The sequence below is a fragment of the Sarcophilus harrisii genome, chromosome 5, assembly GCF_902635505.1.
Source record: "Sarcophilus harrisii chromosome 5, mSarHar1.11, whole genome shotgun sequence".
NCBI lineage: Eukaryota > Metazoa > Chordata > Mammalia > Dasyuromorphia > Dasyuridae > Sarcophilus > Sarcophilus harrisii.
Genome location: NC_045430.1, coordinates 89,459,631 through 89,531,719, shown reverse-complemented (window position 1 = coordinate 89,531,719; position 72,089 = coordinate 89,459,631). Strand labels below are relative to the sequence as shown.

The window sequence follows — 72,089 nt, the reverse complement described above, 5'->3', positions numbered from 1 at the left end:
TGACCCAATGACAATAGAATTCTTGATATTCCTTAACTATTTTGCTGGCTTTCTTCCATGCCTTGAATTTCTACTTTCTCATCTTTACTTCCTGGAGTCCTTTGCTTCCTTCAAGATTGTTCAAATCCCCAAGTATCACTTAGCATAATGCTTAGTACTGACTAATTTTGTATAGCCCCCTATCTAGAGGCATATTTCCCACCCAATCAAAAAAAAAAAAAAGATATTTCTCATCCTAAAAATTTCCCCAGAGACACTAATGCATTCTTGATGGAGTTGTGAAATGATCCAACTATTCTAGAGAGCAATTTGGAACTATGCCCAAAGGGATATTAAACTGTGCATATCCTTTGAAATCCATCAGTACCACTACTGGATCTGTATCCCAAAGACATCAAAAAAAAATGTGCAAAAATGTTTATAGTAGCCCTTTTTGTAGTGGCAAGGAAATGGAAACTGAGTAGATGTCCATCAAATGGAAAGTGACTGAATAAGTTACAGTATATAAATGTAATCAAGTAGCATAGTTCTATAAGAAATAATAAACAGGTTGATTTCAGAAAAGCTGGGAAAGACTTACATGAACTGATTCCTAGTGAAGTGAGTAGAACTAAGAGAACACTGTACACAATGACAACAAAATTATGTGATAATCAACTGTGATAGACTTTGCTCTTCTCAATAACAAGACAATTCCAATAGATTTGGAATGGAAAAAAAAATCCAGAGAGAGAACTATGGAGTCTGAATGTAGATCAAAGCATAGTATTTTCACCTTTTTTTTCTTTATTATTTTTTCCCTTTTGGTCTGATTTTTCTTGTACAATGTGACAAATATGAAAATATGTTTAAAAGGATTACACATGTTTAATCTATATCAGATTACTTGCTATCTTGGGGAGGGAAGAGGAAAGGAAGGGAGAAAATTTTGGAATGCAAAGTCTTAAAAAAATGTTGAATTAAAAAATGAATGATGGAAATTATTTTACATATATTTGGAAAAATAAAACACTATTGAAAAAAAATCTCCCCAAAAAGATGATGCTATGACCTTCCTACATACTTTTTCTCAGCTAGTAATTGCTTTCTAAATCAAATCAATAAATAGTTAATAGCCTACTTTGTACCAGAAATTGTATGCTAGCTAGGGGATGAGGATATAAAATTTAAAAACTAAATAGGCCCTGCCCTCAATGAACTTATATTCTATCATGGCAGAACTACATAGAAAATAAAATTTAAAAACATATACCAAATCATATCTCAGAAGAAGTCATATGTCTTATTGAATGGGCATTGGATTGATAATAAAAATTGGGATTCCCAAGAATCCAGTGGTCCTACTGAAGTCTCTTTCTTTTCCATCAAAGCTAATTTAACATGGGCCAGTCCAAGGAACTTCATTCTGCTTCCTTGGGGATGTGTGTTCATGATCTAGCCTCTTGCTAAGAGACATAGGCAACCACAAACTCCTAATCTTCATGAAGGTGGGGAGAAGAAACCAAAGACTGTGTGTTACCAGAAGTGGCCTGAGTGCATGCTCACCCTAACTACCCTGTTATTCTGGATTAATAGAAAGCTTTTCCCAAAACCACTGAAGGTAGGGAGGGGCTACATTCTTCCATGTGGCTATTTCCTGATTCCTATCTCATCTTATAGTTAAAACTAACCCAACAATCAGGAAAGAAGTGAATTTGGCTACTTCTCCTTCCTCCATCTGTTCTAAGCCTAGGCTCAGACTTAGGTCTTAGCAATTGTGCCCACTTCCAGAAGAATAGGCCACTGTATAGCCCCCTTCCTGGGTACCAGTCACATCTTCCTATCCTTATGGGAAAAACTAAGGGAAAGAAGGCTTATTCCACCCAAATCTCTATCCAGAGCAAGGCCCAAAAGAGATTCAGAAGAGAAAAGAGAGGCAGTTTTGGATTTCTCAGGGAGCTTCCAATTCCATTTCCAAGATAGGAGAAGTAGTATGCTCATACCCAACGCATAGATCCAGAGAAGAAAGACCCAGAAAGAGTTTCATTAATACTCTTGGGAAAGATCGGAGACAGTATTTTATGGGGAGAAAAGTTTCCTGAAGGAGCAAAAGTTGGAAAGAGGGAAAGACCAGGCCTGGGGATAACAAGTGAGATGGTCAAAAGCTGTCTTTTGAGCATCAACAGAGAAAAAGAGAAATGGATGGACATTAAGACTTCAATCCAAAGGGAAAGATAAACGTGCTGGGGATAGAAGGAGAGCTATCATAGAGCAAAAAAATGAGAATAGGACCTTGGAAATGAGGAACCAAGTCCAGAAAGACTCTGAGACACTAAGAATGTTATCTGACCCAACACAGGGAGACAGAGACAACCTCCAATTCCACTTCCACTCTAAGTCAGTTCAAGTAGAGCCAGTCAAACAATGGCCTGGGCCAGATTCTGCCACTAGCAATTTCTCCCAACTCTGTAAATATTTATGAAGCCTGTTACTAAGGACAAACTCCCCAGCACTACAGTGGGTGCTCAAATGATGGGGCAATTTCTAGGGGAAAGTTCTAGGGAGTCATTGTTCCCACGTTCCCAGAGAGAGACAATTCTGAGCCCAGGAAAGAATAAAATCAAGTCTTATTCATGTGAAGAATGTTTTAAGTCACTTAGTAAGCATCTGACTCAAATAGCCTAGGAAGAGCACAAATATTTTTTGTTATTACTATTTTACCACTGCTCAACACTACCTTTACAAATTGTAAAAAGCACCTGGAGGATTAGATCAATTTCCTCATACCTGCTTCTCTGTCCTACTTGATCAGTCTCTCAACCCCCCTTTCCTCCTGTCCTAACCAACCCTTGCTTCTCTTCTTTAATGGAATGTGGAAGTCATCTCTTTCCTCATTCAGCTACCAATCTGATGGGAGAAAATGGATCATAGACCACCAAGATCCAGTCAGACCCCAAGACTAGGGTTAACTGACAGGGGATAGGAGGGGAAAAACTCTAGACATCAATCTGATCCAACAAGTATTTATTAAGTGCTTATCCTATACAAGGTCTAATACTAGGGGCTGGTATGGAAAGTTCTTTGTGTACTTTAACTCATTTAAAGAGCAAAAGAAGCCTTAGAAATAGGTACTCCAAGACATCATAATTCCCATTTTACAGATGAAGAAACTGAAATTGAGAGAGGTTGCTTAGGAGGTTGAATTTGAACCCGGGAAGATTTGGAAGATACTGTGACTTAGTGGAGAAAGAACAAACCCAGAAGGCAGGAAGGACCAAGCCTTTAAGGCCCCTTCTTACCTATATATAGTGTCTATGTTCTTGAGTGTTCTTGACAGCTCTATAAATTGCAAAGTAGGACCAAGGATCTTCACTGATAGATGGAGTTTTCTCACAGTTTTCTATATCAATGAAATCTTTAATCCAGTCCCTATCTCCTTTCCTTTCCTATGAACAGCCCTCACTCTACTCCATGATTGAACATGGAGCATAGCAAAGTGCAAAGCTTCTCAAACTGTGGGTAGTGACTTCATATGGAGTCTAAACATGGAGGTCATGAAAAATTTGGCAACAGTAAAAGATATCAAATATTCTGCTAAAGGCTGATTTCAGAAAAGCTTATAATGATTTACATGAACTGACCCTAAAGAAGTGTGCAGAACCAAGATAACATTGTACACAGTATCAACAATATTATGTGATGATCAACTGTGATAGACTTGATTTTTTTCAACAATGAGGTGATTCAAGACAATTCTAAGAGATTTGTGAAGGAAAGTGCCATCTTCATCCAGAGAGAAAATGATGGCGACTAAATGTGGATTAAAGCATAGTATTTTCAATATTTCATTGTTGTTGATTTGCTTATTTGTTTTTTTCTGTCTGCTATTTTTTCCCTTATGATCTGATTTTTCTTGTGCAAAAATATGGAATATTTTAGAAAAATATGGAAGTATATTGAGAAGATTTTCACATGTTTAACTTACATAGGATTGCTTGCTCTCTTGGAGAAGGGGAGGAAAAAAATTTGGAACACAAGGTTTTGCAAAGGTGAATGTTGAAAACTATCTTTGCATGTATTTGGAAAAATACAATTCTATTAAAAATATTCTATTAAGATTTAATTCTTCATGTAAAAATAAGCACATTCATCTTATTAGTATGTAAGCTTACTTCTGTCTTTATTAAGTGGAAAAATTATATGCATACCAAGAATTGTTTTAAAATACATTTCTTTATGATTTGTTATCAGTAAATGTTTGATTTGTCTCCCTATTATAAAATATCTATATACCCAGATAGTATAAAAATTCATGAGTGGAAAAAAGTTTAAGTAGCCCTGATACACTGGATAATATCATGAGAGAGGAGGTGATGGAATCATAAGGAGAAAAAGAGATCATCTGATACCTCAATTCACCCAAAAAGCTGTGAAGTTCTTCCTGATGTCTAAACTCATCACTTACTCTTGTGTCTTATCTTACTGCTAAGAGTTTATTGAATTGAATAAATTAGATTCCTAGGAGCAGTTGCACTGGAATCAAGAGGACCTGAGTTCACATCCATCCTCAGACATTTGATACTTACTAGCTATGTGAAAGTCACTTAACTACAATTGTCTCGCCAAAAAAATTTTGAATTCCTGTGAGGATTCCATTACTTAATACTCCAGGTTAGCAATTGGAGTAAGTTAATAGAGTGATCAGAGAAAACTATCATATTCACTAGGGTGGGAGTAGTGTTTGGCTTTTGAAGTCCTTCATAACTTGGCCCCTTCTTACCTTTCCAGCCTTCTTATAACTCATCCTGCTCCCCTACCACCATATAGTCTGCCATCCAGTGATTGTGACCTCCCTACTGGTCCTCCTATTGGACAAAACTCTCCATCTCATTATTCTGAGCATTTTCTTTTTTTATGTTTTAAACTTTTCTTCCAACCATCATAATAACTCAAATTACTTAAACAGAGCTTTATGGTATCATAAAGATCATTCCCCCTCCCAATGTTGCCATTAAAAAAATTAGGTCAGAGAGGAAATATGATTTTCCCCAGATTTCTTAAAAAGGTAGAATAAGAGCTAAGATTGAACCCCACATGATGCATCACTCACACAATTTCAGAAGAGGAAGAAAAGCAATTCACTAGTCTTTAGAGAACAAAAATGGAGCTAAGGACATGAAATGGCAGTGAAATGAAATGTGGTACTATATTTAGTATTAAAAATTAACCCAACCCAAAAAGAGAGCACCAAAATGCTCGCTGGACTATGAATGTAGTTTTGAGATGTGAAGGCACACATCAGTGTTTTCAGAAATCTGAAACTTCCTTCCCTTAAGAATGGGTAGATGTGAGAGATTCCAGAGATTCCAACTCTCCCCAATTATCTATTATAGGTATGTCATAGGTATTTACCATCCTAGAAAAAATTCCCAATCTTGGAGTAATGATGGCCATTTCCAAATTCTAATGTTTATATACTGATCACTGTATTCCTTCCCTTTCTATCTAAATTCTGGCTCTGTCCCTAAACCCTAATAGGTGAACTTTCACCTTGTTATGCCTTTGTTTTGTTAATTTATTTATTTTAATATCCATTGCTTTATAAATCATGTTGGGAGAGAAAAATCAGAGCAAAAGGGAAAAACCATGGGAGAGAAAAAAAACTGAAAAAAGAAGTGAACATAACGTGTTGATTTACATTCCATCTCCATAGTTCTTTCTCTGGATACAGATGGCATTTTCTGTCCAAATTCTATTGGGATTGCCTTGGAACTCTGGGCATTTTCATTGGGCATCTTCCATTCCTGGAGCATCCCTTCTTCATCTCTGTCTCCTGGCCTCCCCAGTTTCTCTCATGTTTCAGCTAAAATCCCACCTTCTCCAGGAAAACTCTCCTCATTTCCCCTTAATACTGTTTCTCTCTTCTCTTGTTTATCTCCAACTTGTCCTGTGTGTATCTTCTTTGCATATAGTTGTTTGCATGTTAAGTTGTAATTTAATTGTAACTGTTAAATTATAAGCTCCTTGAGAATAGAGAGAATGAGTTTCTTTCACATTTCTTTGCACAGTGTCTGACCCTTAGTAGACACTTAATAAATATTTGTTGACTAGAATGGACTAGACTTCTATGGCAGTTTACTTCCTCTCAGTCCCAAGGGTTATTTTGACTTCTGTCCTTCAAGATGAGGGTGGTGCTCATGCTGCCTCATCCCTCTCCCTTCTTTCTGAGTCAGCCTGGCCCTTTGTTCAAGTAACTTGGCCTGTCAAGCAGCGTGAAAGTCAGGTTGACCTGGGCCAATCAGGAAGCTTGAGGATATGGGGCATGTGCCAAGAGATTAGGACTTCAGCTGAGAAGGGAAACTCATGTGGACAGGAGAGCAAACAGATCCCCAGAATCAGGCTAATTTTTTTTTTCTGTTGGCACTCTGGGGTGGGTCCTGAACACCCAGCCCCCTCCCATCTTTCCAGTCTTCCTATACCATATTCCCCATCATATTCTCTTCCACACAGTGATACTGGCCTCTTTGTGGTTCCTAGAACAAAACACTTCTCTCAAGTACCAGCATTTTCTTCACTTTTCCCCTATACCTGGAATGCTTTCCTTCCAACTGACTTACCTGGCTTCCTTTAAGTCCCAACAAAAATTCCATCTTCTACAAGAAACTTTTCCTAACCCTTTTAATTCTAATGTTATTTTTTTTTTCAACAATGAGGTAATTCAAGCCAATTCCAATAGACTGGAAAGTACCATCCGAATCCAGACAAAGAGCTGTGGAGACTAAATGTGGATCAAAGCATAGTCTTTTCACCTTTTTTGTTATTGTTTGTTTGCTTGTTTATTTTTCTTTCTCACATTTTTTCCCTTTTAATCTAATTTTTCTTGAGATTTTTCTTGGAAATAGGTTTAGAAGAATTGAAAAAAAACCAAATCTAATGCCTTCCTTCTGCCATTTATTTCCAATTTATCTTGTACAGAGCTTATTTGTACACACAGTATTTGTTTGCTTATTGTCTCAATTATTAGGTTGTAAATTTCTTGAGGTCAGGATCTGACTTTTGTTTTGGCTTTTTTTTAATTCTCCAGAAAGATGCTAGGGATATACAAACAAAAAAAGAAACACCAATTACCTATGCTTAGAAAACACCTCTCAAAAATCTCTGGTCCCACTTCACAGCTCAATTTCCTGTGAGGATGATCACCTGTCCTCAACCAGTCTGTCTCAAAAATCTTTATTTGGGCCTTTCTGCCTCCTCCCAATCTCTTCAATCTACCCTCATGCATCCTTTATACAACAGATAAAATAATTATCCATAAGTAACTGTTTTCATATAGGTTTTCCCCCTAGGAGCCCACTGTACTTCTAGTTACTTTGATTCAGCCCAACTTCAGGGTCCTTGCCTATAGCTCACCTTTACCTCATTACCAAGACAGGTAGGTGATACAGTGAATACAAAACTGAGCCTGTATTCAAGAAGACCTGAGTTACTTACTAGCTGTGTGATGCTGATAAGTGATTTAATCCTGTTCCCCTCAGTTTCCTTGTCTGTAAAAGGAGCTGGAGAAGGAAATGGCAAACCACTCTCATATTTTTATCAAGAAAACCACAAATAGGTTAGTGGCCCCCATTCCTTTGTGAGTTTGACACCTCTGATCTCCTCCAACCTTTTCATTTGACAGATGAGATAGCTCTGAATTCTTGAAATCTGTTTCAATAGATCATAAGGTATGGAACATCACAGGAATATAGAATTCTACCAAGGGAAAAAGGCTTTAAACAAGGGCCTACTGATAATCACTGCAATAGGAGTAATGAAGGGGGTTCATCTGATTTGCTGGACCAAAGTACTTCCCACAGAGACCAGCAGGTGCTATGGGTCCCTTTTGTGAGATATATGGTTTTGCCTCTTGGTCAAAGACATTCATGACACACTGACTCCTAGTTGGTTCTTGATCCTACTGATTAAAGAGTTATAGCAAAAGTGATTGGTGGTCGACTGCCCCTTCAGTAGACTATAAGAGCTATAAAAAGTGAGTCCCTCCTCTTTTAAATGTGTCACTTTTGGGCTCCAATAGATACCTCTTCCAGTGAGAGAAGAAAAGAGATGTGTCTCCCTTCTCCTACAGTGACCTAACATAGTATCAATACATGGCAACAGTAACATCAGCATTTTAATTTCTAAAAAGTATAGAAAATTGAATTAAATTTATAAGAATACAAGACATTCCTCAATTAATAAATGGTCAAAGGATATGAATAGGCAGCTTTCAGATGAAAAAAATTAAAACTATATATGGCCATGTGAAAAAAAATGTTCTAAATCATTAAAAAGGGGAAAGGACCCACTCATATGTACAAAAGTATATGTAGCAGCTCTTTTGGTAGTGGCAAGAAACTGCACATTGAATGGTTGCCCATCAGTTGGGGAATAGCTGAATAAATGATAGTACACAAATGTAATGGGATATTAGCATTCCATAAGAAATTATGAGCAGAGTGATTTCAGAAAAGCCTGGGAAGAGTTGTATGAACTGATATTGAGTGAATTTAGCAGAATTTTGTGCATTGCAACAACAAAATTATGTGCTGATCAACTGTGATGGACCTAGCTCTTTTCAAGAATGATGTAATTCAAAACAATTCCAAAAGACTTGGGATGGAAAATGCCATCCACATTCAGAGAAATAACTGTAGAGACTGAATATGGATCAAAGCATAGTATTTTCATTTTTTGTTGTTGTTGCTTATTGCTTGCTTGCTTTTTTTTAATTTCTCGTGTTTTTTTTTCTTTTTTCTTTTTTAATCTGATTTTTCTAGCATAGTATGATGAATATGAAGATATGTTAAGAAAAAATGCACATATCTAACATATTGGATTATTTGCTGTCTTGGAGAGGAGATTAAGGGAAAGTGAAAAAGAAAAAATTTTAATGGGTTTTCACAAAGGTGAATATTGAAAACTATCTTTGCATGTATTTGGGAAAATAAAAAGCTATTTTTAAAATCCACTAAATCACTATTGATCAGAGAAATGCAAATTAAAACAACTCTGAATTCCAACAATACCAAGATGACTCCTATGACAGAAAAGGAAAATGATCAATGTTGGAGAAGATGCAGGAAAAATGAAATACTAATGCATTGTTGGTGGAGTTGTAAACAATGCAAACCTTCTGAAGAGGAATTTGGGACTGTACCCTAGAGCTATAAAACTGCATACCCTTTGATCCAGCAATATCACTACTAGGTCTGAATCCCAAAGAGATCATAAAAAGGGGGAAAGGGTCCACAGGTCAAAAAATATTTATAGAAGCTCTTTATGGTAGCAAAAAATTAGAAATTAAGGGTTTGCTCATCAATTGGGGAATAGCTGACCAAGTTACAGTATATGAATATAATGGAATACCATTGTGCTGTAAAGAAATGATGAGCAGGCAGATTCAGAAAAACCTGGAAAGACTTACATGCTGAATGAAGTGAGAATCAGAACACATTATACACAGTAAAGTAACATTGTGTGATGATCAACTATGATAGACTTCACTCTTCTCAGCATTTCAATGATCGAAGACAGTTCCAAGGGATTCATGATAGAAAACATGAATACATCCAGAGAAAGACTATGGAGTCTGACAGCAAATCAAAACATCTTATTTTTCACTTTTTTGGGTTTTTTTCTTTCTTATGGTTTTTCCCTTTTGTCCTGATTCTCCTTTCACATGACTAATGTGGAAAGATGTTTAAAATTACTATATATGCATAATCTATATCGATTGTTTGCTGTATTTGGGGGAATGAGCTCAAAATCTTACAAAGATAAAATGTTGAAAATTGTCTTTACAAGTAATTGCTGAAAAAACTATTAATTGAAAAAAATTAACGAAAAAATAAACAAAGTTTATGTATACCAAAAAGAAAGAAAGAGAACATGGACACATTTATAAGTAAGCCTAAAATAAAACCTCAGTGGACTGGCTGGGTTTTTTTGTTTTGTGATTTTGAGTTTTTATGGAACTTCCAACTACCTCCTGCAACAGCTTTTCTACACAATAATAACAAAATTTAAGACTCAATAATAAAAATTCAATTGCAAAATTTTCCTTAAGAAACTAACAAAAATTAATTAGCTGGGAGAAAAAAATCAATGCTCATGATTCAGCTGTGGCAATTTAATAAATTATATTACTACCGAGATTAATTTATATTTTTAATGGTATGCCAATCAAATTACCAAGTGAATACTTTATATAGCATGATAAAATAAGAAAAAATTCATTTGGAAAAAATAAAATAAATAATGAAAAGAAGTATAGACTTCCAAATCTTAAACTATATTATAAAGACGTGAGCTATTGGTTAAAATACAAAGAGGTAGGTCAATGAAACACACTAGACAAAGGAGAAATGATGGAACTAATCATTCAGTGTTTAATAAACTAGAAAAATTATTTAGGAAAAAATGTTCTAATAAAAATTTCTGGGAGGTCTGGCAGAAAATTAAGGTCAACAGCTTAATTGACCTTAATTTTTTTTAATTCTCCAGAAAGATGCTAGGGATATACAAACAAAAAAAGAAACACCAATTACCTATGCTTAGAAAACATCTCTCAAAAATCTCTGGTCCCATGTCACAGCTCAATTTCCTGTGAGGATGATCACCTGTCCTCAATCAGCCTGTCTCAAAAATCTTTATTTGGGCCTTAGCCCAAATGGTCTTAGCATTCAAAATCATACTATTAAAAAATTAAAAGAAAAGCAAAATTCCTTATTTCTTTTGAGCAGGGGTCCTCAAACTTTTCAAATAGGGGGCCAGTTCACTGTCCCTCAGACTGTTGGAGGGCCGGACTATAGTAAAAACAAAAACTCTGTTTTGTGGGCCTTTAAATAAAGAAACTTCACAACCCTGGGTAAGGGGGATAAATGTCCTCAGCTGCTGCATCTGGCCCGTGGCCGTAGTTTGAGGACCCCTGCTTTTGAGGATATCACCATTCTTTCCATCACCCAGGTTCATAACACTAGAGTTATTTTCAATTCTTCACTCTTCCTCACCTAAACTTCCTAATCAGTTGCCAAGTTTATGCCCTTAACTCTTTCCTTTCCCCGTATAACTTCCTATGAGTCCTAAAAAGACTGAATAACTTGTCTAACACCATGAATATAACAAATGCCAGAACAGAAAAAAAAAAAAAAAAACCCACAGGTCCAGCAGACTCTGCACTGTTCCACAAGGATATGGTTAAAGACAGCCTGATGCAGAGTGGGTAGTGTGCTGGTCTTGAAATCAGAATGCACCCAGATAAATCCTAGTTCTTCTACTTATGAGCTATTTGGTCCAGCTACCTAACTATTGTGAACCTCAGGTAACTCCCTAGAACTTATCTATAAGACCTTACTTAGACAGATTGAAGCATTTACATTAGTGGGGGAAGTTCCCCAAGACAGTGAAATCATAAATTCTTTAAGCTAGCAATAATAAATATCAGCTGTGATTATCTGATCTTTCTCAAGCAATAAATCCACCTCTTCATTCACTGTATTGTCCTGAGTATTGGAGTGTGGGGGTGTATCCAGGTGGAGAGTCAAACCTTCCAGAGCTCTCAGTCTGTTGGGGGAATGAACAACTGGCCAAGGAAGGATCAGGAAGGGCAATTCTAAGATCCCCCTCCACAGATTTTTCCCAGGATTAGCCAGCACCCACAGGAGTTCTCCCAACATTCATTCCCCAGATTGGGAATATTCCCAAGAAGCCAGCTGAGCTTTTTCCACTCTTGACTCCCTCTGCAGGCAGCTGGCCATTCCAACAGCTGAGGAAGGAATTGGCTTGTTCTAAGAAGTCCATTGGTCTCACTCTCCCAGGGTACCATTCAGGAATGAAATATCTTTGTCTCAGTTGCTACCTAGCCTTAGTCACTGGATGGATGCAGCCTCAGTCAAACTGAGACCTGTTAAAGAGCTTAGTTTAAAAAGACCAAGGTCTCCCATTGCATCCAGAACCATCTCCAGTCATCCTGATCTATATCTGGCCCCTGGATGCAGATGTCTCTGGAGGGGAAAGTGAGGCAGATGACCTTGCATAGACCTCCCTCACTTAAATCCAGTTCGTTTGCATATCGTTGCATCATCTCCCTAATGTCATGGTCCCCTTTGAGATCGAAGGGCAAACAAAATAATCATTGTAGTTCAATCATTTCAGGTATGCCCCACTTTTTGTGATTCCCATTTGGGACTTTCTTGGCAAAGAAATCAGAGTGATTTGCCAGTTCCTTCTCTGGGTTATTTTACAGATGAAACAAAATTGGAGCAAACAGGGTCACATGAATAGTAAGTATCTTAGGCCAGATTTGAATTCAGAAAGATGAATATTCCTGACTTCAGGCCCAGCATTTGCTCCACCATTCTATCCAGCTGCCAAGTATTATTGAGGAAATGATATGCATTTACAGATACATAAATAGATTGGAGTGAAAGCTTTCTTACTGAAATAATGCTTCCAAATGCTCTAATGCACTTTTATTCAGGCCTCCAATCTCTAACCTTGAAGTTCCCCAATTTCCTCATTTCCCTCATTTTTATCTTCCTATTCAGAGGCAAGGGAATGATGTGGCTGACCATGGACTAAATATGGAGAGGATAGGGGAGGGAGAACACTTTCTGCTGCTGGATTTTTTTTTATTTATTGCTATTCTGAAATTAGCAAATACCTAATAAAATGGGTGTTTCCTATGCCTAATAAAATAGAATACACATGCTAGAAAATAAAGATTTCTGTAGCAAACCATCTTTTCCCCAGCATTTCCTAACTCTAAGGAAGTTTCAAATTTGACCTGAATCAGGAAGACTGTCCAAACTGACACTGACCTTGACCTTGGGGAAAGAGATTACTGGGTAGAGAAATACAGAAATGAGAGAATACCCTTCCTAGCACCCCAGTCTAACCTTTTAATGGAACTCAAAAGATAAGATGCATTTTATTTATTTTAAAGATTCAAGTAAACTCAATTACTTGAGAATTTCACCATTCCACCTTAAGAACACCTGATGAAACACATGGACTATTGTAAATGTGTATTAGGAAGTCTGTCCTCTAATCATTTGACTGAATATGGGGGAAAGGGAGGAGAATCCCTTGATGCTCCCTCTTTTCCCCACAATGTCACACATACACAATTATGTGGTATTGTATATGTAGCAGCATATATAGCACTCGTGATATATGGTGGTATAGACATTTAAGTATAGACCTGTATCTATATGGCTCTGTATCAAATGGATGTTATGTCCTGCCACTATACTTCCTAATACCATGGTCAGATATTGAACCCTGGGCTGGACATACTTCAAGCTAACCCAACAGATACTTCAAAATGCTTTGATGCGGACAAAGCTGTTAGTGTTTCCCGGAAGAAAAATTGCTGGCTCAACTCTAGCCCAGCCTTGAACCAGCCCTGTTGAGCAAAACTTGAAGAAGTTTCCCTCCCTGCCACCTTCCTTTTAGAAAGACAGGAACTCGCCTCCCCCTCCCCACGGACATTATGTCCCTCCCCAACGCTTGCCCTTTAGTTGTCTCCCTGTATGCTCCTTTTCTCTTTATTTACTCATCTGTTTTTTCCTTCCACAGTTCAGCGTCCCCCTTCTCCTCACCTCCCCATGCTAATCTGAATGAGACTGCTCCGGGCTTCTCTCAGACACTGCCAAGCAAACTAACCCTGTCCTAACTTCTCAGCACCTGCCGCACAAGCCCAGACAGGCCCCGACATTCAGAGTTCGGTTCCCCTACACGCACACCGTGCACCAATGAGAAGGGAAGGAGAGCTCCAGCGGCTTCCCTGAGGGTGTTAGCCTCTCCCTCCTTGCCAAGCTGGCGGTGAGCACCCCCAGGAGGAGAGTGCCCCCACTCGCACACTGCTCCCCAAAACAGGAGGCAGATTTCCAGGAATGGGGAGGAGGCGGGATGGGGGCAGAGACGGGGGAAGAGACGGCTGATTCTCCAAAGGACGAGGGAGGTTCATGAATTGAGGGGGAAACCAGAACAAGGAGAAAACAAGAAACAGCCCTGCATACATTTCACGTCCAAGTATCATTTACATGTCCTTCTATAGACAACCAGCTCTAGCTGTTGGAGCAAATCACAGAATCTTGTTTTTCTCTGTATCCTAGAGCCCACCTGGTTTTGATCCATTTTTTTCTCCTTCTTTTTGCCCCTTTCCATTTCAGAGGGACCCTTGAAAACAGAAGGGAAAAGCAAGAAATACAAAGGAGACGCTCCCCTACTCGCCTCCTAGGGGGATAATAAGCATCATCAAAGCTGTAGTTGCCTACCGCCAGGTAGACCAGGTGCCGGGGAAACCTGGTTAACAGTGACCCCTATAGGACATTCCTGTAATGATGAGAAAAGAAAGGGAGGCTGAACGCAGTCTGACTCCAAGATTCAGACTCCTTAAAGAAAACCAGAGGTAACTTTTGATTGACTCATGCTTCACTCATGGGGTTTAGGGTGGGATGGGGAAGAAGGTCATGGAGTTACTGCAATGGCTTAAATCGAAGCAAAGTAATTTCTTCTAGATACATATATTGTTTTCAAATATATGCAATAATAATAGCAGTCACTTCTATAGTGTTTCAGAGCAAAAGTACTTTATATATGTTATATTGGTTGATCCTCCCAAGAACCCTGGAATTAGGAACTATATCATAATTAATATATTTTATAGGAACTATTTTCCCCATTTTGTTTTTTAATTTATTAAAGCTTTTTTTATTTTCAAAACATATGCAGGGATAATTTTTCAACATTAACCCTTGCAAAACCTTGTGTTCCAAATTTTCCCCCTCCCCTAGATGGCAAGTAATCCAATATATTTTAAACAAGTGCAGTTCTTCTATATGTATTTCCACAATTCTCTTGCTACACACAAAAAAAAATCAGATGAAAAAAGAAAGTAAATGAGTAAGAAAACAAAATGCAAGTGAACAACAATAAAAAGAATGAGAATGTTATGTTGCAATCCACACTCAGTTCCCACAGTCCTCTCTCTGGATATAGATGATTCTCTCCCATCACAAGATCACTGAAACTGGCCTGAATCGTTTCAATGTTGAAAAGAGTCACATCCATCAGAAATGATCCTCCTATAATCTTGTTGTTGCCATGTACAATGATCTCCTGATTCTGCTCATTTGTCTTAGCATCAGTTTCTCCAGGCTTCTCTAAAATCATCCTCCTGATTGTTTCTTATAGAACAATAATATTCCATAATATTCATATACCATAACTAATTCAGCCATTCCCCAACTGAATCCACCCCCAGAATGTTAAAACTGAAAAAGAACTTAGTGATCCCAGAGGCAAAACCCTCTCATTTTCTTGTTGTAGAAATTGACCCCTAGGAGAGGGAAGTGTCGTACTACTTCCATGTGTACATAGCTTCTGGAGGGTAGATTTTAGATTTAATCCAGAGTCTGGTAGGTCATCAGGGAGGGACAATCCCTACCTAGAATCTCTTCCTTCACCGGGGTCTGTTTGCACAGATGGGCATCCACTCCATTTCCAATATTTTCCCCATTTTACGGATGACTGTGGGCACCATGCCAGATACACAGCTAACATGCGCCAGTGGCAAAATTTAAACAAAAGTCATCCCCGACTTCAAGTATTTCCACCATGCCATACTGCCATAACTAGCAAGTATAAATTTATTTAAAAGCATTGCTGAAATCATAAAAGCTTTGTGGCTTTGTGTTGGGGGCTAGGTGGCGCTGTAGAGTGCTGAATTTGGAATGGAATCCTTGCCTGAGACACTTACCAGTTATCACTCAACTGAGCAAGTCACTTCGCTTCTATTTGCCTCAGTTTCCTCATCTATAAATGGGAATAATAATAGCATCTACCTCTCAGGGTCAAATGAGGATCAAATGAGATAATATTTTTAAAGCACTTTGCAGACCTTAAAAGTACAATATAAAAATTCTAGTTATGTATTTTCTCAATACATAACTGATTACCCTTTACCTGATATTAAGCATATAGTTGGAATGTATGGAAATCCTTGGGTTTCTTTTTAGGCAACCACTGATCTTGCCAAATCCTTTTATTTAAGGAAAATTAGTCCTAAAATCATACATAGTAAGTTGGCTGGCCAATCAGAAGCCAGAGTTCTAGCTAGGGCAGGAACACTTACTGGCCTTGAGGACATCCCCTTCTCTGTACAACAGACCCCAAGGAAGGAAGAGATTCTAGGCAGGGATTGTCCCTTCTCGATGAACGATGAAATCTAGAATCTGTGGGGGAGAGTAGTCTGACAATTTCCTCAACAATAAGATGAGAGGGTTTTGCCTCAGGAATCACTAAGTTCTTTTCCAGTTCCTGCATTCTGTGAAATAATAATAATAATTTTGTGTTTTATTTCTCCTCAATTACATGTTAAAACATTTTTTTTACGTTTTCCAAGTTTCCAAATTTTTTTAAATTCTATCCCTCCTTCCCTCCCCTTTCCACTTATTCCACAGTAAACAATCTAATATTTTTCAAACATGTACAATCTCGTAACAAAAAATAACTAGAGCAATAGCTCACATTTATATAAGAACTTACAGCCCTGTGTCTCTGTATGATGTGTAATAGAAGTACCAGTATTCCCATTTTACAAATTAAGCAACTGAGGTTCTCAGAGGTTAGGTGAGAGCCAGAATTCAAAGCTGGGGCTCCTAGTTTAACCTCCCTTTCTGCTATATCAAACTGCCTCTCTGTTTCTCATGGGTTCTTTGGAGGAGAGAAGGGGACTATGGTTCTTTCCTCTCAGACCCACTTGCGCTGGAATTAATCCAAAACCTAGGCCTCCACTGAGAAGAGAACTAGAAAAAATGGGCTGACACCACAGAATGGCTTAGAATAAATAAAATTCCTTGCACAATTTTCTGTCTTGGGTTGGAGAAAGAAAGGTAATGGAGGAGTAAGTTTTTTGGTTTGTTTGTTTTGGTTTGGGGGGTTTGTTTTGTTGTTGTTTGAGTGTTTGTTTTTGTTTTTTGATGGGGAAGAGAAGAAATGAACTTTTACTCTTCAGAACCCCTTTCTCCGCCCACCCTCCATCTGGATGACAAAACAGCTTAGCAAGGATTTCTCAGGCTGGGGCACCATCCCCTAAGGGCAGAAGCAACAAAAATGGGATAGCATGAAAGCTAAGGAGATTAAGGTCAAACCTCTGAGAAGACTCTGGGAGTCCGGAATCAGCTCCTCCTTGCTCCCTCCCCAATGAGAGCCAGTTCCACCACCCAGTTCCCAGTTCCCATTTCCCAGCTCCAACCTCGATCCCCCCCCAGGAGGGAGGTGGCTGGGAAAGTAGCTTCAACAGCAGCTTTCTGAAAAATCTCTAAAATGCCCTGAGCCTGCAGTTTACATGTTGACATCCACAACCATACAGCACCTTGCCTTGCTTGTGCTGCCTTTCCCCCTTCCCCCACCTTGGGTAAGCATGTGAATGGGGGCACCGAGAAAGGAAGGCTGGAAGGGCGTGTGTGTGAACAAGTGAAGTCATTCTCTCTGGGTGGCTCCTTTTAATTAGCACTCATGAAAAAGCTCCCAGCCAGCAAAATTGGGCATCACCAATCAGGGCCCCACCCCTGTCTCACCTGGGCAGGGAAGGGCAGGGATGGAAAATGATTCTGGGACCCCCAAGATGAGGGCAACCTTGTCATCATTTTTATTATTAATTCATCAGTCAATAAGCATTTTAAAGTGCCTACAATGTTCCAGGCAGTGCACTAAGCTCTAAGAATACAAAAAAAGGCAAAAGATTATCTATCCCTGCTCTCAAGGAACTGAAAACTATGCACTTTTTTCCCTCTCTGAAGTAGGTGGGGTACAAGGATTATTAGCCCCGTTGAGGCAACTGAGGCAAAAAAAATTGTGAACTTTGACTATAGATGCACAGATTGTAATCAGTACAGCCAGGGTCCAAATCTAGGTTTCGTGATGCCAAATCCGGTCAAATTTTAGGAAACTGTGATCACATGATTGTCAAGTCTGAGGGAGAAACCTGGTTGTGGATAACAGGTACAGACGCTGAGCTCCGGACTCTTGGTCTCACACCGTGGGGCTTTGAATTGGGGAAGAAGCTGGCTTAATGCTCCTTTGGTCTGTTCCAGTATTAAAACAAGACCTTGTAAGACCTGGCTGGAGGATTAGCTGTCAAACACATCGTGTACTCTGTCCTGGTAACTAAGTCAGCCATCTGTTCTTCACGGCGAGAATATCAGGGTCACCAGTCCCAAAGACTGTCCTTTGCCCCAACCTTTAGCCTTTACCTGCTCCTTCAAGATTTCCCAACTTCCCCTCCTGCCTGATGGATTCTTCCACCTGTTTATGATCATTCCAGCATCTACCTAAGGTGCAGTGAAAAGAGCACTGGGACAGAAATCTCCGGTGTCTCTGCCATGTTTGCCACCAGGAGTTTAGTGACTTTGGACAAGTCCCTGACTTCAGAATCCTCTCTGAAATGGGGCTAAAATCACCTATCTTGAAGGGTTGTCATGAGAAAAGCTGCTCCATGCAGAGATGTGAATTACTGAACACTAACTTGTCTTGCACTTTGGTTTATTTACATTTGTTTCTCTGTGCCTGTGTTGGGTGTGTGTGTTTGTGTTTTCCAATTTTTCTCCCAGTCCTTTCTTATGCATCAGATTGGGAACCCCTATCTCCTCCACACTTTAGACCAGGGGGCCTCACACTTTTTAAATAGGGGCCAGTCTGAGGGACTGTTGGAAGGCCGGACTACAGTAAAAACAAAACTTTGTTTTGTGGGCCTTTAAATAAGAAGCTTCATAGCCCTGGGTGAGGGGGCTCACCCTCAGCTACCGCATCTGGCCTGTGGGCCGTAGTTTGAGTACCCCTGCTCTAGACTGATTCACTCCTCCCTTCTCCCCTCAGAAAGTTTATATCATTTGTTATAAACCTGCATATTTCATGTTATGTTGCCCATTAGAGTAAAAGCTCCCTGAGGAGCAAGGCCATCTTTGTACCCTCAGTCACATAATTTGGATGCTTCACCTATTTATCATTCCAGGCTAGAGTGCTGGGAGAACTCTCACCTTGTTCAGAATAATAGGCCTATTCTCTTAAAAATGGGAATAAGGAGAGGAAAAACTAAGGCTAAGAGCTTTTCCTCATAGCATGACTTATTCAGATCATTCTTTTGTACAATTAGAAATCTAAAAGATCCAAGCTTAAATCCTGCCCAAGATACTACCCCTGTAACTCAGAATAAGTTTCTGTAACTTCTTAGCCACAATTTTCTCATTTTTAAAATGGGGATGATAATAGCCCGGACATCACTGGAGCCTTGTGAGGATGGAGTGGGATAATATAACTAAAGTGCTTTACAAACTATATTAATGCTAGTTATCATCATTCCCTCAGAGTTGAGGGGTTAGAGAGAGAGCCCTGCAGAGAGGATGACATGGCTACGGGAGGAAGGCCCAGACAAAAGGTAATATTTTCAAGTGTCCCCAACAGAGGCCGAGATCTGGGAATAAAAAATAAGGGAAACAGAATTTATGCTAAAAGTCAGCCTACCCCCAGAAGACAATAGGAGTTTTCCTGTAGGGGATTTTCTTGATCTGTTCCACAGAGATTGTCTATGCTGGCTGCTCCCAAACCCCAACTGGGCAGGAGGGCAGGCACCTTCCTCCACTTTCAGACAAGACCCCAAAGAGCCTGCTTGGGGGACGCAGAATACAGGGTGGGAAAATCTACATTCTGACCAAAGTGGGGTGGGGGGCAGGCATGGGGTGATCACGGGGGGATTTGAGGAGGGAGAGTTGAGGAATGAAAGCATCTCCAGCCCATGGGTAAAAGAAGGCACCGCCCCAACGCGCAGCCTCTACCCCGTGGTCCCCATGACATTGGACTCCTGTTCCCATCACACCCAGAGCCCAGAGTTGTAAAACTGGCTTTTATGGTCTCTGTGGGGGTAGCTGTTTTGCTAGGGGTGGGCGGGGGAGAGCGTCTTTGTCTGTGGATCTGTGTTTGTGTGTCTGTGTGTGTCCTCAGTGGGCTGGCAGGCGCATTCACATTTCCCTGTGTTCTCTGAATTTCTGCATACCCCTGCTGGGTTTCTGTGTGCTTTTTCTTGTCCTTGCTTCATCAGGACCCAGCGCAGTCCCACACATACAGCACCAGCTTAATAAATGCTTGTAGAATAAATAAATACTATAGCTCATGTGGAGGGCCCCTTGCCTCAGAAGGGCTCTGATGTCACTTCAGGTCAGGGCCCAGCTCCCATTCTTCACTCCCAAATGAAATCAACCTCAGGAAAAAAGGCTCGGGGGCCTGCACTCTAAGGGGCTCGGGGTCCCTTTGCCTGAGGAAAGAGTAAGAGCAAGGGCAGAGGGCCTTAAGCCTGTAGGCCTCCGACTGTTGCCCATTACACGGTTACAGACCGTGGGATACTGCATTCCAGACACCGAGGGAGCTCGAGGCAGAGAGAACAGCTATTGCAGACAAAAGCACTAAGGGGGCCAGGGGGACTGACCGAAGAAGGAGGGAAAGTCAGGGAAAGGGTAACTGGGAAGAACTTGGGATCAGGGAGACTCATAACCTAATCGCTGTTCTTCACAACTGGCCCCATGGAGGGACCCCCAACAGCCTTTCAAAGATTCTTTTTCAGAGAGATCAAGGGAGGGCAGAGGCATGGGAAAAAGAAAACTCCCGAGAGCCTGAGGTTGGGGTAGGAGGGAGGAGGGGCAGGGATCGGGCCAGAGAGCAAGGTGGCAGTTGGTGATTGGTTGGGCCCCGCTCTCTCCCACGATCCCTGGGGCCCAGGGCGGCTCCAGCTTTCCTCCCTTTGTGACTCACTATCTCCCTCCCTTTGAGCTGGACCGGCGCCCGGGCCTCTCACCCCACCCAGGGAACCCCGCCCACCAAGCTGGGACATCCTGACTCAGCAGAGGGGAGCCGGGACCTGCCCAAAGCCAGGGACAGGGGCAGATGCTCTCCAGAAGACACCTGGATTCCCAGGCTAAGGGAAAGGGGGCCAGGCAGGAAAATGGGGAGGGGAGAAAGAGGAGGAAGAGAAGGGAAATCTCCGGGCTCTCTAAAGCAGTAACCAAATGTTTGGTTTGCAGCAACATTTTTTGTGTCCTGGACCCCTTTGCAGTCATGGGTGAAAAGTTATGGCTCCTTCCTCAGAATCATGTTTTTAATTGTATAAAATATAGTACAAGGACTACAAAGGAAACTGGCTAAATACAGATATCAAAATAGTAAAAGGGGGGGGGGAAAGTTTACAGATCCAAGTTAAGATCTCCCTATTTTAAAGGTATCTGGGTTCAGGGGGTTCTGTTTGCCTGGGACTTTCAGGATAGGGGAGGAGGAGGAAAGGGAGACACTGTTGAACATCCAGATTCCTTTTCTAAATCATCAAAAATCCTATAATTCTATGATTTTTTTTTTCCTGGGTCTGAGACAGGAAGTTGCTTATTTCCCAGAGAGCTTCTCCCTGATACTGCCTTAATCTGAAATACAAAGTATATATATATAAGGTTATGCAAGTAATTTAAAGTACTTTCACTTTGAACAAGAAGATAAAAGGTTGCTCTCTCTCCTCCCCACAACCCCCACTACATTCCACTCTCCTACAGCACCCAAATGCTAAGCTCAGAGTTGGCCAGGCCAAGAGGAGACACAGTATAATCCAAAGGATAAATCCAGGGGACTGGGGAGCCCCAAATCCATGCATTGACACTACTACTCAGTAGCTTGATGTCCCCAGGCCTCAGTGTCTGTTTTTCCCTAGGCCCAATTTCTGTTGAGGACCACACTATTCTTGCAGTCATCCAAGTTCCCAACCTTGGATTCATCACTTCTTTCTCTCATCTACCCCCAATCTCCCGCCATGTTTTTATTTGCTTGTCTTGTGGATCCTTCTTCATCTACCTTCTCTTCACTCAATTGTTGCAATAGCCTCCTACTTGGCCTCCTTCCCTCCAGTTTTTCCCCTCTCTGGTCTCCACAGAGTTGCCAAACTCCATTTCCTAAAACACAGATCTGATGATGACATTCCCCTCCTCAAAAATCCTCAATGGCTCCTTGCAGCCCTCAGGAAAAATACAAATATCACTGGCATTGAATGCTGCCACAATTCAGATCCCACTTGCCTTTCTAGTCTTATTCCACATTTCTTTTCTTCATGGAGTGATATGTTCCAGTCAAAATGACCTGCTAGATCTTCAATGCTTTTCATTCTCTCCCACTGCCAACTGAGAGAATCCCTTTCTCCAGTTACCACTTCTTATAGGCCTTCCCTGTTTTCTATTGTACTTTATGTCTTCCTCTTAAAAATCATCTTGAAATCCCTTTGTTATTATTGTACACTTCATATTTACTTATCTGTGGACCTGTTGTTCTCCCCCACATTTCCTCCCACCCATCCATTGTAATTTCTCCCAGGTTGGGAACTTTTTCTTTTGGAGTTCTGTCTTCTCAGAATTTAGCACTTAGTAGGTGTTAAATAAATGTTGACTTGACTTGAATCTATAAAATAGCCCTAAGGTCTTTGTCAGGATCCATTGGGGAAAAAAAAGTATATAAAACTCTAATAAAGGAGAGAGTTGAGAGCTAGACCTGGGAACAGGGAAAGGAAGGGAAGGAGAATAATGGCAAAGGTCCTACAGCCTCCCCCATTCACATTTTATAAAAACTGCTGATGGGGATTGCCCCCAACTCCATTAGATACAAGAATAGTAAAAAAAAAGGAGGAAAGCAGAGAAGGAAAGCCAGAAATTCTAGTTTCCAGGACTACATATCCTGAGAGAGGAGGCCCAGGGGATTCAAGAGAGGGAGGTGGGGTGCCAAGAGAGGAGTGTCAATAAAGCTGGACTGTCAGCAGGAGTTGGCCAAAATGGAGCCAAAACCACAGGAGGTATGAGTGAGGGGTAGAAGAAGGGCAAGTTGTTTTTTTGAGGGATTACCCCAGCAACCAAGCCACCCACGTCATCCAAACATGCAGTTGCCCAGGCAGTGTATGGAATTGTCCCATACAAGTGAGCACACACAATGGTTCATAGAGATTATAGAATTTTAGCAGGAGTCTTAAAATGTTAAGAGTGGGAAGAGTGCCTGGTACATAGTAGGTGTTTAATAAATGTGGTCTAACTATCTCCTTTTAATTGCCATCTTAAACATGGGAAGACTGAGGTCCGAATGATTGGTAGGAGAAACAGTAATCAGGATACTTAACTAGAAGGAAGGAGGGAGGGGAAGTAAGCATTTAAGGACCTACTATTCGATAAGCAATTTGCAATGCTTTTCCTCAGAAGAAAAAATATGGGGAAAGAAAAAGAAGGGGCATGTGTAGTTAAATATGTGAATGGCTATTGGATTTACTTTGTTTTATTTGACTCCAAGGTAAGATAAATAGCAACACAAAGTGAAAGTTACCGGAAGATAGACCGCCTCCTCAGTCCCCTACCCCAGTTAAGAACTTACTAACAATTTGAGCTACTCCACAGTAGAATGGGCTATTTCAGGAGAATAAGTTCTGTCGCTAGAGGCTGGAGGATCTCCTTGCACCAGGAAGGAAGTTAGATCAAATCATTTGTCCCCAGTCCCTCAGCCCCAGTTCCAAATGTCACAGGGGTGCTCAATGGTCCATGCAGGTACAGTTACTGTGGGACTACCTCACCCGGGGGCCTGGGCCTCTAGTGGAACACCGGCCCAATGAGACAATGGCTGTTTGGGGCAGAGACCACGCAAAATTAGAGAGGAAGCGAGTTACTCCACAGACACTTCCTCAGGCCCTTTGGTTCCGTGTTCACCTTGCTGCCCCTGCCCAGCTTCTCCCTGGGCCTCAGTTCCCTTATCTGTAAAATGAGGGGATAGATTCTGATTCCTAAGATTTTGCTCCAGCTCCAACATTTTATTCTACTTCCCAAACTTACCAAGCACCCACAGGCCTTCACAAACCTATTCTACAGACCCACACACACATATAAAGGCCTTTCCATGCGTGTTATGCACATTCATGTCAAGAAGCCTTCATCCATCATCATACATGCACCCATCTGCAATCTCAGATCCAGCTCTGCCCATAAGCACTCGCACACATGCAGACAGATGTACAACCCCACACTCAAATTCACCAAAACAATATATTCCCATTCAACAGCAATCATAAATGCAAATCTTGTCTCCCCCCTTAATTACAAAGGAAAGTCCCTGATAGAGAGATACCCCACCCCATTCCTCCAGAACTCCTCTGCAAATAGCCAAGCCTAACCTCTCCCCCACTCTAGGCCCAGAGCATAGCCCTGCTTGCCCTGCCCCATCCTGCCCACTCTACCCTGCCCAGGCCTGTCTGGGCGGGTTCCCGACACCGCCCTGCCACCCTCCTCCCCAGAGCCAACTCAGCAGGCAGCCTGGGTGGAGGAGAGGCTGGGCGGGCCACCCTGAATGCCAGACCTGCCACTCCAGTAAGTCCCACCCGCTCCCCCCTCCATTCCTCAGGTTCTGCCACCTCAGCATTATGGGCTCCTCCCTAAGCCCCAGGGAACCCCAACCCAACCCAGGGAATTCAGCCAGCTTCTCTCCAGTCTGGATCAGCAGGGAATAGAGCAAAATAAACAGAGGGGCATAGCCCAGGGGGAAAGGAATGGTCTGAAACAGAACAGAAATGGAGAACGGAGTGGGGGGGGGGGGTCTTAAAGGCAGTCTGGAGAGGGGAGAACACAGATAAAAAAAGATATAGGAGAAGCACATAGAGCAGACTTCTCTTAAACCACACCCATTCCTTCAACTCAAAAAAACTTGTTTTTACATTTCTTAAATTTATATTTCTTTTTCCTTTGTGATCTCTCTTCCTCTTACAGGGTTGAAATCCTCCTCATCCTGACCCATAGTCAAAAAGCAACAGCTTCAGAAGCCAGCTGCTGTCAGACCCAGAACTGCTTCTACCTGTGGTCTGGAAGGCCACCCCATTCCCCTGATGGAGGGAAGTCATGGACCCAAAAGGATCTCCATGACCCTACTTCCCTGAATGGGAAAGTTTGGCTCAGGCTCCTTATCCCTGCCCCTTGAGGGGAGGAAGTCACTTGACAGACCCCTCCACAGCTCCTTCAGCTGCCCCTCCCCAAGAACATAAACTAGCTGCATTTCCCAGAGGTTCAGGATCGAAGGTTCTGAGGGATAACATTAGCACTAAGGAAAATCCCATCATGGGGGCAGTTGAAATAAGATAGTGCGACTGGTTCCTCAGAGAACACAAGCTCTATCTTGGGGAAATAGAGGCACCCTGAGAAAAGGGTTTCACCTTCACAGAAAACGGGGGCAAATGTACTCTTAGTTTCAATAGGATTTCAAAACCAGGTTCTGGGATGGTAGTAACTATAAGCATTAATTATGCCCTCCTGGGGAAAACACAAGCCCTAACATATGTTAGCATCATGGGGCAAGGTGCCATCTGTCCTATGCTTACTTCCAGTTCTGCCCAGAGGAACATACCACACTTCCCACTCTCCACTGAGTACTGAGTGATCAAACCCCTTAATTCATCAATCTAAAGCTGAAAGAGACCATAGAGAACATCTGGTCTAACTTCCTCTTTTTTTATAAATGAGGAAACTGAGGCCTAAAGAAATTAAGTGGTTTGACCAAGGTCCCACAGAGGTAGGATTTTTAAATGAGACTCCAATTCTAGTGTTCTGGACCTTACTGTCAACAAACCTGCACATTGAGGACACAGGTAAACACCATTGTCTCTCACAAACACAATCAGGTCTACCCTTTTCACACACCCATCCCAGCATTATCATTTACACAATCCCTATTGCTCAAACATGGCCATACAAACTTATATTTGTCACATATCACTTTTTTTATTCAGTTGTTTTCAGTCATATTCAATTCTTCATAATCCCATTTGGAATTTTCTCAACAAAGATACTGGAGTGGTTTGCCATTTCCTTCTTCAGCTCATTTTACAGATGAGGAAACTGAGGTAGACAGGGCTAAATGACTCTTCAGGATCACACAGGGGTCAGATTTGAACTTATGAAGGTAAATCTTCCTGACTCCAGATCCAACACTCTATCCACTGTACCATCTAACTGCCTCATGCAATATCTGCTGCCTTACACATGTCACTTGAGATGTGACTAGAAATAATTGGAAACACTAGATCTAGATCTCAGGGAAACATGGGCTTTGCCCAACTGATCCCCCTACCAGGTCATTCTTCAGTATTCTCCTCCAGTTGAAAAATTGGAGATCAAGAATAGGAATTGCCTTCAGGTAACTAATTTCCTTAGTGGGCATAGGTTTTAATGGGATTAAGAGACCTGGTGAAAGAACATCATGTACATAAATGAAACAAAAGCTATAATATCCCAGCGAACTGAAGCCAGATCTAACCAGTTTGCAAGAGCCAATTGTTAAATTTTCAGTGTGAGCTTTTATGCCTTAGAAATCTGCAGTTGCTACAAATCAGGTCTTGATTTATTGTTTTGTTGACTGCTTAGACTTAAGAAAGTGTTAATAATGAAGATTAAATTTAAAAGTATGAACAGACAATTTTCAGATGATGAAATTAAAACCGTCTATAATTATATGAAAAAATGCTCTAAATCACTATTGATGAGAGAAATGCAAATTAAAATAACTGAGATATCACCTTACACTTATTGGATTGGCTAAGATGACAGGAAAAGATAACGATAAATGTTGGAGGAGATGTGGGGAAACTGAAACACTAATGCATAGCTGGTGGAATTGTGAAATGTTCCAACCATTCTGGAGAGCAATATGGAAGTATGCCCAAAGGGGTATAAAACTGTGCATACCAAACCCAGCAGTGCCATTGATGGGTCTGTATCTCAAGGAAATCATAAAGAAGGGAAAAGGACCCACATGTACAAAAGTGTTTGTAGCAGCTCTTTTTTGTGGTAGCAAAGAACTGAAAAATGAATAGATGCCCATCAATTGAGGAATGAATGTATAAGTATATGAAGATAATGGAATATTATTGTTCTATAAAAAATGATGAACAAGGCCTGGAAAGATTTACACGAACTGATGCTAAGCAAAACAAGCAGAACCAGGAATACATTGTTCACAACAACAGTAAAGAATGTGTGATAATCAACTATGAAAGGCTTGGTTCTTCTCAGTGGTTCAGTGATCCAAAGCAATCCCAATAGACTTTGGACAAAAAATGCCATCTGCCTCCAGAAAAAGAACTAAAGAGGCTGAATGTAAATTAACACATTCTATGTTCACTTCTTTTTTTTCTGTTTTTTTTTATCTTATATTCCCTATTCACTCTCAGCCCCCTTCCTTTCTTTCCATACCCCTCATCTCTTGTCCTTTTCCCCAGTGCCTCTGCGCCACTTCCCCAAAGCCCCTCAGACACTGACCCTTTGTTTTTCCCTTTTGCTCTGATTTTTCTCTCCCAACATAATTCATAAAGAAATGCGTGTTAAAATAAATAAAGATTTTTAATTAAAAAATGTAAAAGTATATGCACAAGCACATCCCTGTATTGCTCTATAAATGTTGCTTGAGCTCAGCTGAAGTGTAGCAGTAGGTTTAGGGGATGAAGTCATCACCAACTGGGAGATTAGTGACTTTATGTTAATAATGATAACAACAACAGCAATAACAATAATAATTGGCATTTACAGAGCCTTAAGGTTTGCAAAATACTTTATATCCATTATCCCATTTGAGCCTTACAACCCCCATAGGCATAAGAGAAAATTAGGGCCCCTGAAAGAGCAGAGGCAAGACCGCACCCAGCAATGGACTTGGGAGCCCCATTCTTTTCATAACATGAGCCAGCTGGAAGAGATGGGTACATCCAGGATGCACGTCCTGCCCAGCCCTCTGCAAAGACCCAGAGCAGGGAACAGGCAGACACAAATAATGCTAGATCAGGACCGTGGAGCCACTAGAGGAAGAAAAGGATTCTTCCAGCCAGAGTGACAGACAGATGAGCCTTTCAGCTCAGTCCCTGCTCAGTCCCGCTGTTCTCCAGCCCTGAATGGGCACATTGTTTATGCATATGTATCTGCTTTGGTCGACATCTCTGTCTTTGTTGTTGTGACTAAGATGTGACTATAGGAATAACTGAAAACACACTAGATCTGGCTTGGACATATGCCTGAGTGAATGTCCAGGCTTTCTCTCTGTAAAGAAATGGTCAGAGGTAGTTTAAGAAGACAAAACTTGGGGAAAGCCCAGGCCTGGGAGTGACCCTTCCGGTGAGTCAGAATCACAAAGAAGCTGGACTGAGAGATCCCTGGCCATAGTATCCTATAGAGATATCCCCAGTGGGAGTGGGGGAGAGAAAGGAGGAGGGAAAGGAGGCAGAGGGAGAGAAACTGGGGAGAGAAACTATGATAGGTGATGGGGTGAACTGGAGGACAAACAGGGGCTAGAGGACATTTAGGAAGAGGAAGTGAGACCCTGGGGAAGAAGGCTCTTAGGAAAAAGAGTCATGGTGCCCATCAAAGGAGAGAAAAGAGAGGAGGATTTGGGTGAGAGGAGCAGAAGCTTGGGGACACTGGAGGACAAGCTAAGGACTGGGGGACTTTAGGGGAGAGAAACAGAAGCTTGGAGACATTGAAAGATAGACTGACTGGGGGACCTTAGGAGAGAGGAAAAGAAGTTTGGGGACACTAAAGGACAGGCTAAGGACTGGGACCTTAAGGAAGAGGAGAGAAGCTTGGGGACATTGGAAGATAGGCTAGGAACTGAGGGACCTTGGAAAAGAGAGGCAGAAGCTTGTGATCACTGGAGAAACAGGCCAAGGACTGGAGGACTCTGGGGGAGAGGGACAGAAGTACACTGGGAAAAGGAATTAGAGATGAGGGCACCAGAGAAGAGGAACAGAGGTTGACTCAGTATGAAAGACAGGCAAGGGCTGGTGGAGAGAAGGGGAGAAGTACTGCAGCAAAGGGCAGGAGACTAGGAAATGGAAGGCCCATAAGGACTAGGAACACTGAGGAAAAAAAAACAGAAAAAGAGTCATTAGGAAAATGAGCGAGGGATGAAAGACACTGTAGGAAAAGGGTCAGTCTCTGAGGGGCTTTGGGGAAGTGGTGCAGAGGCAATGGGAAAAAAGACAAGAAATGAGGGGCATTAAAAGAAAGGATGGGGGCTGAAGGTGAATAGGGAATATAAGAGTTGAGGAACACTGGGGAGAGAAGGCAAGGGAGGGAGGAGAGTGCCCTGAGAGAAGACAAAAGATAAGAGGGCACTGGAATAGAGGGACAGGAGTTGGGGACACTAGGAAAAAGGGACAAGAAAAGGGACACTTGGAGAGAGGGGCCAAGGGAACATTAGGGAAGAGGAGCTAAAGTTCTGGGGGAGACACTGGAGAGAACTGACCCAAGAACAAAAAGGTTTCAATAATCAGCATGGAGAACAACATCAGCATTGGCTGCTTGGTGTCCATGGCAACAGGGATGCTACATGTGTAAATGAGTTACATTATAGTAGGCAAATGATATATAAATGACGTCATTCACAGCTCATGCACAGGCTAAGGAAGACTTAGGGCACAGAGCAGGCTGGGAGGAATCCAAAAAACAGCTGCTGGATCTCTGCTCCTCTGCTACCTCCTAGTGGACTAACAGAGCTGTGCCAGTGTTAGCTTCCTCTGGCTTGTCAGATGGGACCTAAATTTCTTCAAGGCCTGAGTCCCTATCCTTGACCCTATCTTCATCCTTTAGTTGGAACTCCAACGATTCTATTTCAGAGTCCCCGTCTCTTATGAATAGATAATTTTCAGATGAAGAAATTAAATTCATTTATAGTCATATGAAAAAATGCTCTAAATCACTATTTATTTGAGAAATGCAAATTAAAACAACTCTGAGATATCATGTCATACCTCTTAGATTGTTTCAGATAACAGGAAAAGATAATGATAAATGTTGGAGAACTATGCCCAAAGGGTATAAAACTGTGCATACTCTTTGACCCAATGGTGCCATTATTGAATCTGTATCCCAAGGAAATCATAAAGCAGGGAAAAGAACTCACATGTGCAAAAATGGTTATAGCAGCTCTTTTGGTGGTAGCAAAGAATTGGAAAATGAGTGGATGTCCATCAATTGGGGAATGGCTGAACAAGTTATGGTGTATGAAGGTAATGGAATATTATTTATATAAAAATTGATCAACAAGATGATTATAGAAAAGCCTGGAAAGATTTACATGAACTGATGCTGAACAAAACAAGCAGAACCAGGAATAAATATATTGTACACAGTAATAGCGATATTGCATGATGTTCAACTATAAAAGACTTGGTTCTTCTCAGTAGTTCAGTTATTCAAGGCAATCCCAAAAAATTTTGCATGGAAAATGTCCTCTGTATCCAGAGAAAGAACTATGAACACTGAATGTAAATCAAAACTTTATGTTCACTTTTTTCCCCTTTTTCTTGTTTTTTTTTCCTTTCATGGTTTTTTTTCCTTTTGTTCTGATTTTTCTCTCTCAACATAATTCATAAGAAAATGTATTTTTAAAAATGAATATACATACATAAGCCAAAAAATAAATAAAAAGAAAAAAGTCCCCATCTTTGACCTTGACTTGATCCTTTAATTGGAACCCAAATAATTCTGCTTTAAAGTCCCCATCCTTATTCTATCCATATCTTAGAGAAAAAACTAATTGTGTCTGAATACAGATTGAAGCGCTCTCTCTCTCTCTCTCTCTCGGTTTTTTTTTTTTTTTTGGGGGGGGGGAATGTGTGTTTTCTTTCACAACATGACTTTCATGGAAATATTTTCAACTTTTAAAAAATAAATAAATAAAGACCCCCATCCTTGGTCCCATCTTGATCCAAAATCTACTTAGTTGGCTAACACCAAAAAGCACTTGAATAGACTCAGAGTTCTGTAATCTAGGGTATTTTAGGCAATGTCATCCATTTCCCTTCTAACTTTCTTTTACCTTAACACATTTTGGATTGCCTTGATCTTCAATATCTCTAGATAGAATAAGGGAATAGAAATTCTTCTATCTCTTATTCCAACGAGAAAGTTCTTCCTTGGGTCACAGTGCATACGTGGATGAACCCAAATGTTGGAATCAAGAGAGTCGCACTTTTTATCTCAGTTTCAAAGCTAACTGTGTCATTATGGAGAAGGCACTTTGTTTTTATTTCCTCATCTGCAAAATAAGATAATAATGCCACAATTCCTGCCTTCATAGTAGGAACCTTCAATACATAGATTGATATTCATCTACTCTAATTTCCAAATGTCTCACTCTACCCAATTATACCCATTAATGTACTTTTCATGATCCAGTGACACTGCCTTCCTTGCTGTTCATCTACCAAGACACCCCATCATCCCAACTTCATGCCTACTCACTGACCATCCCGATGACTGTAATGTTCTCCTCATCAGGAATGCTACCTACTTCCTTCAGGAATCAGTTCAAATGCTACCTACTGAAGGAGGCCATCCTCAGTGCCTACCACCAAGTCCCTTCTCTAAGATTACATTTCATTTACATTGCACATATCGTATATGCATGGGGTTATTTGTGAATTGACTGGGAACTCAATATTAGAATGTGAGCTCTTTGAAAACTCCTTTCTTTAGGTACCCAGTGCTTGCCACAGTGCCTGGCTCAAAGTAATCACTTAATAAATGTTGATTGTCTTCTATTTCTTATCTTGAAAGCTGTTCTTGGGGTAGCTAAATGGTGCATTGGATAGAGCACTGGCCCTGAAGTTAGGAGGACCTGAGTTCAAATCCATATTCAGATTCTTAACACTTCCTAACTGTGTGACTGAGCAAGTCACTTAATCCCAATTGCCTTGGGGAGGAAAAAAAACAAATAAAAAAAGATGGTCTTGAGGAAGGTGAAAATGTGAAAGTAAGATAATAATGTTGTTATGTAGTGTTTGTTATTCCATTGTTTTTCAGTTATATCTAATTCTTTGTGACTCATTTGGGGTTTTCTTGACATGGTTTCCATTTCTTTCTCCAACTCATTTTACAGATGAGGAAACTGAGGCAAACAGAAAAATCTTCCTGATTCCAAGCCCAGCATTCTATACACTGATTCCACCTAACTGCTCCCTGTTATGTGGTTTCTCACATTATTAAAACTATAGATATAAACTTCCATTCAATATCCTCTAAGACAGGAATTAATTGCTATGAGATAGTAACCTGTTTCTTATTTTAGTGAGCCCTGGGAAATGGACAATTTTTTAAATTTAAATTTTATTTTTATTAACAGTTTCATACTCTATCCCCTCCCTTAATCGCTGAGAAAGCAAGAAATACAATACCCTTTATTCATCTACAGTCATGAAAAGCATATTTCTGAATTATCTATGTTCTAAAAGCAAAACAAAAAAATAAAGGGAAAAATATGCTTCAATCTGTATTTTGAGTCATCAGTTCTCTATCTGAAGATAAATAGCATTTTATAGCATGAGTCCTTTGGAGTTGTGGTGAATCATTGCATTGATCATATAGTAGGCAATTAATAAAATTTTTTTAATAATTGATTGATTGATTTGGAATCTAAATACTGGGCTAAAAACCTGACTCTGATATTTAGTACCTATTTGACCTTGGACCCTTCCCCTCTCTAAAACTGTTTCCCTATCTGTAAAATGAGAAACTCAGACTATATGACTCTTAAGGCCCCCATAAGATCTAAATGTATGACTCTTTTTTTAAATGGTATTTTCCCCAGTTATATGTAAAATTAATTTTTAACATTCATTTTTTAAATTTTTCGAGTTCTGAATTTTCTCTTTCCCTCCCTCACAGGAGAGTACACAATTTGATATAGGTTATACATGTTCAATAATGCGAAACGTATTACCATATTAGTCATGTTGTAAAAGCAGACACAGTATCTAATTTATATTTTAATATATTTAACATCTACTAGTCATCCTGCCATCTGGGGGAGGGGGTGGGAGGGAAAGAGAGGGAAAAATTGGAACAAAAGGTTTGGCAGTTGTCAATGCTGTAAAATTACCCATGCATATAACTTGTAAATAAAAAGCTATTTAAAAAAATAAAAATTTTTTAAAATTTTAAAAATTAAAAAAAAAGAAATCAGACACAAAGTTTTCCCCCTTTCCGAAGGGGGAAAACTCACACATACACACACACACACACACACACACACACACACACTGCAGAAAGTGAAACATCACGTGCCTCGATCTGCATTCAGACTCCATCACTTCTTTCTCTGGAGATGGATAACATTTTTCATCGTGACTCCTTTAGAACTGCCAAAATCTGTAACCCTTTAAGGAGATTTTTCTCTAAACTCCTTTTCAGAAATGAATGATTTTGCTCCTATGTCAGGAAAAAGTGGTCCAGTCCACCCCATAGAACCTGTTGAGCTGGGAATTGTCACCAAAGAGGCCACAAGGTGGAGCAGGAGTCCAAGTCAGATTAATCATTTTGTATGTGTCTACAATGGAGGCAAATCGTCTTCTTTCTCAGAAATTCACAGACTTCTAATATAAGGAGAGAAAAGATAGAAAAGAAGTGAAAGAGGGAAGCAAGAGGCAGGTGAGAGTCTCACCGGCTTCGTAGATTCAGGAAAATTGAAAGCAAAGACCTTTTTTTTTTTTTTTTTATAATTTTCAACTTTCTCCCTAAGTTTGGAGTCAAGGGACCTGAATTCAAATGCCAGCTCTGATAATTATTACCTCTGTGAACTCAATCAAATCATACTCCCTGTGAGCCTCGGTTTCCTCTTCCTTAAAAATAAGGGAGTTGGACTAGATCACCTTTGAGGTCCTTTCCACATGTGAGACAACATGTGAAGTGCAATGCATAGAGCCCAGGACTTGAATTGCTTCAGTCACTTGGTTGCATGACCCTGAAGAAGTCATTTAATTTCTCTGTGCTTCAGTTTCCTAAACTGTAAAATGAGAATAATTATAGTACTTCCCTTTCAAGAGGATGTTTTAATAATCAAATGAATTAACATATATAAATAACTAAATAAAACATTAAATTATTATATAAATGTTAGCTACAGGCAGTTTGGCGCCCTGGTGGTTTGAATGCTAGACCCGGAGTTAGGAAGAAATGAGTTCAACTCCAGAGATACTTACTAGCTGTATGTTCCTGAGCAAGTCACTTAACCTCTGCCTCAGTTTCCCCAACTTCAAAATGGGGAATTACAATAATACCTACTTCCTAGGGTTAATGTAAAATTCAAACAAGATAATAATTATAAACTACTGAGCATGGTGTCTGTTACATAGTAGGCACTTAATGCTTCTTTCCTTCCAGCTCTAAACCTAACACTTGAGCTTAATTATCAGTTCTATATTGATGATTCCCAAATTGATATAACTTGTTATTTTGATCTGGTCTCTCTATTGAGTTTCAGTCCCTTATTATCAATTCTCTATTAGATTTTTCAAATTGGATTTTCCCCTCCCCTTTTTAAAAATATTTTTATATCTCAAATTCAACATATGTAAAATAAAACTTTTTAAATTGTTCCAAAATCCCAGTCTTCCAAACATCCCTCTTTCTACTAAAGACACCATCATCTTTATAATCACCCAAGTTTGTAACTTTCATGTTATCTTTAATTCTTCACTCTCCTTCACCTGATATATCTAATCAGTTGTTGGATGGTATTGTTTTTGCCTTCACAACATCTTACATCTGCTCTCTTCTTTGTATTCATATACCTAGCACTCTTGTTCAGGTCTTTGTATTCACCCTAGCAATTCAGTTCAATTAGAATACTGCAATAATTGATATCTCTGCCTAAAGTCTCTCTCTTCTCTATATAAAGTGATTTTCCTAAAATTCTGGTCTTACAATCTCTAGTGGCTCCCTATTATGTGAAGGATAAAATATAAATTCCTGTTTGACATTCAAACTGCTCACAACCCAACCCTAATGTTTTTAATGGGCCTTCATTAGAAGATTTAGTCTCCTTCCTCCTATGCATCCTGCAATCTACTGCCAGATCTGCCTTCCCTATAAAACAGCGTCAACATCTGTAAGACAAAGACAAAGGACTCCATAGCCCCTTCTAACTATGATATTTCATATTTATCTAGTAATGTAAGTCCTCTCCCTTTTCAAAAGCCTTTTGTGGCTACCCAAGGTTACCAAGTTAGATCCAGATTTCTTAGGGCAGTGTTTAAGGTCTTTCTCAGATCTATTCTCTGATTTAAACCTTTCCACATTTACACTTCACAAATCTTAAAGACTTTCTACCATAGTATAGAATATGATGAGCTATATTGGTGTCATTATCACGCCAATGACATTACAGTTCCTTCAAATATGGAAATTTGCTCTCCTATATTTATTCTACATTCCTGTCAGTCTCACATTCCAGCACTTACTCAACAAATATTTATTAATTACAATTGCTAATTAAAATATGTAATTACAATAATTAATTGTTATTACCCCTGCCCTACTGGTAATAGAGCACTCTACTTAGATACTGGAGAAGATACAAAATTTAGCCAAGATACAATACTGACCTGAACTTATAAAAATCACATCTTACTAGGGAAATAAGATACAAACATAATATGATAAATAACTGAGAGAAGTGTATAACTAGGATTTGAAAGAGGTCCTTACTTACTAAAGGATCTGCAACATGCCCGAGTTGTATTTATATTTTTTTATTTTTTAATTAATGTTTTATTCTTTTATCATTTTTCTTCATTTCAGATGTACTGGAAATATGTACACAAGTAAGACAGCTAAGTCAAAGAATGAGCTCATCTCAAATCATACACCTTATCCTACTCAACTCCTGAGAGGATATCTCAGGAAGATGAAATATCCAGATTTCTAGAGCCCTCTTAAATGGCTTAAAGGACTACCTGAATGAAGAAATGGGACTAAAATCCTTGATTTTAAAGCTATAATACCTGAAGTTGGGAGGTTTGAGGGGAGGGACAAAGGAAGAGTTAAATTTCTTGCCAAGAGAAACTTAAACCAAATTCTCAAACTGGCTCAAAAGGATGGTGTGACTGTTTTATGTGCAGAATTATTCAACCCCTACAGGAAAATATGTGAAAATGTAAATTAATGTCCAATTAATATAATCTCTCTATGTGCTCCAAGCCTTCTTCACCCCCTCAAACTGATCACCAAAAAGGCAGGAGAAAGTCTCCATTATAGACCCTACTTTATCCCTTCCACTCTCCAAAAAGAGTAATGTGAGTTAAAAGTGAAATGGTTCTTAATCTTTCAGTAAGGTTTATGTGATCAGCACAGAGGGAATATAAAAATGCACATTTAACCACCAGGTGTCTCTAACCAATCATTGGAGAGGCCCATGCTCATACTAAGGGTTTGTCTAGGACTGTGGTTCTTTCAAATGCTTACTATTAAAAATCATTGAGGATCTGTCCAAAGAGTTTTGTTTATGTAGGTTATATTTATAGATAATTAACATATTAGAAATAAAAATTAATTTAGAATTTATAGAGATTCCTAGGATTCTCTGAACCACACTTTGAGAACCACTGGTCTACGATATGCTCCCTCTAGTTTCTAAAGAGTCAGTATCTTTCTGTTGGTTCTTTATTGGCAGAGAGAAATGCACTCACTCCTAGTTAAAAGATATGTAGTTTTGTGGATTCACCCAATCAAAATTAGCCCTGAGTCCCACCCCACTGGCTCACCACACCTCCTTCTTTTAATCTGACTAGTGTTCAAAGCCTTGTAGCCATATGACCTTAGCATGATGACATCCACTTTAGAAAAATATCGATAAGCATGTTTGGATACTGAGTGCCAAATTTACCCTTAGCAGAGAATCAATAAGCAAATAATAGCTAGAGAACAATGCATAATAAAATGAGATATCTACTTAACAACTCCAGCCCCCTATTCTTCTAAATCCTGTAATATTTCAGATAATTCTAATACAAATAGAACTTGAGTGTGTTGATTTCCCCATAGCCACTCATCTTCAAGAGGGCAAGAGCAAGAGCAGCCCACTCAATGCTCAATTCCCTCCACCCATCACCCATAGCTCTGGGGGAATTCTATTTCCTAAAAACTCAGAGAATAAGAAATGGACTTGGTATCTCAACTCCAGGGCATGGAGGTTAGAATGGAATACCTATTGGAACTCAAGAGGGTTCATTCTTTCCCCTATCTCAGCAGTCTGGATCAACTTCTAACTTCAGTCAGCACCTCCAAAAGCACAGTGAATGGACTCAGCAGTCAGCTCCATCAAGGGAAGAGGGAAGGGAACAGCCATCTATGAAGCACCCACTATGTGCCAGGTGCTATGCTAAATGCCTTACAAATATCTCATTTGATCCTCACAACAATCCTGGGAGATTTTATGGTAGGAAAAATGGAAGCAGGCTGAAGGTAAGTGTCTTCCCAGAATCATGCAGCATGTAAATATCTGGGACTACATTCAAACTTAGGTATTTCTGACACCAAGTATAGTCTTCTGTCCAAAGTTACCAAGTGTTGCCATGTGATCTTCCAGCCAGCCAGTCAGCCTTTCTCTTCTGCACCAGCCTCACATATTCTCTTTTTCTCATATCTCCTAGAGAGAGCTGCACAGAAAAGGCTCACAGGATCACAAAGTGAAAGCTGGAAGGGACCTGAGAGGCTGTGGAGTCAATCCCCTCATCTTATAGATTTCATTACCCAAAAGTAAAAAAGATAATTTCTTTTTTTTTTTCTTTGAGACTTAATTGGGGTTAAGTGACTTGTCGAGGATCATATAGCTAATAAATATCTGAGGTCAAATTTGAACTTACGTCCTCCTGACTCCAAGGCCAAGGCTCTATCCACTATGATGAGCTAACTGCCCCAATAATTACTTAGCTTACTAGAATCCCCTTATCTTTTAAAGAATTTTTGGTGGTTATATAAATATAGATCTGAAGTCCGGAAGATCTCAGACACTTAGGAGCCATATGATCCTGGCAAGTCACTTAACCTCTGTTTGTGTCTGCCTCAGTTTTCTCAATTGTGAAATGGAGATAATAATAGCACCTGCTTCCCAAGAGTTGGTGTGAGGATGAAATGATATTGGAAAGTTTTTTGAAATCCTTAAAAACACTATAGAAATGCTTGTTGTTGCTGCTGCTTATTATGTACTAAGTAAACATTATCAAAAACAAGCATTTATGTATTCAAAAATTTTAAATAGTTATCTATGAAACAATAAAATCCATTATGTAGAATGTTCTTTTAAGTACATGTTAACTTAATGTTTTTAATTAACAAAAATTCACTCTCTCCTTTGCACTTCTTCCATTGGGGGAAAAAAAAGGAAAGAAAAGCATAATCCTTATAACAATATATGTGAACTTTAAGAAGATAACAAAATCTTTTCTATTGTAATTACTGTATCTACTGTAGTTTTTTGTATTTTAATGTTTTCTAATGGGAACTTTTTATATAAACCTCTTTTAAATAGATTCCACTTTTGCTCTTATTTTCATATTACTCTCTCCCCAAGCCAATCTAGAATGCCCTTTCCCTTCTCTCCATGAATCAAAACATTTTTAATTTCTACCAGAAAAAGGGAAGTGGGGAAAAGAAAGTGTAATTATATCAGAAAATGATTATAAGTAAACACAAAATACATTAATAAGACTTATTTCAAAGTAAAATAGTTGGGAAAAAAAGCTGGTTCATCTCCCTTCAAGGTAGGACTTCAAATAAAATCCTTTTAGGTTGGCAATAGAATGAATCTTTTTTCAGATCTGGAGATCCACTGTATGTATAGATCAGCCACCATTGGGAAGAAGGTGAGAGGAATTGAATGAGATTGGGGGCCCTCACTGAACTAGCACTGAGTAGTGGCAGTTTACCATGCTGGGAATCAATCCCCTCATTATTCACCCATGTTTTGATATGTAGGGCACGCCCAAAACCATGTCTGGAAGAGATTGTTCTCATTCTCTTTCTATCAAGGAGGGCAACAGCTATGACTCCTCCTTCAGGCCTCAGAATGCTTCCTTTTATTGACTGTCATTTTTGCCCAGCTAGACAATGTGATCCCAATCTTTCATTTAAATTTCACCATGTCCCTATAGTAGTGGTCAAGAGAAACCAGACACACTGGCATATTGGGTTATAGAGGGCAGCATAGATCCAATCTACTAAACATTTCTTTTAAGAATTTCACCTACTTCTTTGGGAACTAATTCACCCTCTATAGAGCTGAGTGTGCAAAACTCCCCATCTTGCCTATCTAAAAAGAGATAAAATATAAGCCAACTGGAGGATCTGACTTGGCTTAAAGTCTTCTGTAAACTTCTCATGGCAATGAAACTACCATGAAGATCTCAGATTTGGCTCCATGTGACTACAAGCTCAACAGACATTGACTCATCAGGTTATAGTTTAAACTGCTTCAAGATTCTTAGTAGCCAAAGCTTTTCCATTCTCCAACCCCTCTGTGAAGAAAATCACATTATAGAATGTACTAATAAGCTAAAACCAAAGTTTTCTTATCCACTGCTGTGAGTTCCCAGTTCCCAACCTTATCTCTTCCTTTGTTTTCTCCCCCCATAGATAGCCCTGAGGTCAACAGAATCTAACACATCTTCTAAGGTAACCTCTAGGTCCTTGTTCCTATCAGCAGCATTGTCTCCTTTTAGTTCTGCTGTTCATTTATTCATCTTTTAATATTTTCCCCAATTACATGTAAAATTTTTTGATACTTGTTTTTTGTAACATTTTGAGTTCCAAATTCTCTTCTTCTTCTCTCCCTCTCCTCTCCACTCCCTAAGAATGCAAGCAATTTGATATAGGCTATATGTGTATAATCACACAAAATACATTTCTGTATTAGTCATCTTGTGGAAGAAAACATAAATAAAAAACACACCAAAAAAAAGTAAAAAAAAAAAAAATCAGTATGCTTCAGTCTGCATTCAGATTACATAGTTTCTTTTTCCAGAAGTGGGTAGCAATTTCATACTTTGTACTAATTACTTCAGAATTGTCCTAAATCTTTGCATTGCTAAGAATAGCTAAGTTATTCACAATTGATCATTGTATAACATTATTGTTACTGTATACACTGTTCTAGATTTACTCACTTCACTTTGTATCAGTTCATGCAATTCTTTCCAGGTTTTTCTGGACCTACTTGTGATTCAGACATTTTTAAAGAACATTAGCAATAATCAGAAAATTATTCTTCTTATATAAGCACTCACAAAGCTAGTCCCTTTAAATCAGTGAAAGTTCAACCACAACAGCTAATAGAGTGATGACTCTAAAGATGCCATCTTTTCACCTGAGGATGGGTTTCCTCTGCATCATCTTTGCCTGACTTCACTTACAAAAATCCATTCATTTATAAGAATCCTCTTATAGTACAAACAAAACTAATGCAGACAAGATTAGAAGGGAAGCAATAAACTGGGAAAATATTTTTACAGTCAAAGGTTCTGATAAAGGCCTCATTTCCAAAATATATAGAGAATTAACTCTAATTTATAAAAAATCATGCCATTCTCCAATTGAAAAATGGTCAAAGGATATGAACAGACAATTCTCAGATGAAGAAATTGAAACTATTTCTAGTCATATGAAAAGATGCTCCAAGTCATTATTAATCAGAGAAATGCAAATTAAGACAACTCTAAGATACCACTACACACCTGTCAGATTGGCTAAGATGACAGGAAAAATAATGATGATTGTTGGAGGGATGCGGAAAACTGGGACATTGATGCATTGTTGGTGGAGTTGTGAACGAATCCAACCATTTTGGAGAGTAGTTTGGAACTATGCTCAAAAAGTTATCAAACTGTGCATACCCTTTGATCCAGCAGTGTTACTACTGGGATTATATCCCAAAGAGATTATAAAGAAGGGAAAGGGACCTGTATGTACACGAATGTTTGTGGCAGCCCTTTTTGTAGTGGCTAGAAACTGGAAACTGAATGGATGTCCATCAGTTGGAGAATGGCTGAATAAACTGTGGTATATGAAAATTATGGAATATTACTGTTCTGTAAGAAATGACCAACAGGATGATTTCAGAAAGGCCTGGAGAGACTTACACGAACTGATGCTGAGTGAAATGAGCAGGACCAGGAGATCATTATATACTTCAACAACAATACTAGATGATGACCAGTTCTGATGGATCAGGCCATCCTCAGCAACAAGATCAACCAAATCATTTCTAATGGAGCAGTAATGAACTGAACTAGCTATGCCCAGAAAAATAACTCTGGGAGATGACTAAAAACCATTACATTAAATTCCCAATCCCTATATTTATGCACACATGCATTTTTGATTTCCTTCACAAGCTAATTGTACAATAATTCAGAGTCTGATTCTTTTTGTACAGCAAAATAATGTTTTGGTCATGTATACTTATTGTGTATCTAAGTTATATTTTAATATATTTAACATCTACTGGTCATCCTGCCATCTAGGGAGGGGTGAAGGGTAAGAGGTGAAAAATTGGAACAAGAGGTTTGGCAATTGTTAATGCTGTAAAGTTACCCATGTATATATCCTGTAAATAAAAGGCTATTAAATAAAAATTAAAAAAAAATAAAAAAAAAGAATCCTCTTATAAGTCCATTCCCATCCAAACCAATCCAATGGTTGTGAAACAGGGATGACTGAGGCTGGTGGTTTCAGTTCAGGATTGCAACAATAGTTAACAAAAGAAAATTCACTTAGGCATACCATAAAAAGGATATTCTGCAAAAATATAGTTCTGATTCAGGTAGATATATTTCCTCTTAGAGCTATGTTGGCTCACAAAGCATTGGGACAACCATCAAGTCTAAAGGGCACTGAGTCCTAATTGGTTGTCCCGGTAACCATCAGATAGCGAAGTCATTGACTCAGGCTCTAGTCCTCAAGATCAATCAAGTACAGCTTTCTCTTATAAGGAAAATGTAGCTCCACCTACATTGTAGAACATAATAAACCTTACCACTACCACAATTTAGTGATTGGGGGAGGAGTATATAGTTCCAATTGTTTTCCAATTCACAGTTCCAACAATGGTACATTAGTGTGCCTATTCCCCACCCCCTAAAAAAAAAACCTTCCAACACTTGTTGTTTTCTTGGGTCACCTTTGTCAATCTGAAGGGTGTAAAATAGAAGCTCAGAGTTGTTTTCATTTGCATTTTTGTTTTCTTAGTGAATTAGAGCATCTTCAGGTATGGTTGCTAATTAACTTGCATTTCTTTATTTGAAAATCTGCTGTTCGTATTCTTTGACAATCTTGACAAGGTTGCCCACTTTCCATACATAAACCTACAGAAAAAAAATCTCATTTCATTAATTAATAGGCATGGGAGAGTAATATATAATCTACTCACCAGTTTAAACTATATTCAAGCTACCAGCTAAAAGCCTAGCTGCTACTCTTTGCTCACTGCCCACCAGAGGGCACTCCTCCTTCAAACTCTTAGGTTGCTCCTCTTCTACCATTACTTAGTTCAACACTGCTCCTAGTGGGTTCGTAGGGCATTAACCCTTGGATTCAATATCAATCGAATTAAGAACAGGCATTTGTGACCTTTTTTGTAGCAAGTTGATAAAACCTATAGACTTCTTATTAGAATACGATTTTAAAATACATAAAATAAAATACATAAAATGACAAGAGAAACCAAAGGTTAATGAAAATAGATAATGAAATTTTTTCTCATCCATGTTCACAACACCCCCCCCAAATTTATCCATGAACCCCAAGTTAAGAAACTCTGATTTTGGGGTATTATATGAAATATATCTGGGGATTATTAAAGATTGAAATCTTTATGATTCTTGCCTGGGAAATTTCCTGTTATTGCTTGATACTTCATGATTTTCTATAGCTTTATTAAACATTATCAAGTAAAAAAAAAAAAGCAAAGAAAATGCCAAATATTTTTCTCTTGCAGAGTTCTTCATTAACTTTTCTCCAAAACTCCTGGTTACTCTTCCTTTTTTTTTTTTTTTTTTTTGGATGCCTGGGGAGCAGTCCCACATCACCTTCTCCTATAGGTAGTAGAAGAGACTAATCAAGTGAGTTGAGTATCGAAGACTCCTCTTGGAATCATGCACTATAAGCACAGGAAAGTAAGACAAGGACAAGAAGAAAGAAGAGTTGGGGGTTTCAAATGGTCTCCCAACTTCTTATCTGCTGATGCTTCCAGGAGCTGTTCTTGTTCTCAGTACAATTTGGGTTCATCTCCATGCATATTAGTTCCCATTTATCTGCTTTGATTCTCAGGCCAATCCAGGTGCCCATCCTCCACCCCCAGTTCCCATAAATAGGAAAAACAAGTATCAGAAGCCATTCATAAAATTAAGAGCTCCTGGTCTGACTAGCATCTCTTTCTCTGCCCCAGTGTGTAAATGGCTGTTAGACAGTTTCTGGAGAGAAACAGGAATGTGATCTCAGAGTCCTTAAGTTGGTCCCCCAAAATCCCCTGGAAGTCAGTTGTTCCTGCTTCACCTCACATTAGCTACATGTGAGGAAGAGTCCAAATCTCAAGAGCAAAGAGGAAGTTTCTTTTTTTATTTGTTTTTTTTAAGCTTTTTTTATTTTTAAAACATATGCATGGATAATTTTTCAACATTGACCCTTGCATAGCCTTGTGTTACAGATTTTCCCTTTCTTCCCTTACCTCCTCCCCTAGATGGCAAGCAATCTAATATATGTTGTATATGTTAAAATATGTATTAAATCCAATATGTGTAAACGTATTTATACAATTTTCTTGCTGCACACAAAAAGGAAGTAAATGAGTAAGAAAACAAAATGCAAGCGAACAACAACAAAAAGAATGAGAAGGTTATATTGTGATCTATATTCAGTTCCCATAGTCCTTTCTCTGGGCGTAGAATAGCAAAATATCAAGTTTCAAATCATGAAACAGCAGCTTTGTCACACTTCTGTCCTCTGCAGTTCTTGCTTCTCTATATCAAACAATAACTCCTATGTTACTCCCCAAGGGACTGGAAAATGGCAACATTTAGGAAAGGTAAGTCTCAACCATGCTATCACTGAAGAGCAAATAAGATTCTATTAGGAGGATCACCTGGCTTGAGGCTTCTTGCCATGGGCACCTATTAGGCACAAATGAAACATGGATTCTATAAAACGCACATAACAACTCATTATTCAAGCCACATTCTTTATTGTAGCTAAATAAAGATCAAAATTATAATGCTTTATTGTTAAGGTCCATGCCTAAGTGTGAATGGGTAGGTCAGTTCTCCCAAAGCCCCCACAGCTGTAAATCATAATGAAGCGGGTTTTGGTCGCTTTAGGAAACTGTATTTCCTCTTGATCTGTGATTCCTTTCAGATTCCCAGCCCCTCCTGACTGAGGTATATCCTCCCTAGACAAGTTGTCTTTCAGGGATGCCAGAGACTTTGATTCACAAATCCTGGTCAAAAAGCATCCCTTTGAATTCCAATAGGAGATCTGGGCAGTCCCAGCCCTGACTAGGTCTGAGTTGCTTGGGCTGCCCCAACCCCAACAGGGTCTGACCTGCTTGCTGTACCAGCCTCCACTAAGACACTCAGTATAAAAGAGCCAAACTAAAACCCTCTCTTTGCAGAGGTTCCAAACATTCCAGCTATGCTACACTTGCTATGCCAAAGAGCCTCTGTCCACTGGAATATTCTTTTCCAGCGTCACATTCTCTTTACTCTCACCTAACCAGACTTTATGCCTCTCTGACCTTCCCTATAATAAACTTCTTTTATCAATCTAGGTTTTCGGGTCTATAAATTCCTTTACAGAGAACCTCTGAGCCACCAGAAGGGAGTCCCCAACACTCCCTATCCTTGTGCCAAATCCCAAGGGGTTGCAGGGGAGCCAAACCTCTCCATTTTGTTCCCTGAACCATGAACCTGCCACTAGACCTTATCATTTAACTCCCTGACCACCAGAAACCCTAATCTCATTTTGGTTCCCTAAATCTAGACCTTATCATTTTGTTTCCTGACCGAATGGAACATCATTTGGCAACCGAATGGAACCCCACAACTCTCGACACTCAGAACCACATTGGGTTTTGAGCTGTTGGAGCAGTATTCTCCTGGGGAGAATATCTGTATTCTCTGACAAAAAGCTGTCTTTTGTCTCACTCTATCTCTAAAGATAATAGATACCCAGACCCGGTCTGGGCTGTGGGCAGTATTCTCCCGGGAATAATATCTGCATTTTCCTTTTGTCACATTCTATTTCTAGAGATAGTGGGATCAGGAAATCCCAAAACTCTGGACAAGGTAAAAAAACCTTTTTTTCTTTCCCTGTTCTGTAGTGGACACCCAAGCCACCTGGGTCAGGCTTGAGTTGTTGTTAGAGCTCTATGCTCATGCACAATTCTTTCTCTCCCTATCCGAATTGCTGTGGACTGACAAAAAGCCTCCTTTTGTCTCACTATCTCTAGAGATGTCTAGACACACAAGACGCTGCAAGAGTTTGGGAAAACTAAAGCTTTTACCTGCCCACAATCTAGAAACACCTCTGCTTCTAAAAATCCTTTCTTGAGCAGAGATACTTGGCTTGAGGAAAATCCACTTACTGGAAAGCTTAAGATGCTCAGGTTTTGCTGGAAGAGAATCAAACTCCCTCTGCCAAGCCCCTCCAGAGACAAAGGACCTTCCTTTGCATCTCAAGGCAAACTTTCATTTTGCAATTAATATTTTGGGAATGAGTGAATTCTTTCACTCCTAAAACCTGCAGCCGATTTAAAGGGGATTCTTAACAACGCTCTTATAGCCACTGACCTCTAGATCACCAGGAATCTAGACCACACCCCAGAAGGAATTGCAAATCAGTCTTTTCTGATACAGATGTTGCTTGTGAATTAGGAATGAAATAAATCAGAAGCAAGAGAGAAGAGGAGAGAGGTCAGAGAATACAACTGCCTCTTAGTCTCCTTGTATCATTATCATCCTCTCACATGAAGGTTTCTTTTCTGCTAGTCAGAATTAGATCCCCAAAAGCCACTAGCTAGTTGCCCCTGTAATACTTTAGATTCTTGCATGGTGGATCCTTAGGCCAAATAACTCTGCTGGTTGGAAACCATTAGTCTAAATAAACTAAGTCCAACCAACTTTGGTGGTGTTGTCAAGAAAGAATCAAGAAATCCCAAACCCCATAAAGTAAAAGTTTGTATTGCCTCAGATTCAAGACATTTTATCAATCACTTAGTAAGTGCTCAAAAATATTAACTGAATTTATGAATTAATGAGTTTCTTCTTACATTCCTCACTCTTCATTCCCTTTCACCTAGGTGGTGCCCTGCTCTGCTCTATTCCTAGAAACCCAACCCTTCAACCTTACCCTACTATAAAATTGACAGCCTAAAGTAGAGAGAAATTACTTATCTTTTTACTTGTTATTAGTCAGCCCTGAACAAACACTAAGGATGTAGAAACCCACATTCAGTTCCTTCTGGTCCTCAGACAGGACTCAAATAAAGTTGGGTGGTTAGTTTAATGGGATGTGGGCACAGAAAATAAATGTTGACTTTTTTTATTTCCTAAACAAGGAAAGATATGTCTCTTCCATCTTTCCCTACCTCTCCCCACAAGTCTTAATTTTTCTTCTTCAGCTCCTGGCAGGGGACAGACTGAAAGGGTAAGGGGGGGGGGGAGGGGGATAAGGAGGACAAGGGGGGAAACAGAGAGAGTGAGAGAATTAATGACATATTCAAGGGAAAACAAAAACCAAAGCTCCCTTGTTCTCATCTCCCTCTCTTATAGAAGAGAAAGAAGAATTAGTATTAAGTAGGAAAGTCAGATTAGGTATTTGCCCACAGTTTTGGGATGCATAGGAGTGAATGAAAATGGACTGGATCAAAAAGAAAATCTCCTCAGTTTATAGACAAGGGGGCTCTGAGGTGCAGAATCACTTGCATAGGTAAATGACATGCCAGGCAGGAATACCAGAGTCAAACTGGGGGCAGAACATAACACAGGAAATTAGTGGCAGAGTTTTTTTTTTTTTCCAAATCTTCTATTCTCTCTACTGTATCCAAGCTGCAAGAATGGAGTCTAGTAGTTATTGGTTCTTTGTTCTCGAAGACCATGACATCAGGAAAGTGATGTCATGACATGCAAGTGAATTAGATTGAAGTGAGAAGGGCTGTGACTCACTATCTCACTTTCTCCTCTAGAGCCATTTGGATCCAGTGACCAGATATACACCAGTACCATGGAGATGGCCCCAGGTACTAATCTTCTGGGAGCCAAAAAATACAGTGCTTTCCACGTAAAGGCACTTGATAAATTCTGGATGATTGATTAGGAATTTTTCTCCAAGACAAAGATTGATTAGGATTCTTCCTCCAAGGCAAAGATTGATTGGGAATTTTCCTCAGTGACAAAAGAGAAGTAAACTCTCCAGGAATCTTCCTTACAAAGTGACACTTACCCCCAAGTCTTTCTGAACTGATAATTATCAGATAACTAATAATTTTGTATGTCCAAACCTCCAGATTATGTCTCATCACCCAGCTCCAAACTTTCAAAAACACTCAAGGATAAGATGAAATGTGTCCTCAGGTCAACTTTCAAAACCAGTTTTTTCAGAGGGGAGGTCCCCAGGATAGAAGGCACCAGGACAAGATAAACAGAAGAGCCAGAAGGGAGAAACTCTTGGCTTTAACTAAAGTATTCTTGCTAACTAGGTGCTAAGCTTTATTATTTTTAAAGACATGTATGTAGAATCTAGGAACATCCACTCTACCTAGTTTCCAGACACATCATATTGTTACATCTATCAGTGATTAGGAATGTTGTAGATGGCATAGCAAATCTATTTGTTTATTGGGAGAGTGAGGAGGAGTGGCTCACTGTGGCAAAAAATCAGCAGAAGGGAAGAACCTAATAAGGTCTTGGGGAGACTGGTCTGGAATCTGTCTCCACAAAGTGCTATAAATGCCCAGCTAAAGAACCTTCCAATAAACAGCTCTTTAAAATGCAAATACTGCAGGGAGGGGTCACACTTTAAGTTACAATATAAAATTTTAATTTAAATGAATCAACTTTATGGAGGGGGAGGTCAATTTAGAGATGGGAGGGAATTGATTAAAAGAGTAATTGAAGGGACCAATATTGCCCAGGATGGTTCATCTAGGTTCACCTAGAGTGCCCACTCAAAGAAGGCTGATCACTGCCCCTAGTAGATAACTCAATGATGGTTAATGACATTTGTAGCCAATCACCAGCCATCAGTCTCATCTGATGATATCTGCTTAATATTTTTATTTTTCCCTAGTTGCATGAAAAACAATTTTTTACATTTTTTAAAAAACTTTGAGTTACACATTTTTTCTCTTCTTCCCTACCTTCACCCCCCTTAAAGAAGGTTTATACCAGCCACCATCCTTACCTAGCCAATCATTCCTGTCCCAAGACCCATACCTTAATTTCTATTCCAATCACACATTACAAAAACCTCAAGGACATCCTATCTACCACTTAGATAGTACTGTCCTACCCACAAAATAAATACAGACACACCCAGATAGGTCCAAATTCAACAATTATTTAACAATTCAAAAGTAAGAATAAAGGGGAACTAGCAGTCCCAGAATAGAAATGATGAAGCAATAATCATAAAAACTAGTTGATTCTGATCAATAAATAAAATGGAATCAGTGAAATGGACAAGATAAGGAATAGAAACAACTGCACATAATAACCCAGAGTTCAATAAACATATTACTTGGGGAAGAACTCCCTCTTCATAAGAACTGCTAGGAAAAATAGAAAGCAGTTTAGCAGAAATTAGGCTCGATACATGTTACACCATACATAACAAAAAACTAAAAGTGAATATTCAATCTGAATATAAAAGGTCAAAAAATAATTTTTTAAAATACAGTGCTCCCTTGCACATTGTGACTTTCCTTATCGAACTTCGATATATCAACCGATTGGCATAAGAAATTAAATGGGAATGGGAGGGGGGATTAGAAACTCAAAAAAGCATAAAATTTATGTTTTATATGATATCAACATATTTTATAAATACTGTAAACACCCCATAAAAGAAAAAAATTCAAACTTCTTCTCTGGTACAAAAGGAAGGCCAAAAAAATTTACATGGATTTTCCAGATCATGCTCCTGACTGTTCTTAAGCAAGCAAGGAAAAAAGAAAATCACAAAAGATAATGTAGATTATTTCTGATCATGTGACTTTGAAAAGTTTTTCACAAAGAAAATCTACTAAGATGGGAATCTGAGAAATGGGGAAAATGCAAAAAATATTAATGTTAAGGGACTGATATGCAAAAGAGAAACAGGGACAGAGAGATAGAGATAGAGATGATCTATAAATATAGTCAAAAACAAAGTGAAATAAGCAGAACTAGAAAAACAATAGGCACAATGGCAACAATATAAATGGAAAAAATCAACCACAAATCCTGAATGATGTGTATTTTAGCCTAATCCAAAGAAGAAATGAGAAAATATAGGTGCCCTTTTATGCAACCTTACAGAGGTGCAGGTAGGGAGTATAGAAATGGAACATTTATGCAACAGATTCAATTGCTGCTTTCAGTTGTCGGGAACTACTTTTTTTCCTCTCTCATTTTAATGTTTTATTAGAAGGGATGGCTTTCTGGACATTATAGAGGAGAGATACGTTAAGAAAGATAATGTAAAGACAAAAGGCATTTTTTAAAAAATTTTCTTCAAATATACTGATACTGGGAAAGAAAACTTCCAGGCAAGGTATCAGTAAGTATTTAGGGAAGCTAAAACTCTTTCATTGGGTGAAATCAGGGAAAGTTTTTACAATGGATATTAGCTAGGTAAGAAAATTAAGGTGTCAGGAAGATTCATTTTCCCAAGTTCAAATTTGACCTCAGATTCTTACTAGTTGTGTGATCTTGGGCAAGACACTTAGTCCCGTTGACTTCAGTTTCCTCATCTTTTAAAATGAGTAGCAAATCAAAAAGGTATCAAACTGTGCACACTCTAGCTCAGCAGTGTTTCTACTGGGCTTACATCCCAAAGAGATCTTAAAGGAGGGAAAGGGTCCCACACGCGCAAAAATGTTTGGGGCGGCCCTTTTTGTAGTGGCAAGAAACTGGAAACTGAATGGATGCCCATCAGTTAGAGAATGACTGAATAAATTATGGTATATGAATGTTATGGAATATTATTGTTCTGAAAGAAACGATCAACAGGATGATTTCAGAGAGGCCTGAAGAGACTTACATGAACTGATGCTAAGTGAGATGAGGAGAACCAGGAGGTAATTATACATGGCATTAAGACGACTATACAATGAACAATTCTGATGGACATCGCTCTCTTCAACAATAAGATGATTCAAACCTGTTCCAATTTTCAGTGATGAAGAAAGTCATATACACCCAGAGAGAGACCTGTAGACCACAACACAGCATTTTCATGCTTTTTGTTGATGTTTGCTTGCATTTTGTTTTCCTTCTCAGGTTTTTTTTTCTTTCTAAATTCGATTTTTCTTATGCAGCAAGATAACTGTATAAATATGAATACATATATTGGATTTAACATAGATTTTAACATATTTAAAATGTATTGGACTACCTGCCATCTAGGTGAGGAAGTGGGGAGAAAGAGGGAAAAATTTGCAACAGAAAGTTTTGCAAGAGTCAATGTTGAAAAATTACCCATGCATATGTTTTATAAATAAAAAATTTAATAAAATAAAATAAGAATGACAAACTACTCTTTGCCAAGTACCTTTGCCAAGAAAACTCTAAATGGGTTTACAAAAAGTTGAACAAGACAGAATCACAGCAAGGTTAAACTTTGAAGGGAGAACTTCAAAGCTGGATAGTAAGGTTTGATAGTAAGAATTGATCACATGGCACAGAGCTGGGAGAGAAAAAGATGAGTTTTACAAGTTGACAAGAGTTTGGGGTATGTAAAGAACAACTGTATTCTCACACTAAAACTGAGTAGTTAGATTGAAACCAGTAGTGAAGGACCCTAAGTGATATCAAGGATAGTAGCTTAGGGTCCTTCACTACTGGCTTCAATCTAACTTTTATATTTTTGTATATATAAATATACCTGGGTTTAATTGTAGCTTGCTTGGAGGAGGTGAGGAAGATAAAAGAAGAAAACAAGAATAAAGTGCTCAGCAGAGAACAGAAGTATAATTTACCAGGAATCAAAGGTGGACAGTAATGAATATAATCTCTTCTATTATTATATATGCTTTCCTAAAAAGGAAATTTATCATTACATATTTTGAATCTTCCCTGAGGTCCTACTGAGCACATGATAATGTTGTGTTGTATTTTATTTTGTTTTTAATTTCCCTTTTTTCTTTTTCTATTTTGTTTTTTTCTTATTTTGTTAGTTTTAAATAAATAAATATTTTTAAAGGCATCTATACTTTATTCCTTGGGCAGTAAAGAGTCACTAAAGATTGTACAGGTTAGAAGCAACATTAGGAACAATTCGTTAGGAAGTTTGCTTAGTAAATATTTAAAACACTCCAAAACACCAATAAAAGAAATGCAAATTAAAACAACTCTGAGATGAAAAAAGATTGCAGTACTAAATATTGAAAAGGATTATGAGAAAGATGGATTACTAATAATACTTTTGGAGGAGCTGTAGAATTGGTCCAATTCTTCTAGAAAAAAATATTTTTAAATTATACAAGAAGTTACCAAACCAGTCCATAATCCTATAACATGAGGATCCCACTACTAGAATATTACAAGGAAGTCAGTAACATCAAGGCCACATATATAATAATAATAATATTTATATAATACTTTAAAGTTTGTGAATCACTTTAAAATACCTCATTTTATCTTCATAATGACCATAGATGTTATTCTTATTCTCATTTTATAGATGAGAAAACTGAGGCAGGGAGAGGCTAAGTGACTTGCCTTGTATCAATCAGTTAGTAAGTGTTCGAAGAAGGATTCGAACTTGGTTCCTCCCAGCTCCAAGTCCAACACATTATCAAGTTGTCTATTTCGGCACCCTTGGTGGTAGCCACAAAAATAAATAAATAAAGCTAACAACAATAACAAACAACACTGGAAATAAAGTATCTTCCAACTGACTAATAACCAAATAGTTATAAGAGTGCAAAGGAATATTATGACTCCCTAAGAAACAACATATCAGATTAAATGCAGAGAAATCTGGAAAACTTTGTACAAAATTATGCAGAATGAAGAAGGCAACCAAAAATATAGTTACATATTTCTTATATGTAATATACATTTCACAGTTGTGTGTATTATGTGTATACATACACATATACATACAAACACACCACACGATGAATATGAAAGATTAAAAGGCAACAAAACTCAAGACAAAGTGCAATGACAGCATTCCGTAAAATACATGCCCTTCCTTTTAGGAGCAACTACAGTATTAGATATCACGTGCAATCAGTTTTTTAAAGTTTTTCTTTGTTACAAACAAGGGTTCAAAGAGGAAAGGGAGGGGAATTATGAAGAAAATGTAATTTTTTAAAAGGGCATCCATTTTTTAAAATGGGGTGGAAACAAGCTTATTCAGGCAATGGTACAGGGGATGTTCTTACCAGGTCAGATAAGATGAAAGCCTCTGGTTGGTCTGGGAGTGGAGGATGGGCCAAGTGTAAAACACTACAGAGATAAAACTTGGCAACTCATTGGCTGTGGATAATCCAGGAGAAGTAAAAAGACAAGTGACTATGGCTCCCCCCAGCTGAAGAGCCTTAGGGGGGGAGAGGGGAGAGAAGTCGGGATAATTGTAGTGCCATCAACAGAAAAAGAGAACAGAGAGGGAGGTGGAGTTTAAAGGGCGAGATGAGTTCTGTTTTTGACATATTTAATTTGACTTGCCAGCAGGACATCCCAGTGGAGATAGCCAACTAGTAATTAGAAATAGGAGATGGAAGATACGAGGAGAATTTGGAAGTGGAGATATACATAAGATACACACAGAAAAATAAACAGTTCAAACAATCTCCATATAGAGGGTACACCTTTCAAAGAGTGTACAAGTCCAACCAATGTAAATGGGGAGAAAGGAGGGTGAATAGCTTGGTGGGTTATGATTGAGTGATTAGAGAATCACTGAAATCAGTCCTGTTAAGTAACACTAGATCCATCTTTCTAGAGATCCAACCCCTTTCCCAGGCTCTGTAATGCCCGAATAGCTCAGGTGGTTAGAGCATGGGACTAAGGAGGTCAGGGTCACAAGTTCAGTCCCCAAAGAGGGTCACACAGCTTTGTAGAGTCTGAATTGGTGCCAGCTGATTTACAAAGAAATGAGATGAAAAAAAGATTGTCTGCTGGTCACAAAGGAGCCCAGTGAGAAAACAGTGTAGCATGCAAATTACTTCCACATGAGAGAAGAGAAAACTCAAGAATTTTATGACCTCATGAGATGACTCAGTAGCATCATTTTTTAAAAATAATATCTTTTCTTCCAATTATATGTAAAAACAAATTACAACCTTCATTTTTTTTTGTTAATTTTGAGTTCCCAATTCTCTCCTGAGGTAGAAAGCAATTTATATAGAATATACATAGTAGTACGCACATATACCTACAGTCATGCAAAATGCAATTCCATATTAGCCATGTTATGAAAAAACACTAACAAAAAAAGAGAAAAAAAGAAAGAAATAGTATGCTTTGGCCTACATTCGGACTCCATCAGTTTTTTCTCTGGAGGTGGATAGCATTTTTCATCATAAGTCCTTTGGAATTGTCTTGGATTTTTGTATTGCTGAGAAGGGCAAAATCATTCACAGTTGATCATCATACGATATTGGTTACTACGTATAATGTTCTGGTTCTGCTCACTTTATTTTACATCAATTTATGTCTTTCCAGGTTTTTCTAAAAACATCTAGTTCAGTATTCTATCTTAATCACATACCACACTTTTTTCATTTATTTTTCAATTGATGGGATCCTCCTAATTTCTAATTCTTTGTCACCACTTAAAATCCACTATAAATATTTTTGTACATGTAGGTTCTCCTTTTTTTTTTTTTTTTTTTTTTTTTTTTTTTTTTGGTATTTGTTTGAGGCTCAAACCTAGCAGTGGTATTATGGGATCAAAAGGTACATACAAATTTATAGTCCTTTGACCATAGTTATAAACTTCTATCCAGAATGGTTGGATCAGATCAAAAATGCATTAGTGTAACAATTTTATCACATCCTTTCCAACATTTATCCTTTTCCTTTCCAGTCATATTAGCCAATCTGATAGCTGTGAGGTGCCATCTTAGAATTATTTTAATTTGCATTTCTCTAATCAATACTGGCTTAGATCATTTTTTCATATCACTATGAATAGCTTTGATTTCTTCATCTGAAAACTACCTGTTCATATTACTTGACTTTATCAATTGGGGAATTACTTTGAATCCTTATAAATTTGACTCAATTCTCTATATATTTGAGAAATTAAGCCTTTATCAGAGACACTTGCTGTTTAAAAAAAAATTCCCTCATAATCTTGGCTGTATTGGTTTGGTTTGTGTGCAAAACCTTTTTAATCTGATATAATCAAAATAGTAGCACCATTTTCCCATATCAAAAACAATGATGTTTAAACATCTCAAAAGAATCAGATCACTGATTCACTCTAGAAAGAAAAGTTGAGTCCCAAAGAAAGTGAATGACCTCCAGAAATGAGCAACTCCACTGAAGACTTACAACTTATGTGGGAATGCAGCTATTTAGTACAGTGTAGAAAGCACCCTAAGGAAAACCCTAAACTCCAAATCCTGATTGATATTTATTAGCTTCATAATTCTGGGCAAATTCTTTAACCTCTCAGTCTCAGTTTTCTCTTGTATAAAATGGGAATGATAGCATCTGTTTTGCAAAATTGTGACCAAATGACATAACATATATAAAGTGTTTCATAATCCTTACAGCTGGGTGGTGAAATGGATAGCATGCTGGGCAGAGGGTTAAGAAAACTATCTTCTTATGTGGAATGTTGGAAGGGATGTGGGAAAACAGGGACACTAATACATTGTTGGAACTGTGAATACATCCAGCCATTCTGGAGAGCAATTTGGAATTATGCTCAAAAAGTTATCAAACTGTACATACCCTTTCATCCAGCAGTGTTTCTACTGGGCTTATATCCCAAAGAGATCTTAAAGAAGGGAAAGGGACCTGTATGTGCAAGAATGTTTGTGGTAGCCCTCTTCTTAGTGGCTAGAAACTGGAAACTGAGTGGATGCCCATCAGTTGGAGAATGGCTGAATAAATTGTAGTATATGAATATTATGGAATATTATTGTTCTGTAAGAAATGACCAACAGGATGATTTCAGAAAGGCCTGGAGAGACTTACATGAACTGATGCTGAGTGAAACAAGCAGGGCCAAGAGATCATTATAGACTTCAACAACAATACTATATGATGATCAATTCTGATGAACTTGGCCATCCTCAGCAATGAGATCAACCAAATCATTTCCAGTGGAGCAGTAATGAACTGAATCAGCTACGTCCCATGAAAGAATTCTGGAAGATGACTAAAACTCATTACATTGAATTCCCAATCCCTATATTTTTGCCCACCTGCATTTTTGATTTCCTTCACAGGCTAATTGTACAATATTTCAGAGTCCGATTCTTTTTGTACAGCAAAATAACGGTTTGGTCATGTATACTTATTGTGTATCTAATTTATATTTTAATATATTTAACATCTACTGGTCATCCTGCCATCTGGGGGAGGGGATGGAGGGAAAGAGGGGAAAAATTGGGACGTTGGGCAATTGTCAATACTGTAAAGTTACCCATACATATAACCTGTAAATAAAGGCTATTAAATAAATTTTTAAAAAAAGAAAGAAAGAAAACTTATCTTCTTGAGTTCAAATCTGGCCTAAGGCATTTACTGTATGACTTTTAAGCCTGTTTGCTTCAGTTTCCTCTTCTGTAAAATGAGCTGGAAAAGGAAATGGCAAACACCCCAAATGGAGTCATGAAAAATCAGGCACAGTTTAAGCACCTGTACAACATTCCTTCAAATACTACATAAATGCTATTTTTATTATTAGAAGTTGGGTGGGTTCCTACTTTACATAAGTCACCACTTAGGGATGATAATTACTGAAACATAGGATGTCAGAGCTAGATGGGTTTGGGTTGTTTTTTGAGATTTTTTGCTGAGGCAATTGGGGTTAAGTGACTTTCCCAAGGTCAGACAGCTAGAAAATGTTACGTGTCTGAGGTCACATTTGAACTCGAGTCCTCCTGATTTCATGGCTAGTGCTCTATAAACCGAGCCACCTAGCTGACCCACTAGATGGGTTAATTCAGCCAACATTTTTCTTTTACTGATATAGAAACTGAAGTCCAAAGAGAGAGGTGAAGTAATTTAATCAATGTCATTTGGCTAAGACATCACTAAGCTTTCATTCAAATCCAGACCTTGATACTAAATCCAGTATTCTTTCCACAATTGTAATCATAATGGTAATAGAGTAGGATGAGGAAGGAGGAAGGATCCTGTTAAGTACATATATAGCTTCCAAATCCCATAAAGTACCTCTTCCTCCACTACTTTCACTTCCCCCCCCCCCCAAAAAAAAAAAAAGAAACAACACGGATTAAATTGAAATAAAATGTTTTTTATTTCTGAAAACATTTTTTCAAGGCAAAAGCAAGGAACCTAGTCAGGGTAGAATAAAAAGTAAGCCTGGGATTTATCATGCAGGTCTCTTCAATCTCTCCCCCACCCTATCTTCCTTTGGATAGGAGTACATTTGGAAGAGGTGGGCTTTGAAGGTTTAAGACGACTTCTCATTTGGGCAGAATATCTGATGACTCAGAAACCAGTTTTCCATCTCGAGTCTCAATCTTCTTCACCACCACAGCCTTACTGACTCGGCTGTAAGTGCTAGGAGAGGACTGGTAGGAACTTAGCCCATAGTTGAGGCTAGGGCCGGTGAGACTTCCATAGCCAGAGCTGAACCCAGCTGAAAAAGAAGATGACCACATTACTATATTGCTAACACAATCTAATTCCCCTTTCCCAGATCCACATCTCACACTCCTTTCCAACCCTCCAGAGCCTTCTCCTTTCCTGTACCACCCCACTGATGTCATCTGTCCAATACTAGTTCTCTTGACTTACTACTATATACACCAAGTACCGTCTCATTTCCATTAGACTGATAACTAACCAGAAGCAGGACTGCTGTCTCCTGAGATTTTGTTGGATTCCCATGGCTTAGTACAGAGTTTAGCACATAGTAAGAACTTAATAAATGTTTATTGACTGACTCACCCTTACTGAAAGAATGGGTTTGAGTAATAATAACCAATTGTCCTTAATAAATATTTGTTAGTTTAATGGTTTGGTTTCTTCTGACTCCCACCCTCAACCCTAAAAGTGTCAGAATTCTCTGGACAATTATTTTATAAGTTCCTAGAGGGAAAGGACTGCTTTACCTTGCCTTTATATCCCCAACATTTATCCCAGTACTTGGAATATTGACTGATTTGACAAAGGCTAAGATGGAATAAGTTAAGTATAGAGGAGAGGGCTCCGAGTTGGGGAAAAAGGATTGTGGATACTACGGCTCACAACAACCTCTTGAATCTAGAGTTGAAAATCAAACCCTTGAATTCTAGAGCTTTTGAGAGTCTCCCCTACATCCAAAACGTCTCATCCTAGAGAAGCATTCTATTGTACACCTTTGCACCCACAACCCGCTTCTTCCCACACACTTACATGAGTAGTCTCCCCTGGTGGTCTTGGTGTGAATACTCAGGTTCTGCATCCCAGACTCAAGTCTGTCCAAAAAATAGATAAGGTTAGCGTTGAGGGGTACCTGGTCACTTCTCTACTGACTTTCTTCCATAGAACTCCTCCCTCCCTTATGTCCATCACCATTATTCAGGTGGAGTTATGAGGGTGGATGACACTACTGTGTCCTCCCCATGGCTGGTCCCCATGTTTACCTGCTCTCCTCTCCCTCCAGCAGCTTCCTGTAGGTGGCAATCTCAATGTCCAGGGCCAGCTTGACATTCATCAGTTCCTGGTATTCACGCAGCTGGCGGGCCATGTCTTGCTTGGCTCTCTGCAGGGCACTTTCCAGCTCAGCCAGCTTGGCCTGGGCATCTTTGATAGCCAGTTCCCCACGCTGCTCCGCATCAGTGATGGAGGCTTCAAGGGCGGCCCTCTGTGGAAACCCAAATTGGTGAGCTAAGTCAATCACACTTCCTCCTCTCTCAACTTCTCCTCCCAGTCTAATAAGGCCAGGTGAGCCACTGAAATTTGTGCAAAGAAAGCTTTCCACTGGACTATTGGTTTCCCCCTCAAATAAGATAATATTTGTAAAAACTTTAGTACAGTGTCTGAGCCCACAGTAGATTTTTAATAAATGCTTTTGCCCTCCCTCCACCACCCCAAAATGAGACTTCTGGAAGGTGAAAAAATTTTAAAAGTTTGGTTCCTTTTCTCATCACCTTAATCCATGCTAATTTAATTGCCCCAATGTCCCTTCTGATCCTAATCATGTCCCAAGACTTACTGGATCACTCCAACCTCAACTTCCAATCTTCCCTTTAATTTAAAGATTCTCAACAAAATGAGAGAACTACTTGCTCTTCTTGTATGACCTCATCTATTGTTTTCCACCCTCCAAGAAGCTTTTGTTTTTTAAATCAATTCTCCCAAACTCAATCCTTTCCTCATTGCTTTAGCACTACTATTCAGATGTTTGGGCAGCCTCCTCAATCAGGCTTGGAAGTCCTCCTCCCTCTGGATTTTCATTGCCCACCCATCCCTCACTCACATCTGTATCTCTCTGACAGCCCTTCTCCAACTCCAAAAGTTGGGAATTGTAGATGAGAGAAGTGGTTGCAAACTCTCTACCAGCCACTCACCTGGCCTTTGAGTCCCTCAATCTCAGCCTGAAGTCTGTTGATATTCCTGGTCATCTCAGCGATCTCCATCTTGGTGTGGCGAAGGTCATCTCCATGTTTCCCAGCCAGAGTCTGCAGTTCCTCATACTAGGGGAGAAAAAGAGATAAGAAAGGCTGTCCTTTACAGATTCCCAAGTCCCAGAGAACCTTGACCTCCCTGGCTCACTCTTAGATCTAACTCTTCCAGCCCTATTTCATTGCAAGTAGCTTCTCTCTGAGAATTCTTTCTGTTTGCAAGTGAGTTAATATTTGTGAACGCTTAGCACAATACCTAGCACATAGTAGCACTTAAATGCTTACTGACTAACCCTTACTGTAGGAGTAGGTTTAAATAACAATAAGAATCGACTCATATTTCTGCAGTGTTTTAAAGCTAATAAATATCTTGTCCCACAACACCCCATGTGGAAAAACATGCAAGGATTATTTTCTTCACTTAATAGTTGAGGGAACGGAGGCCCCCAGAGAGGAAGTGACTGACCTTGGAGTCAGTCATACAGTTTATAACTATCAGAAATAGATTTGAAACTCTTTTCACTACATGGGGAAAAGCAGCTCTTTTAGGAGCTGTCCTTGCTGTTGGAGATAGAATAGAAAGTTTCCCTTCCCTCAATATCTTTCCCTTTACTCACCTTAATCTGATACATGCTCTCAGCCTCAGCCCGGCTGCGGTTGGCAATATCCTCATATTGGGCTCGGACTTCAGCAATAATGCCATCCAGATCCAGGGAGCGGCTATTGTCCATAGACAGGATCACAGAGGTGTCTGAAATCTGGGACTGCAATTCTCGAATTTCCTAAAGTGAAGAATAAGATAGCTGTTAACATTGTCCTCCCAGGACCACTCCAGAAAAAGTCCTGTCTCACAGGAGATATTCTTAGAAAGCCTTGGGAAAGAGAGAGGGGCAAGTCAAGAGAGAGGAATAGCTGTTAAATGATGGGACAGAAAGAGTCCCTCCAGAGGGAAAGGGCTATAGTTGAAAGGTTTAGAATATAGGTAGATATCAAAAGAAACCAGACAGAAAGATGAAAGACCTAAGGGAAAAGTCAACCTTTTTCATCTCTAGACATATGCTTGGGAATTGGAGGTAGAAGAGTAGGGGATGAGATGGGAAGAGGATGGCTGGCTCCTGAGGGGATTCTCATCCAACAGACACACCCCTCCACTAGTACCCAATCACTTACTTCTTCATATAGCTTCCTGAGGAAGTTAATCTCATCAGTCAGGCCTTCCAGACGGGACTCCAGTTCTACCTTGTTCATATAGGCTTCATCTACATCCTGGAAGGGAGGAGAGCTTGTGTCACTAACCCCAAAACCATTTATATACAGACAGAGATTTCTTATCCCACCATCAGTCATCGGGTTTCATTAAGCTATCCTGACCTTTCCCCTGTCCCACCCTTCTTTCTCTTTAGTGATGAATACCTTTCCTCCAGCACACTCTTTGCAGGAAGCCTTCTCCACCTATCTCTCCTCCCAACTAAGACCTGTGGCCTCTTTACCATATGCATTCTCATCTCCACCAATTAAAGAGCTAATAGACCCTCAAAAACTTGTTGAATAAATTAGTAAATGCTCATGAATGGATGATGGATGGATGGATACATGATGCCTTATCTCCTTTATCAGTCTAATGGATCCTGTAGTACAGGACTTGGTCCCATCCTCCCTTGACATGCCCAATTGAGGTCCATCTGTAGTAACTCCTGGCACTGGGGTATATAGACTATGAGTGTCTTTCCTTCCTGCCCCTTACTACCCCAGCCTCCCTTCTTCCTCTGTATGAAGCCCTCTGTGAGAAACATAAGGTGAGGATAGGAAGACGCCCCTCTAAAGGTCTCTCACATATATGTATGTGTGCACACACTCACACTTTTATCCCACAGCCATCCCTCTCACCTTCTTAATGAGAACAAAGTCATTTTCCATTTCTGTCCGCTTATTGATCTCTTCCTCATACCTGTTGGGAGAAAGAATATAGTTACAGAATTGACAGACTAGAGTAGAAAACTGAACTGAAATCCAGGGAAGAGAGAACTAGTTGTATTCATAATAAGGAAAGGGTTGAAAAGGACATTTGTCCCTCTGTCCCATAATCCTCTCTGAATCATCTCCATAACTGATTACCAGTCAGATTAGAACAAGGGGAGGGAGTATTCTTCCAAGGAAAAAAAGGGGGAGGTAGAGAATAAGACAGTTAAGATGTGTCAGGCTGCATGCAGGAGAGAAATGTTAGATAAGACTCTTTAGGGGAACTGGTGAAAGAGAACAGAGTACCATGGAAGCTCAAAATAGAAGTCCAGAAACCCAAATGACCTCTTGTGGGAGAATTTTGCCCAAAAATAGTTGGGAAAAATTCTTCTGCCCAATTCCAAATTCCTGGACAGTACATGTGGGGGACATAGAATGTGGGGAGCTTCAGATAAGGAGAATACCCCACCCACACCTCTGAGTCCAAGAAGTGTCTCCCTCCTAGTTCTCACTTGTTTTTGAAGTCTTCCACAAGGCCCTGCATGTTGCTCAATTCCACTTCAAGCTTCAGTTTCTCCTGCCCCAGGGAGTCCAGCTGCCTTCGAAGGTTAGCAATATAACTCTCAAACATGCTGTCCATGTTGCTCCTAGAAGTCTTCTGCTGCTGCAGGAGGCTCCATTTGGTCTCCAGCATCTTATTCTGCTGTTCTAGGAAGCGTACCTGGATGGGGAAAGAGAAGAAGTGTTCATACCACAATCACTAGGAGCAAGAGATTAAGTAGGAGAAAGCCAATTGCCCCCAGAGGGAATATTCACCCTCATCCCTCACCCCCATTCCACTTTGAATATACTGTCAGACTCAGCTGATATAATGATTAAGTATGTTGAACTGTTTTTTCTTTCTCTTTGCTCTTTCTTTCTCCTTCCTTTCTTATTTTCTGTTGTAAAGGATAAGGAAGGTTAAGGAGAGAGGGATCTATTTAGAAGTGAAAATAATGTAAAAATAAAAATTATCAATTATTTTTGACATTTATTTTGACAATTATTTTTTACTTTTAAGCAGCTAAATCAGGGACTGATAAGTCATTCAGTATATTATCCTGGGACTGGTGTTCTAAGACTAGAAAGATGAAGGGGAAAAGGCAAGTGACAACATTCAAGGGTTGTCAAGCTGCCAACACCCAGAGTGAACTCTCAATTATTCTGGGATGAGCAAGTAAAAGTGAAAAGATATTTTGACTCTAATCCTGAGTCAGACACTAGCTAGCAGAGCAAGTAAAATCTTGTGTAAATTAGTTTTCTTCTCTGAACCTCATTTTCCTCATCTTTAAAATAAGAATAATATCTATGGCCCCCTTCCAATATTAGCCTTGTCATTTAATATCCATCCTGTCCTCTATCTCTCATGTAGGAATTGGCATTCTACATAATGTAGTAGGAAAAAATGCTGGATTTGGAGTCAGAGGCCCTGGGTTCAAAATCTGACTCTTTTATTTGATTTGGGACTTGCTATTCAACTTTCTGTAAAATAGATTATTAGGGGCAGCTAGATGGTGCAGTAGGGAGAGCACTAGTCCTGAAGTCTGGAGGATCTGAGTTCAAATCTGGAAGACTTAATAGTTATCAGCTGAATGATCCTGGGCAAGTCACTTCACCCCAATTAACTCAGAAAACATAAATAATAAATAAAATAAAAATATTAGTTGATTTAAAAGACCCTTCTGGCTCTAGGATAGGATAGGAAGATAGAAAAAGCTACCTCTAATCTGATTCTTTCTTTTTCCCTTCAAAAGCTTAATTAGGGAAGTCACAGCACTCTTCATTCACTTGGCTGCATATTATCCTGTATTGTAACTAAATGTTAGGCATGTTGCACAACTAGATGGTAAGCTAGTTTCCCCTCTTATCTAAACTTTGCATCTTGCCCACTTAATAAAAAGGACTGTTCAATAAACATTTCTTGAATTTCAAAAAATCCAGGAACCTCTAATTTCAGTTAGTAAGATTACTCAGTGCAAAAGTAAGACTTCTCTTTTCTGCTCCTAAATGTGTCTTTAAACCCAAAGGCAGGATATCTTAATGACTTTAGGCAAATAGAGAACAGGTGAAAAATGAGACAGTGGGACAAAGAGCTGGTCCAGAAGAGGTTATGAGTTACTCTTCAAACTCATTACTTCCCAACTCTCCTCCAACTGTAGTTTTAAAGGAAGATAAGAGACAGAAAAGGTCAGAGTCACTGGGAAGGTTTAATGAACTAGGTATGTAGGCTGAGGTACCACATGCTTTCTAGAAATTCCTGTTTTCCCCCCACCTAACTGAGAGACAGTAGCTAGCTGAGGCTATTTCTCATATCTTAACTATAATTTCATAATTTTATAAACTCATATGGGACAGGATGGGCTCTACAAAAATAGAATTATTAGTTTTTGAAGACTTTATAATCCAGCCCAACCTTACACACACACACGCCTTTTTCCACAATGCCACCCAGAAGAGTCAACAGGGAAAATATTAATTCAAATTCTCAGAGCATGGGGGCCCCTGAGACTGACAAAACTTGCCCTGAAATTAGGGAAGGAAGATGGAATAGTATGGGGTCCAAACTCAATGGTTGGGATGAGGGGTGGGGAAGGTACAGAGAAAGAAAACAAAAGGAAAAGTTGTTGGCTTAGATTTTATCACAAAGCCATAAACTTTGGAAATTAATGAGCACTAAAATCAAATATGTCTGGCCCACCCCTAGACTTTGAATCCCGGATGTAGGATGGGGGTTGCCCACACCCTATTTGGGCTCAGTGCCAAGTGGAAATTCAGGGTGTGGCTCATTCTTCATGGGCTATCTGAGGAGGGGTATGAATCCCATAGAGGGTCACAGTGATACAGACTAGGACAGAGCTGTAGTGTTGAGTCAGAGAGATCTGCTCCCAATACTTGGGCCTTGACTTAGAAAAAGTCACCTAAACCAAATTAAGATGTTCAGTTTCTTTATCTATAAAATGAAGGAACGAGAATAGGCAGATTTCTAAAATCTTTGAAATCTAAATTTCTTAAATCTAAAATACTAACTCTAAACATAAGACTGAGAGGAACAAGACCCACCCAGAACAGAGGGTTATTTAAAACAAAGAGACATATACTTTTTAGGAGCTTTTTAGGACAGAGTTCTATGTTCTCAATAAAGACTAGTTTAATTGAACTGGTTTCTCCTACCTACTAAAATCCTACTAATCACACACACACACACACACACACACACACACACCTGCAAGAAACTTTGGCTAGGAAACTTCCGGAAAGTTAGTTCTGAGCTGGGGGTTAAGAATTATGGAGGTTTTCTACCGGTCATCCTGCCATCTGGGGAAGGGGATGGGGGGTAAGAGGTGAAAAATTGGAACAAGAAGTTTGGCAATTGTTAATGCTGTAAAGTTACCCATACATATAACCTGTAAATAAAAGGCTATTAAAAAAAAGAAAGAAAGAAAGAAAAAAAAAGAATTATGGAGATTTTTCCACTCCTTTCTAGGTTTCCTCTCACTTTATAGCTGTGGGGGAATAGCCCTCTGGCCCAAAATTAAGACAATCAGCCCCGTTCTAGAGCCTTGGGTCTGAGAGTTCTCAGTAGTTTAGGGGCTCCAGGAGGAAGCAAGGGGCAACATCACAAATGATCCAAAACCATGCAAATTCCTCTCCCAGCGGTCATCGCAGCTGAATTCCCCCTTCCCCTCCGCCTCCATAAACACCTTTCCCTTCCCCCAACCTAAGAACACTAGATCAGTGACTCATCTGGAGGTGAGGGCAGTGCCAGGGGAGGGGGAGGGAGCGTAGTGTTCTGCCAAGATTATCGGGCAGTGTCCACCACTAAAGGAAGTTCAGGAAACGGAGTGTCCATCAGAGGAGTGGGAAGAAGCTAAAAAGAGAGGCGCACCTGGAGAAGAGGGTGCATCCTGGGGCACAGGCATCCGTCCCATCTGGTATTCGGAAGCCAGCCCCAGAGGAATATACCTCCAACTGGGAGTCCTGGGTGCTTCCATAACATGGGCATCAAGTTTATACGTATCTATAATGACCTGGGCTGAGCTCTCCCCCAAACTCACCTTATCGATGAAGGAGGCAAACTTGTTGTTGAGGGTCTTGATCTGCTCCTTCTCCTGGGTCCTCACGGCCTGGATGTTGGGGTCCAGCTCCAGCTTCAGGGGGCTCAGGAGGTTCTGATTGACTGAGACCGCGGTGATCCCGCCGACCCCACTGCTGCTGCCAGCGAAGCCCATGCCTGTCCCGATCCCGAACCCCGATCGGTAGCTACTGCTGCCCCCCACTCGAGAGAAGGAGGATGTGCTGATGCGGGAGCTGGGGCCGCTGGAGTAGGAGCGGCTGCTAAAACTCCGGGGGCCGGAGGTAGAGACCTTAATGGTCCTGTGAGTGGTCGACCTGATGGACATGGTGAGGACGAGAGGAACAAATACCGAGAGACCCCGAAGTGGTGAGCAGTTCAAAGACAAGGTGGAAGGAAAACTCCCGGAGCTGCTACCTTTATACGCCTTGAGCCCCTGCCTGGGGGAGGGAAAGGGGAGCGGAGGGAGGAGACTAGGGAAGGAGCTGCACCTGAGTGGCTGAGGTCCTAGGGGGCCGAACTTAACCTGACACCCACCTCCTCGGGCAGGACTCAGGTGGGGGCAGCAGAGAGTCAGACGATGGGGCCAGGCAAGGGACCGCAGGGGGCCGAATTGTACCCCCTAGACATCCTGGGAATTCAGAAAAATAAGAATCAGAACCTCTTAGAGTGGAAAGTGACCCTAGAAGCCACGTCAAGCTCAAGATTGGTGAAAGAGATTTGTCCAAGTGTACACAAGTAGCTAGTGACCAAGCAGTGACTGGAATCCAAGTGTCTTAAGTCATGTATCCTTTCCATTATACTATACTGTCTCCCAAAGAATTCTAAGCATCTTCTCAGTCTAACATAATCAAGAAAGCAGAAAAAGGAAGGAGACCCCTCTAACATAATCAAGAAAGCAGAAAAAGGAAGGAGACCCCTCTCCCTCTCCCCTTTCCCTCTTTTTCTTTTTCTTTCTTTATTTCTAATAGTATTTTATTTTTCCAAATACTTGCAAAGAAAGTTTTCAACATTCACTTTTGCAAAAGCTTGTATTCCAGACTTTTCTCCCTCTCTCCCCAAGACAGCAAGCAATGGGATATAGGTTAAACATGTGCAATTCTTCTAAACATATTTCCATATTCGTCATGCTACACAAGAAAAATTTCTCCTCATTTTCTTTCCCTCTCTCCCTTCTCCCTTCATCCTCTTCTCTTCATAGGTTGAGATTAAAGGATAGATTTTTATGGAACAAGAAATCATAGAATTAGATCTGAATTAGACTTTAGAGGTCATCAAATCCAGTCCCCTCCTTTTATAAGTGAAGAAACTGAGTCACAGTGAGGGGAAATGACTTGCTCTTATTCTCACAGGTAGTGAACGGTAAAATTAATTTCTAATTCTACTGCTTTTTTCTGTATAATATACTATTGTTGTGAATGGGGAGTAAACCAGGCAGCTGTGTCAGCCATTTAGGTATGCACACTCATTCTGCGTCACCCAGCTAGAAGGCAGAGTATATGAGTTTCAGAACTAGGCTACTGTTTGAAGTCAAGTACCCCTTACCTCATCAGTGATACCATTGTTTCTCCTTTATTTGCAAGATAAGATAAGATCCAAAAAGACAAGGAATTTGTTTTTTTCCTTAGATGTCACTTCTGTTCCTGGGGCCTAGATAACTAGAGAAAGGCTTAAACAGAGAATATGAGACAAAGGGAACTTGGCAGGCAGCTGGAGAGGGAGCTCAGCACAGAGGCAAAGAGACAGGGGTAGGAATCACCCCTGAAAGAAGGGCAGGAGCTTTCTTCTAAGGCGTGGGGAGCTTATACTTCCTCAAAGATTCATCCCCATACATCAGAGACAGGACTAAGTTAAGGACACGGCTGAATGCCAGAGTCCCAAGCTTCTTACTTTCTCCCCTGCTGTTTTCTCAGATCCCAGTTCTGACCGGAAAAATCAAAGAAGTTTCTTACACCTGTCTCCCAGAGCTCATTATCAGGAGTGAGTCACCTAGGCAAGTTGGAGCAGTACAGACACCTGCTAATGGGGTTGGTTGCCCAGGGCTGGGTTGAATGGGGTTAGGTTGGACTGGGCTGGGCTGAGGTGGAGAAGGGCAAGAGGTTTGATTCCTAAGGGTAAGAATTCTAGAAGCCATTAATTACTGGGTGAGGCTCGGTTTCATAAAAGTAACTACAGAAGTATAGACTGAAGCCAGGAGAATTCTCCGTTAGAAAATGATCTAGATCAAATTCATTTTACAGATGAATAAAATAAACCTCAAGGTCACACAGCTGTTGAATGACAGAATGGGGATTAGAACTCAGGTCTTCTCAACATTAGTCCACTTAGTACTTTGTACTTTGGTCCTTTTTGATTGGGCAATCCAGACGCCTCCTCCAGGTACCCAGACAATAAGGGCACTCTCTTCCTGAGTCCTGACCCAGATCCTTCCGAGAAGGGGTCCTGCTTCAACCACTCTAAAAGATTCAAACCACCCAGTTATGACCACTTTAAACTGGAAATTTATTCACTTGGCCCCACAAATTCCTGGGTCCCTCCCAAGTGAGAGTGCTGAATATGTTTTATACACCCACACCCAGTCCAACAGAGGAGTGAGAATACTCTTTTTTCCATCCCTACAGAAAGGAGGAGGGGGGTAGGCATTGGGCCAGGTCTGGGTAAGAAGAAGCCGGAAGTTAAGAGGGAGCTGGTCAGACAGGTAGGGCAGCTGTGTGGGTGGGAAGAAAGAGAGAGGCTGTAGTCGGGAACTCCAGGGACAGTTAACCACTTCCCCTCTTCTCCCATATTGCAATCTACAGAAATTGTAATTTTCTAAAGAGAAAATGAGATGGGGGAAGAGGGCTTCTGTGGGAAATCCAGTTTCCTCATCCTGCTCATTGCCAAACCCCATTTGGGAGTTCAAACACCCGAATTTGATTCTCCACTGCTAAAACCCACATACACACTCACACATATACACACAAACACACACATACTCATGTACCCACACCCACACATACACACACACACACACACACACTTAATGGTGGACTGAGTGGGGAGGAGAGAAGAACCACATAATTAGAACATGAGGAACCCCAGTGAAGGGCTGATCCTGGGTCATTTTCAAAAGTCTTTGCCCCCTTAACTAGAAAATGAAGCCTCATAGTCTTCAGAGGGAAGCAGGAGAATAGAACATGTTTATTTGCATGTGTTTGCATATTGTGTCTCACTTGAATATAAATTTCTTGAAAGTCAAAAAGCAGCTACCCCTCCTCCCCAGTCCTTCAACCAAATTTCCTTTCAATGTCCATCACACCCTATTTCTCCTACTACTCCGGTCCCCTCTCCTCCCTGACCCCAAACACAGCTGTAGAAGCAGGGGGTGTATTCTTGGTAAAAGTTTTGGAGTCACCTGGATCATAAAGATCATCATAGGATCATAGATTTTGAGCTGAAAGAGACCTTCCAGACCATTTAATTCAAATCCTTTATTATACAGATGAAGAAACTGAGGCTCACAACAATGAAATCATCCAGGCAGAGGTGGCAAAGTCTAGGTGCCAAAATCACCCTAGAAGCTAGAAGGGACTTGAGAGGAGGAAGGGAATTATAATTTATGTAGTACCATATGCCAGTCTCTGTGCTAGTATCTCATTTGATCCTCTTTAACAACCCTGTAAGAGAGTTGCTGTTATCCCCATTTTACAGCTGAGGAAAATGAGCTAGTCAGAGTCTCAGGTTGGATTTGAACTCAGTCTTGTGTCTCCAGGCTCAATCCTTGAGGCTCAGAGCCACCTACTTCCTCTCAGAGACCCTCATTTTTCAGATGAGGAAGCTGAGGCCCATAGAAGTAAGGAGTTCTTAGAGTCTGACTCCATACTGCCCCACTGAAAGGGCAGCATTTGGTTTTGAATGGGAGAAAGACCGTACATGAAAGTCCCAGGGGAAGAGGGTGGTGGAGAAATGGGAGATCCTCCAATATGGACTTAGAAGGAGAGGAGAGTTAGGGAGAGTCAGACAAGTAGATAGCTAGCTCCTTTTAAGGGTCTCAGTCTCTGTGGGCTGGGCTAAGCTGGGCAGGCTAAGACAGAGAAGTGCATCAGAACAAAAGGAAAAATATTATGAAATAATTGACTACAGAAAAAGACTTCCCCGATTGTTTTCTGGAACCAAAGGAGAATCTTCTTCCCTAGGTTCCCTTCCCTAGGGAACTTGGAAAATAGTGAGGAAGGGGAGGGGGGACAGCATGATAAGCTCAGCCCCAAATCCTTGGGAGCTCTGCAACATCTCAGAAGCATTGCTCAAGGCATCCAGGTAATCACTTAAAACTCTTGACAATTTGCATCCATAATTATTACATTCCTTCTCTTCATACACTCACACATTCTGTCCTCTCCAGCCAGTCAGATGCATTAGATATTCCCTAAATTTTCATGGAGGAATGTGTCCCTCCATGACACTTCAACCCCTTATCTGTGCCATCACCCATACCTTGCAATGTTCTCCCTCCAGAAATCTCTGATGAAATCCCAAATTCTCCAGGAGGCCTTCCCTCTAAAATCCCTCCCAGCTCTCTATCATATGTGCATCTAGTTATTTACACCAGTTATTCCCCTTTAGGTTGGGGGCTCCTTGACTGCAGACATGATGATGAGGATAACATTTATCTAGAACTTCCTATGCACCAGGCACTGTATTAAGTGCTTTATAATTATTATTTCATTTGAGCCTTACAACAACCCTGGGAGGGTAAGTATTGCTATTATTAGTTTGAAGTCAGGTCTTCCTGATTTCAGACCTCGCAATTCTATGTAGTGTACCACATTTTTTGGTATCCTCGGGATCAGCCCACCAAAAGCAGTTAATAAAATGATTGTTGATTGACTGATTAGGCTTCTTTCAAGATTCCTTCAAGATTTGCTCAAGTTGCTACTTTTCCTCATAAAAGGGAATGATGTTCCCAGTGTCATACATTCGCTATGTGTCCAAGGCAGGGCGTTCTAACTCAGAGTTCAGTTCTACTCAGACTCTACACATGGCTTCTTCTCAAATTGACAGCACATATGCTAAAATTGGAATAATACAGAAAAGATTAGCGTAACAGGATGACAAGCAAATTCCCGGAGCATTCCATATTACTACTGATTGTCCTGGTTTCCTGTAAGTCACAACTAAAATCTCACCTTTCTTGTCCCAAACTCCTCCTAAGTCTAATATCTTCCTTCTGTTAATTACTTCTGTTAAATACTTCCTGTATATAGTTTACTTTGTATATATTTGTTCCAATGTTATCTCTAGGAGATTGTAAACTCCTTAAGAGCAGAGATTGTCTTTTGCTTCTTTTTGTATCCTTAACACTTAGCATAATGCCTGACACATAGCAAGGACTGATAAATGTTGATTGATCTATTATTTACTTTTGAAAACAGTCTGTCTCAGCTCTCTTCAAAACTGAGATGATTCAAGACAGTTCCATTTGTTCAGTGATGAAGAGAGCCATCAGCACCCAGAGAGAGAACCATGAGAACAGAGTGTGGAACACAATATAGCATTCTCACTCTCTCTGTTGTTATTTGCTTGCATTTTGTTTTCTTTCTCAGTTCTTTTTCTTCCTTCTTGATCTGGTTTTTCTTGTGCAATAAGATAACTATAAATATGTATACGTGTATTGGATCTAACATGTATTTAAACATATTTAACATGTATTGGACTACCTGCCAGCTAGGGGAGGGGATGGGGGGAAGGAGAACATTTGGAACAAACGGGTATCCATGGTCAGTGTTGGAAAAATTACCCATGCATATGCTTTGCAAATAAAAAGTTTTAATAATAATAAAGAAAAGAAAATAGTAGTTAACTCTTTGAGAATTTTGGCTAGTTTTCCCTTAACTCCTTTATCAGGACCTTATGCACTCATTAAATTGAATCAAAAAATGATGATAGAAGTTTTATTCTGTATTTCTGTAGGACTAGCCAGAGCAAGGATTTGAATTCCCAGTGCCTAATATATAGCAAGGGTTTTTTGTTTTTTCCTTTCGAGGCAGTCAGGGTTAAGTGATTTGCCCCTAATAAGTGTCAAATGTCTGAGGTGGGATTTGAACTCAGGTTCTCCTGACTACAGGGCCAGCACTCAGTCCACTCCCCCACCTAGTTACCCCTAAAATTAAGCTTTTAATAAATACTTGTTGATTGAAGAAAAGGCAGACAGGACATACATACATACAAGCAAAGGATTGGAGGGAGTTAAAGAGATGGAAGATTGGAAGAGGAATCATATTTAACTGAGGAAAGAAGAGAAGAAATCTTCAATGAGGATTACCTTTCTATCAGTCATTCAGAAAAGCCTTCAGACAAAAGGAATTTCTGCAGTTGAGATGATCTCCTGCCCCTTGTGCCAAGCTAGAACCCCATATGCTATCCTATACACCTAGTTAAAGCCCCTCTTACCTTCCATGTTCCCCTTCTACCTCTTAATCCTTCCCATTTTGTATTACATGCCTGAAATACTGTCTTCTTCCTCTCTAATCCCTAAATTGTCTTCTTCGCATAATTTTATGCACACCTCCTTAGTTCAAATTGTAGACAATGGATTGTGGAGGCAAGAGACCTGAGTTTAATTGTGTTTTTCTACCACAAACAAGTGACTTCAGTTTTCTTTTCCATAAAATGGGTTGATCTGGCTACTTATTGAGCCACAGAATCATAGTATCTCAGAATTGAAAGAGTTTTCTGTGCCTTCTACTATTGACCAGGAGCTCCCTGTATAGCATTCAATTTGTACTGGGTGCTTCCTATTTGAAAGGCACCAAGCTGGGAGACAAAAAGAAAAATGTCACACACCTTTTAGGAGCTTATAGTCAAATGGGGGTTTTGATATGTACACAAGAGAATTATGCTATGAAATAGAAAAAGTACTCTAGGAAAATTTGAGGAGGGTGGAGAACAAGAAATTTGATATAGATTAATACATGTGCAATCATGCAAAACATATTTCCATATTAGCCATGTTGCAAAAGAAAACACAGATTTCAATACCCCTCTCCCTACCAAAAATAAATAAATAAAGTTTTAAAAGGTATGCTTCAATCTGCACTCAGACTCCATCTTTCAAATCATCAACAGAGTTCTTTCTCTGGGAATGGAT

At 39.7% G+C, this 72,089-nt stretch overlaps 1 protein-coding gene across 1 annotated transcript; it reads right to left on the bottom strand.

Annotated features, from left to right (window-relative positions):
• Window positions 1-56,555: 56,555 nt before the first annotated feature.
• On the bottom strand, window positions 56,556-65,367 carry KRT8 (keratin 8). Its single transcript, XM_003772577.4, has 9 exons — window positions 64,947-65,367; window positions 61,365-61,573; window positions 60,781-60,841; window positions 60,064-60,159; window positions 59,511-59,675; window positions 58,840-58,965; window positions 57,913-58,133; window positions 57,683-57,744; window positions 56,556-56,924 (listed from the first exon to the last, which is right to left on the bottom strand). The coding sequence occupies exons 1-9, from the start codon at window positions 65,289-65,291 to the stop codon at window positions 56,749-56,751; spliced, it is 1,461 nt and encodes a 486-aa protein (XP_003772625.1). The 5' UTR covers window positions 65,292-65,367; the 3' UTR covers window positions 56,556-56,748.
• Between the last annotated feature and the right edge of the window lie 6,722 nt (window positions 65,368-72,089).

Bases quoted from the DNA above. Each gene is read 5' to 3' on its own strand.
- KRT8 (XM_003772577.4), bottom strand. From the start codon at position 65,291: ATGTCCATCAGGTCGACCACTCACAGGACCATTAAGGTCTCTACCTCC. The intron at 61,574-64,946 runs GTGAGTTTGGGG...TTCCCCATCCAG, and splicing joins TTGCCTCCTTCATCGATAAG to GTACGCTTCCTAGAACAGCA. The intron at 58,134-58,839 runs GTGAGTGGCTGG...GGGTTTCCACAG, and splicing joins TTGAGGGACTCAAAGGCCAG to AGGGCCGCCCTTGAAGCCTC.